The sequence below is a fragment of the Thunnus albacares genome, chromosome 14 (genome assembly GCF_914725855.1).
Source record: "Thunnus albacares chromosome 14, fThuAlb1.1, whole genome shotgun sequence".
Classification (NCBI taxonomy): Eukaryota; Metazoa; Chordata; class Actinopteri; order Scombriformes; family Scombridae; genus Thunnus; species Thunnus albacares.
This window is the reverse complement of record NC_058119.1, coordinates 20,264,094-20,325,041: the sequence shown is the minus strand read 5'-3', so window position 1 is coordinate 20,325,041 and position 60,948 is coordinate 20,264,094. Positions and strand designations below refer to the sequence as shown.

The window sequence follows — 60,948 nt, the reverse complement described above, 5'->3', positions numbered from 1 at the left end:
TGACTGGCCTCAACCGGAGGGTGAGGACTTTGGTGTGGCTTCAAGCGTAGAAATTAAAGTCCTAGTTGGACTCCCCGTGGCCTTACTCACAGCCAAGACATCACTGCAGACTGGAGTGGAGAGACCACACAGACTTCAGTGGCGTCCATCCTTTTGGGCTCAATGGCCTCGGTTTGAGAAAGGGTGTTCCTTATAGATGAGGTTGTTTTCATCTGTGTATTTTCCCACCGCCCACTGCTTCCTTCTCCTCCGCGAGTATTGCCACATAATGTGTCCGATGCTGCTTTAAGGTCTTACTTCCGTTGTATCTCTTAATGAGTTTCATTCAAATCAGTCAACAGTGTGTGTGACATTTTCCTCAAAACAAATACTGTGAATTATTGCTTATAAGTCTACCCTGTACATTCTCTCTGTTTCCTGTGTACAAGGTAGTCCAGTTGCTGAGGACAAAATCCCCTTAATGCCCCTCTTTAATTGCCTTTTGGATAAAGAGGCTTGTGTTACCTTGAGTCTAGCACACCACAGGGTGCCTCGTCCCTCAAGTCCCCCCATCCCCAAACTGAAGCTCCAAGAAGTGCTCCCCTGCATCCAGCCACTACATTTAACCCAAGAGCCATTAAAACAACTATGTGCCCATAATCAATCATCATTGTGTTGAGGCGTTTTATGACACTGATTCATTGCCATGGTCTTTACTGGACTCTTTTACAGCTCACCACAGACATCTTAACCTTAAAAGAGATGTGTTGTTCGCCAGCACGGTCAAACTTGGCCCCTTAATGTTAGAAATGTAGGTAATCTCAGCAAATAATCAGTTTTTAAGATTATTTCACAGCAGTTCTTAAGAAAATGAGTTTCTGTTTGACTGATTTGCAGTTATATTTGTGAAGTCATTATTTAGTTATCTGAATATTCCCATTAGATGCTGTTTTTTTACCCTTGTTTTTTTTAACCAATGGAAGCGGGATAAGATCATTATAAATGGATGGATGATGTTCTTGTGCAATTTTCCAATTAGAGCAAATTTAGCTGTTTTATAAAAGGCGACGAGAAAACGCTACATTAACATCCAGAAATCCCATAATCCACCCAACATTTTTTCCACCACTAATTACCCACATAAAGCGTGTGTTGATACCAGGAGTAATTCATAAAGGGAGTAGTAAAAAAAAACACGCAGGAAATAGGCCTGCAGGATGTGTGCAGCATATAAAACATCTGGGCTGCATGGCTCCCTCTGTCATTGTTTTTCTATTTTATTTGTTTGTAAATATTTACAGCAGGGTAATATATGAGCAAACATGGAACAACTTAAATGTCCTTGAGTCTTCATTTTATATGTGAGGAGCAGTTAGATGATCTTGACCTCCCTGACCTCCTCAACCCCCCCTGGATGGAAGCAACAGAAAGGAGGATTTCCAAGCAGAGATCAATAAAAGATCCCATTATTAGTTAACGCAACTTTTTCTGGAATACTGTTACTTAAAAAAAACAAACGATGAAAGCATTATGGGACTGCTCTTCAAAAAAAAAAAAAAAATTCTGAATCCCTTCCCGTTTACGCTGATTTTCTTCTCTTTCTTATTGTTTCTATTTCACGCTTCTGGAAACACATGAATAACTCAGCTCTTCCGTTCAATACGTCATGTAAACGCACCAATCACCAGGCTTGTTGTGATTATCTAGAAAGTGAGTTGCCTTTAGGATGTGGTGCCAGCCAAGGACGTAAAGTCGCGTAATTGGTTGTGCAGTTGAGTTTCAGTTAAATGCCTCTCCAGCTGAAGTGACTCCTCTCCTCAGCACAGCAGCACTACTGAGCTCTCTCATCCCATATCACTGCAAGCGTACAGCGAACTTTTTGAACTCTGAACTGAACTTTCTATTTAACGTTTTTAATACTTATTTTTTTACTTTAAATCATGTTTTGGTCACCGTTGCTGTGCGTAATCGTCGCTTTTGCGTCTGTGCCGGCTGATGCGCAAATCTCCAGCCGGTATGTTATCGGATGCCCCGCTCGGTGTGACAAGTCGATGTGTCCTCGGCTACCAGCGGATTGCCCGGCGGGACAGGCTCTCGACGCCTGCCACTGCTGCCCGGTGTGCGGTTCCGGCGAGGGCGAAGCCTGCGGCGGCAGCGGGAAGCTCGGGGACCCGTTGTGCGGAGAGGGGTTGGAGTGCTCGGTGTCCGGCGGGGTGGGATACAGCGTCACGGTCAGGAGGAGAAGCAAGACTGGGATTTGCGTGTGCAAAGCCACCGAGCCGGTTTGTGGAAGCGATGGGGTGTCCTACCGGAATATCTGCGAGCTGAAGAGGGTCAGCCGCCGGGCGCAAAAGCTGCAGCAGCCACCTGTTCTTTTCATTCAGCGGGGAGCCTGCGGGAAAGGTAACGCTCACATAGGTCGGGTTGTGTGTTAGAAGTTGGATGATTATTGTTGATGTAGCAGCAATTATTGCTCATGACAGTGGGTTGAACAATTTATATTTAGAAAGGTTTCTGCTGAATTAAACTCATGTGAAATCAACATTCAACACCCCAAATCAAGTTTATCAAAGACCCGCACTGTAAGATCCTCTTGGCTGGAAGAAAAAAATCTGTAGGCCAGTCAGAGCATGTCCAGATTGGCAACCTTAGGTATCTAAATTGTCTTTTTTTCGTGAGTGTGTGTGTCATTCCACCTTGATTCTTCACCACTTGCTCTTGATCTTAAACCCCTTCAATTCTAACTGGACGTTTATTGTGGTCTTGACACAGATGTATCACAGCTGCATTCTGTGGCACACAATCCCTGTGTGTCTAGGATAACAAGAGCCACTATTCAAGTGTTTTTCCCCTCTTCTTCCTGCATTACAATTAGACCCGATCAGAGAAACGTTTTCACTTTCGCTGGCTTGATGAAGTCATGAGCTCTCTGCAGATGCAAAGCTTGATGTGGGCCTTTGGATTATCTCTGGCATGCATAACCAACACTCACATGGTCATAATCTGCTCGATTGTTTATAAAATACAAGCCATGCCAGAGCGTTACCAGAACAGAAAGGAATTTAAGTATGATATAGGCTGCTATTAACAATACTTAAGTGATACATCTGTAATAATTGGTATATGTGAGTGTTTCAGCGTAGACCTGCACTTTATCAGGGTGTCATGTGAAAAGTATTTCACCCTAATCAGTGGAACATAATAATAAATAGACATCATTCTTCACTTCTGCCGCTCTATGAAACAGAACAGCCCAACTGAGACTGAGCACTCTGTACAATATAAACAGTAAGGCATTCATCATCATTAATGCTTTGTGTGTGTGTTTGATATGTCTCAGAACGTCACATGAGAGGGTCGAGGATGAAAAACGGTCTGATTCAAACAGGTGGTAAAGGCATTGTATCTTTTTTAGGTTTTGTGTGTGCATGTGTTTCGCATATGTGCATCTGAAGTGGGCACCATGTGTGCAGTTTGAAAACTTCTGGATGGAGAACTTCAACACCTGTTGCCTCAAAGACCTATAACTTACCTCAAAGCTTGGAAACTTACTGCACCCACCTAACCTTCTACTCCTTCATCCCTTTTCTTTCTCTCTGTGTGTGTCTCTCTTCCTCTCTGTGTGTCTGTTGTCACCCATAAATCACACTTAACAGTCACATGAAAAAATGCCTGGCTCTGATTCAAAGCCACGATTCTTCCTCTTTTGAAGACAGTTTAGAACAAGCAGGAGACACGGAGGAAAACACAAAATTAGCAACCGGTATTTTTGGGAAAGGTTTACATGCACATCTGAAAGCATGTGGGCGCAGTGGTGGGGCAGACTGTATCACCACATTTGTTTGTCAGTCATGTAAGCAACTTGAAATGGTTAAGACGCTCCCAGGCAGCTAACCATGTCTGAAAGTGACACAAAAAGAGCAAGACTGCGGTGAGTGCTACCAATTTTTTTCCAAAGCTCACAGTGAAAATTTCCATAGCTGCAATAAAAATGAGTCTCATTTAATTTCAGATGTGTCTCCGTCCGAGCTGTCGGTGAATAATGCTGTCTGTCGTAGCATATCTCCTTTTTTAAAGTTACTTTAGAATAGAAGGCAGGACTTTACTGTAAAGAGAAATTCAACCCCCTCAAAATGTCTTTCATTAAGTACCCTGCAACCTGGCCTCACGTTAAGAAAACACATGCGTGCACACTTTGCATGATGTCATTTCGTGTCTGGACTGTAAAGATGTTGATTATGCAAGTTGTTCGTTTTGGCTAGGAGAATTAGGCCAAATGTTGCTGCGTCTTGGGGGTCATATTTGCTTAAAATGACCTAATTTCTAAAAAAAACATGAGGTTTTTGGCATTTTTAAACCTTCATTGATAGTGATAGTGGAGAAACAGACCATTTAGGGGCTGCCTGAAAAAGCTGACGTGAGGACGTTTGTTTAGAGTTAGATTTGGATGAATTTGAGCATGCAGATGATGCTTGCAATACTTTCCTAATAATATGTTTATACTTTATTCCAGTTACAGTTAGTAGCTGCTGAGCGATCGCACTGCTCGTATTTCTCCACTGTTGCAGAATGCACTCTGTGACTCCAGCCAGTGACATGCGCTGAATATGCACATTCTTCCCCGACTTGTCTCAGCCACTCATAATATTAAACGATTATCTTTGTGCATGTGTCTTTTCCTTTTTTTTTCCCCCCCATGTTATTCTATCAATCAGTCTCTGCTCCTGTTTGTGCATGTCTGTCTTTTTTTTCCTTCCCGCTTATCCTCTTTGTCTTGGATTAATGATGCCTTTAATTCTCTTGATCATTAGTGGCTTGTTTCTCTATCTACATGATCATCCTTCCAGAGACACACCCTGACTCTTAGGCTTTTTTCTGTATTTCATCTCATCCTTACTACAACAAGGGAGTATTATGTTTTCATGCCCCCCTTTTCCCAGATCACACTGACAAGGCAAACAAACTTAATGTCACTTCCTAAGCCTATGATACCCCTGTTTCTTTTGGATCACAATAAATCTTACTTAACTTTGGTTCGACTGTTTCTTTGGCACTAAAATCTTTCAGCTGAAGAATCATATAAACAAATGAAGTTATTATTTTAACAATTTCCTCAAAACTGCACAAAGTAATTTGACAGTAAATTTATATATCTCTTTCATTTTCATACTACTCCTCAACCAGCCATATAATAAGAGAAGAATGACTGTCTTCAGTCTAAATAAGGTATCTAACTGTCTTGAGTGATGACGTGTATTTTGAGGTATAATGGACATTATTGTCTTAGCAGTGGAGGATTTGTAGGTGTGTGTGTGTGTGTGTGTGTGTGTTTCTGGTTGAAATCCCTAATGGAAAAAATAAAGTTCTTTTACTTGAATCGTATTAAAATGAAACAAAATTAAATATGGACAAATGATAGGGTTACTTACAAAGTTGCACTGCAGGGTCACCCTCACATTGTTGCCAACTTGTCATTGTAATATTATAAACTGCAGCAGCGCTCAACTATATCTTCTGAACTGTAGAAAAGCAGAACCTCATCAAAACTAAATGACTCATGATCCTACACTCTAGTGCCCTGACATTCACATCTGGTGAGTCATTGTAGGATTTGTATTGAGCCAAAATCAATGACTTACTGGAAATGATTTTATAATAGCATACACATAAGTAAAGTTACTGTGCTTGCCATGGCTCTCTGCCTCAGAGGCGCAACAAGACCAAAGAGCAGACACAACTTGCATATTATTCGCCTTTTTCAAAATCTAATATCACACTTCTTTGACAATAAGTCCTACCACTATAGAAATGTCTTGAGTTATTTTCTTCTATTTTAAATGTTTTGCATGGCCCCGGCTCTGACGGGCCTCATTTTGCCCAACAGTAGCAAATCTGTTAGTGTCAGAGTGTGAAGAAGAGGAGTTGACCTTACTGTATTCACATCTAGTTTCTCTAGAGAGTAAGAAAAGGCTGCTTCCGCCTGCAGGCGCCAATAAAACAGCGGGTACTATGTATGGGAAAATTGAAACAGAATAGAAGCTGAGATCTTGAGCGGGAACCCTTGTGGTGAAGGTGTGTGTGTGTGTGTGTGTATGTGTGAGTGTGTGTGAGAGAGAGAGAGAGAGAGAGGGAGAGAGAATGAGTGCCTTTATATGAATTTTCTCTTTTAAAATGTTGTGTTTGAATGGTTTCCCCTCATTGAATACTTGATTTGATCCAGAAATAATCTTTTTGACATCTGTGTTTTGTTAACCAATGTGTTACTTTATTAGGGTATTTTATTGGGAGTTATTTTCCCATGATTTTCTTTTTCTCTCAACGTTTCTTCCATTTGGGTGAAATCTTAACTTCATCAGGTCACAGCAGCCTAAAGCTAATTCATCTCAATATGTCAGAATGCCAGTCAAACTCTGTGTATAGGCATGTTTTGTGTAACCTGATGCACCAGATGGTTTGTTACACAAAACAATCTGAGAAGTCGTCAATAGAAACTGTTTGGAAAAGGGCAGACACCTTCAAAAAATACTTGGCAGGTGATTGGATGAACCATCTGTCTATCACCGTCTGTCGCCGTCTCACCTTGCGAGGCAGCTGGTGATCTCGTGAATCCAGCTGCCTCGCAAGGTAATGTTTTGTGAGCATGACTCTGCCAAAGACCTCTGCAGACACTTTTTATTTGACTCACTTAAGTCAGAGCCTTTAAGTTACTGCAGAGTTTTTGATCATCTCCCACATGAGACTAAAGTCTTGAATCATTTTTCACCTTTCACCTTTAGAACATCTGCACCACATTTCTCCTTTTAAATTCTCTTTGCCATTTCCCGTATCTGCTCCATATTATAAGTGCCCCCCTTGTCTCTGGAACCATATTTCAAACCAGAAATAGTTCACCCATTTCTTAAAAATGCTAGTTTTGACCCATACCTCATATACAACAACCTTTAAACACTTGTTAAATGTTTACAGGAGCACTGTTTATCACAATATTGTCAGTGATAAACTGAAGTGCTGGACAGTGGTTCACATCCTATCTGTCGGGCAGATGTTGTTTGAGTCTCTGTAGGGGATTAATCTGTCCTCAGTCGAGCCTTTGAGGCGTTCCTTGGGGCTCAACACTTGGTCTTCTCTTGTTCACCATTTACATGCTCCCACTTGAACAGATTATTAACATTTTTGGTTGCATTTCCTAGCATTGTAACATTTGTACCTTTTAAACTGACACGTTAGCAGACTTTAAGGCTGCTTATCTGCAATTAAGAATTTGATGGCCAATAACATTCCTCGGTTAAAAAAAGAAGCCTTCATTATGGGCACTAACATTATTGTGTCACAGTTTTAGCTGAGTTTTGGTTCACTTTTAGCCTATAATCATCAAGAACCTAGAAGTTACTTTTGACCAGTCAGACAGTGAAGTTGCTATCATGTTCTCATTTTTTCCCAACAATTTCTAGATTAGTGTCCTCACTTTTTTAGTTGTTGTTAGCTGTTTAGAGTTCATCATTCGTGCCTTTATAACTTGTTTGTATGCTTTAGCAACGTGAATGCGTCTGGCTTCCTGGCTGTCCTTTCGTCAAAACTCAAGGGTGACCGAGATTTTTCCACCAGACTCAGGGACGCTTTATTGATCAGCAATGTTTTATAACCATCTTGTACAGACGGGACTTTTGTGGATGTTTTGTGTTGTGTCTTATTTGTTCTGTTTTTTCCTGTTTTTTATGGATTTGTGCAGCACTTACTGACTTTTGCTCTTGAAACATAGCTTTTTTTTTTAACTTACTTTAGGTTTCAAGATGTCAGCTTGTTGTCTACCTACAGTAATTCATTCATTGACCACAGGATAATTTCCACATTACTTAACAAATGTAGTACACGCAAGCACATTTGTAGTGGCTAATTATAGATAAAGGTTTGTAATTTAATGCCTGCTATCTAGTCAGCTAGCTAAAATGTCTAATGAGCTGTTAAAGTTGAGCTGCTCAACAGTTCAGTTACAGTACCCTGTAACAGGGACTGGCAGCAGTTTCCAGTCTCATAGTGACCTACAACCGTAAGCAACTCTACTGTTCACTTTTACTTACATTTCTTAACTAATCACCACCTACAAGTAACTCCCTCTATTGAGATGCAATTTGCACATACAGAAGGTGCCAATTCTCTTTTTATCTGATGGTGCCTGATGGTTGATTCAACCACAGACCTTTAGAGTCAGCCTCCGGCAAACAATTTAGTAGACTGAGATTACAAAAGCAATATGTCAATTAGATAATAATCAGAAAGCTTTATGGCTCCACTTTCTCTCCACACATCAGTGACAATGAGGACTTCAAAGTAAAAGATGACTTAGTCATTTTTTGGCATTTAAGGAAGAAGCCGCTTTTAATTTTGGCTCGTAAATCAACCTAACTCTACCATAGAAAAGCCTTTCTAAGCTCACTTCAACTGTGAGATAATCTGTCACAGTATATGAATCAGACAACAATAGTCTGTCTGGGCTCTCTGAGCTGAGCTATGCACAACATTTGATTTACGATCACCACTGAGCCTTTAAGTTTTCTAACAACATATTTGCAGTTTTGCAGTGGTCACAGTGTGTCTCTGGAAGTCAATTTCTGCATGTGTGAATGGCGGCAGGAGTCATGATAACATGGTGAAGTGGAAGAGTCTGAGAGCCTGTTTGGAGGCTCCAGAGCAAACAATAGTTCTGGACACTGGTCCTGCTCTCTCTAACCATAATCCCATCAGAGCTGACCACCAACACCCCAAACTCCCCCCGAGTGTGAAGCTAGCACGGGGAAAATTACTCCAACCTTTCCATTACCTCTCTGTCCTACTGTGTTGAAAAGTGTGGCATTTATCAGATTAAATATATTAAATTCAACAAGGAAAAAACATGTGGAGGTTTGGAAAAAAGTGGTTCCATTTCTAGAGTCATGACTTTCTAGTGGCATGACTCAAGGGATGGGTAGTGTCGATTGGTTGGTTGGATTGCTATGAAATTTTTTACAGACATTCTTGATCCCAAGAGGATGAATCCTGCCAATTCTGGTGATCCACTGTCTTTTCCTTGAGCGCCACCATGAGGCTCACGTTTTGTTTTTGAGTGAAATGTCTCCGCAACTCTTGGATGGATTGCCATAACAATAGAGACGTTTGTGTTCCCAACAGGATGAACTTTGGTAATCCTTTAACTTTTCCAGAGCGATGATGAATCCTGCTGACGTTGGTTATCCCCTGACTTTTCCTCTGGCCTCACCACAAAGCTCACATTCATGATTTTAAATGAAATGTCTCGGCTCGGCGTGACATTTGGTACAGATATTCATGTTCCCCACAGGATGAATTATAATAATATTGGTAATCCACTAACTTTTCCTCTAGCACCATTATCAGGTCAAAATTTCAATTTATCCAATTCTTTGGTTTATGACCAAATAATTGCAGTAATGTAATGACATTCCCTTCAGCCTCAGTTATACTTTGTATTTAGTGTTAACTAGCAAATGTTAGCATAGTGCCACGCCAAACTAATTGGTGAACATGGTAAGCATTATCCACATTGTCATCATGAGCATGTTAACATGCTGACGTTAGCATTTAGCTCAAAGCATCACTGTGCCAAAGTACAGCCATACAGTGCTGCTAGCATTGCTCTGGATGGATGGATGGATGGATAGATATACATAAAATACATACAGTACACTGAATGTATCTGACAGATGAGTGATTCTGTGATTATATAACCCAAGAATTTTCCCCCTGTGGGTTGAGAAATCATTTCATACTGTATAATTAGTGACCTTCATTGCAGCAAGGTGGTGCTGGTTGTGTTAGCTTAACTGCACCTCAAATGGAAAAGTCTCTTTTTCTCCCTTAACCCTTCACTGCAATCAATAATACCCCAGGGCTTTTGGGCGCCTTTGACGTTGGCAAATTTTGTACTGTAAGAGAATGTAATGACTGAAAATTGTCCTTTTGAGACACAGTAGTTCAAGGTACGTGGCAAAATAAGCGTTTACAAATGGAAAGATGAAAAGCACAGAGGGAAAGGTCTGCGGAGTCTTGATTCAGAGCTTCAGTTAAAGTGTCTTATGGGTAGGACTTAATTACCAGGTAAATCAGTCAACATTTCCTGACTTGCCCAACACTGAATAGACGGTGGGATGGGTGAATCAGTGAATTTGGCAGCTCTTATGCATACAATGCGAGACAGTGTGTGAGAGTGGTGTCATATTTATGAGGACCGATTGGTTGGATTGGAAATGTCGATAGTTTAAGAATTTCAAGTCTGTGCTTAAAATCAACCATGACGTAAAATAAGGGTGAAGGTCAAGGTCAAGTATTTATTTATAAGGTTTATGGCCATGGTTATGTGTTTGGAAATGACTATGTGTGCGTGTATGTGTGTCAGACCTGACCTAGACAGTCTCAACCACAGATGAACTGTCATCATTTCATTTCCCCACTGTGTTAGGATAAAGGGCAATTTTATTTGGTGGTTTTCTATTCTGACACAGTTTCTTACATCATTGCAGTATTTCAGTGTGTTTTCTGTTTCTTTTTACTCGTCTCACATCCTCTGTGTGCATTTGTGTGCGTCTGTGTTGTATTTCCAGCTCAGGACAACCCAGACAGCCCGAGACACAAATACAACTTCATTGCCGACGTGGTGGAGAGAATTGCCCCGTCTGTGGTTCACATTGAACTTTACCGCAAGTAAGAACCATTTGAATGCTTTGAATATTTACCTGTTTTTACCTTCTGTTCACAAAATCTGTGCAGACACTCATGGGCTTTAAATGTTATTTGCTTTCCACGTTTGAGTCTTACACTGCTGTTACATCATGGATCCGTTCTGATGTCTTTGGGTTTATTTTTCTAGAAGAGGAGACATGGTGAAAAAGTGAGGTGAAAAACAGTACGCTAATCTCCTCTCACTCCCGTTCCCCCGCAGGATGACTTATTCTAAGCGAGAGGTGGCGGTGGCCAGTGGTTCTGGCTTCGTTGTGTCAGAAGATGGCCAGATTGTGACCAACGCCCACGTAGTGGCCAATAAACACCGTGTGAAAGTGGAGCTAAAGAGCGGAGCTTCCTACGATGCCAAAATCAAAGATGTGGACGAGAAATCTGACATCGCCCTCATCAAGATTGATACCCCGGTCAGTAGAACCACCAATGCAAGTCAATACAAAACTGTGCTTTTGATCCTAGTTAGTTTCCTTTTTTCATTAAAAAACAGCAATCATTTCTGATATATGTGTCAAAGAAATATGACATTTTGAATTGCCCAGTTTCCTGCATAAGAACAACAGCTTTGGACAAAGTTAGAGCTGCAGCAATTAGTCAATTAGTCAATCAACAGAAAATTAATCACCAACTATTTTGGTAATCAATTAATCATTTTTAAAGAAAAAATACTGAAATTCTCTGGTTCCAGCTGCTCAAATGTGAAAATTTTCTGGTTTCTTTAGTCCTTTATGATAGTAAACTGAATAACTTTGGGTTGTGGACTATAGGTCAGGAAAAAATATCTTGGGCTTAAGGAAACAGTGATTGACATTTTTCAGCATTTTCTGACATTTTAAAGACCAAATGACTAATCTATTAATTGAGAAAAGAGCAGAGGTGCTCTTTGACACCTCCAGTTTTCTGCTTTCTCTCAGACAATGCAACAAAATAAAAAAGTTAACTTTATGTTGTGTAGCTTTCCAATTAAAGTGTTGAGGAAATTTGAAGACTGGAGTATTGAAGTCTGGCATTAAAGCGTTCTAAATCTAGGAGATTATTCAGAGTGCAAGAGAAGTAAAGTGAGAATGCAGGTGCAGCCAAATGGGCCTGTAAAAGACAGCTGGCTGGCAGTCAGTTCAGATCCCTTTGGTTCTTAGACACAACGCGCATCAGAAACTGTCATATTACACAACTTCTTTCAAGAGCAGCTTGCAGCTGTGGCATTGCTCAGTTTAAAATCCAGATACCTGTGTTGATCTTTTATGGAAAAGAGATTAAATTCTTCTCATCTTTTTTACATTTTGTTTCACTGGACATATGTTTGCTACATTTCTCTGCTTTTTCCCCACATCCCTTTCCGTCTGTGTTTATTTCTCTGTCTGCTGGACTAGAGGGATCCACGTTACACGTTAATCGCAGCCAACAGTCATGTGAAGGAATGTGTGGCAGAAAGCCAGTGTCAATTGACTGGGAGTTATCGCAGAGCAGAGTGCATTATGGGGCTCACTCTCATGGCTGGGTGGCGCAGCTGAATAGATGTTCATGACAGCAACACAAGGTGCATTACAAAGACCTCCAATTCTGAAAAGAGGATGAAACATTCATGTTTTGTTCGGCCTACAATGTGAGCGAAGAGTGTGGAAAAGAGCAGTGACAGACGCTTTGTTTTTGTTCATCCTATAATAGAAGCTGTTCCGTCTGTTGATGACAGGCTGGTCTTCGTTTTAGGGGCTTTCTTGTGTTTGTTGCATCACATGCTCAATGTTTTCAGTTACTTCATATTCAGGAATGAGTGATATGTTGTAAAAGCATATAAAATATATGTATGTATGTGTCATCACTGCAGAAGTCCTTGTCTATGCATACAGAGATATTTCCCAGTCATATCCAACAGGTGATTGTAATGAAACAGGTTAATAGTAATCAATTGACAGCTAGATATAGTTTCAGAGTGTCACACTGATACAAAACACATTCAGCATCATAAGTATACTTGTTTTGATAAAGAGTGTAACTCATGGTGTGAAGATGGAGCAGATCATCCAGGCAATGAGTCGGTGATGCAGCCCATTAAGACCAGTCGTTACTTTGGAAAAGGCCACAATTTGGATGGAACTGGCACTTGTGCTAATTAGGGGAAGCTGGCATATGTGTGTGTGTGTTTGAGGGAGATATTTGGAACTAATTAGAGTTAATACAGTGGGAAATTAAAGGATGAGTGGGTTATAATGAGAGGGCAGAAGGGTGAGCAAAGTTGTCAACTTGGATTACATATAAACGGGAAAATGTAGTCATCCAAACCTATAGCTACAGCGTATTTAATTTGGGCACCTAAAGAGGAAAAACTATGAGTGTCAGCTTTGAAATACTCTTCCCATATTGAAGGCCAGCTCACTGAATTTAGAGGTACCACAACCTTTTTGTTCAAAGTCCAAGTAACATCGCAAGTGATTGCAAATACAAGTTAAGTTTAAAGTCTTCATGAGCAAATTATAAGTTAATAATTAAGTTAAGTTAAGTTAAGTTAATAATGACCATTAAAATGAGAACATTTTCCTCTTAAAGCTGCGTTAATAGTTGAGCTTGACAGTTCACTCTTGACTTTGAAAACAGTAGTTGACAGGACTGGACTAGGACTACAATTATAAGAAGTCAATATGGGTTCAAAGGTGTAAAGAAAGGAGCCCTCGATTTTCTCTTTTTGTCTTTAGTTTAAAATGTTTTTCAGATTAGAGTTTTAGTTTTTAGAGAAACCTCTGTGTCCACACATGGGACACAGTTGGGCTATTTCATAGCAAAATTACCATTTGTGGGTTCATAAATTAATATACTGCATAAATCTTTTTTACAGCAGACATTTTGACTTGTCTTAGCAGGAAAAGCATGGGTGTAACTAAAAACATGAACAATGGCTCTGTTCCATTTAGACGTCCCAGTAAGCAGTGACAGTGAGCCAGCATGTATAATACAAGGGACCCATGGGCATCTCCTTGTCTGGGCATTCAGGTCATTGGCTCCGAAGATTTTTTTCTTTAGCCCCGAATAATTCTCCACTCTTGAGAAAAAGTGGATATACGAAGTTTTTTTTACTGCTAAAGGGATTGAAGCTGAAGCAGTGGCACAAACATCCTCACATGCTGAGCCAGGAAAACAGGTTGTGTAAATATCTGTATGAGTTCCAAGTTACGTGAACATGATATGAGCAGAGCATAAGTTATATAACATATACATATACATATATACAGCTAACATACTTTGCATTGCAATGTAGCCAGCTATTAGCAATGATAGCTTAGTTGTGCCTCCCCTAGCGACACCAAACTAGCCTAGTCTAGTGTTAGATAGCCAAAAAGTTGTATATTTTATTAGTCTGGTAGTCCTACAAACAGTGATAACACCTGAGGCAAGTTTTTGTCTGATCATGTCATACATTGACAGCTAAGTTACCACAGCCTCCATAAAACAAACCTTTAGCCTACTAGCTGAGCTGATGACATTAGTTTTAAAAGTTAGCTCACTCACGAGAGATGTCAGATTAAACTAGGAAATAAACTGAATCTAAATGATTTAGATGTATCACACACACACGTCACTGTAGGTCAGTGTCAGCAGTAATTTACAGTATATTTGTGGTTCATATCAAGTAGCTCCATCAGCAATGATTATGCAACCAAATTATGAAAGTTTACTCAGTCACTTTGAGTAGTGAGCTGTTTTCAACTCTCATTCATGAAATTACTGTTTTATTATGGGTTTTGAGGATTTTCCATCATGCAGGCCCAGTAATAATGGTAGTTGGTATCTGATAAGACGCTCAATTTGGTTTGAGACATTCAAGTGGCTGCAATATTCATGTGCAGATTATATGACAAATCAAATACAAACTCTTCCTTCCTTCTCCAATTTTCACATTTTTTAAGCAATGTGTAGCCCTCACATGCAAGAAAAATCAAATGCATAGAAACAGTCTATTTAGAAGTATGTTTTTAAAAGTTTTCTTGGCTCAGCCCCCGATGGTTAAGAGTGCCAACAACACCCCCTGGAGAGCTTTGACATGTCAAAATATCTGCCATAAAAAAGTTTTGTAGTTCCTCATCTTCTGATCTCCCTTTCCTCATTTCTATCTGCCATCATTGTTCCTCACTTTATTCCTCACAGTTTTCTCTGTTCACGCAAACAAAAAGTCAGCACTCCAGAGGCATCCACAGAATTTCAATAAACAATTGCACCAGTTTATGAGTGAGAAACTTGAAAGTTAACTTTTCCCTGAGTGTAACGACTCTTTTCTTTCTTATTTCTCTTTTCTTTTCTATGTGAAATCGGAGTTTATTGGTAGCAGGGCCGTCCCCGGGGCTGGGGCTGTGGTCTACCCCTCCGCTCTGGGGAATACATTAGTCTGTCTACAGCAGCTGGAACTTCAGAAGGGACGGAAAAGGGGAAAAAGTGCTGTACTCACTTGTTCCTGTAGAGAGTACGGGGTGAAAAGAGAAAGACAGAGGGACAGAGAAACAGGGAGCAATGTGGTCAAGGCCTGGAAAATGGATCCATATGTCTGGAGGACTATGTGAGCTAATAGGCTAATGAGTGCACTGTGTGATGTGGCAACGGCACGATAAAGATAGAACTCATCGTGCTCAGGTTTTAAAAGGCCTCTCATTAACCTCACTCTGTTACTCAGAACTTGGCCACGGTCTCATTCACTTGGAAGTGCTCACACTGAATTGGACGCGGTCACTTTTACCTGGAAGGACTCACTTTGATTTGAAAGCTCGCTGACTTGGAAAACATTGATTTAATCATATTGACGTATATTGACCCCCGCGACTTGAAGGTAACCATAATGTCTTGGAATGACTTCAAGACACTTAGATGTACTGTGCAGGGAATTTTCCATATCATTCAAGATTTTACATTTTATTGCATGGCCTGTGCAGTCAGTAACCTTGGGTTTGGATACATTATACTGCAAATACAGCTGAATGCATTGATCCTTAGCTTTGTTCACACTGCAGATGAAAGCTTATTTCACTGGTGGAATTGACAGTTTGCTAAACCCTTTCCCCAAACAGCAATTATCCAATCATAGCCTAGCAACCATAAGGCTCAGCAGTCCTATCAAGCTTTGGATTTCTCCACATGCTGTGGAGTGCATAGGAATCTCGTAAAAGTGATTCTCCGCATAGAAAGAGTTTGGAAAGTGGTGTCATTTTTTAAAGCCTTTCCAGCACCAAAAACACAAGAGCAGAAGTATAAGGAATTGATTAAACTCTGTTTGTCAGCTGTAACATAAGTTGCAACTTGCGGTAATGCAGCAAAAATCCTCTGTGACCCAAAAAGCCCCGTAGACCACCATTATAAAAGAGACGTCTATAAAACTGTTGACAGGACACCTCCATCTGCGAATAAGGTCAATTATGACTCTTTCTATTATTATTTTTTGTTCCATGAAGGTTTTATATTTGTAAAACTTTCCTAGAGCCTAGAAAAGCTATTTTAAAATCTGCAGGCCGGGCCACCGGGAGAAACACTACTGCGAATATTCAGTGGGCCGCACCACCCGGAAGCTAGAGACTTTTTTGGCTCATGCACCAGGCGAGCAATCCTCATTTGATTGAGTCTGGTATCCAGTTCTTATAATACATCCATGGTCGCTAGCTTATGTTAGCCAAAGACATCGGTTAGCCTTTATTCCTCAAAGCCTTTTCTCTCTCAAAAGTGAAAAACAGTGAAAGTATCAACAATATCTAACATTAGACCGTTGCTTGTCTAGTATACTTTTCTTTAGGCTAGACAACCACAATATAGAACCACAATAAAAGAACAACGCTGCGCCTTCATTTCTATGTCTTCTAAATGGATCATCATCTGGTGAAGATGCTGAATATTTGCTGACAGACATGGAGTTTTAGCCTTTTAGCATGATATAGCATCAATTTGTATATTTAAGAGCTTTTCACAGGGTTCTCATTTTAAAACAAGTCAGCTGGAAACAGTTTCAACCAACTCATGGAACTGGACTAGCTAGTAATTTAGCTTGCTAGCCACAGCTGATAAAATCAGCCAGTGGCAGTTGGCAAAATTGACAGACGCCAACTAAAAATGAAAAGCAGGTTTTGTGTACTGCTGTCTGAAATAAAGGACCCATTGTCTCAAAATATTACAACACATTCTGAGTGGTAAATCTGCCACTGTTATCATTGTAAACTGCACATGTGCAGTGCTAAAATTGAATGGTTGACATGGTTGGCTTAGCAAAGGGTAAATTGATATTTTTATCCTATTTTCAAATTCAGAGGCAGCATAAAGATAAGTTGCTTTAAAAAGACTTAAATCCCACTGAAACTGTTGGATGAAATTCCAGTAAATGAGCCCTCATGCTAAAATCAGCTTTACTAGTGTTACAGTGTGGCAGCAAATCTGGTCTCATGTTTCCCATATGGTCATCCTGTAACAATGGCACTGTTTGTCTCTGTATTACCCATCACCTAGTATTAAATCTCAAACCATTCTCTCTGGGAAATTTGCCTGGTGCTTCTTTGGACTAGACTATTATTGGAATATGTGTGTGTGTGTGTGTGTGTGTGTGTGTGTGTGTGTGTGTGTCTATGTTTATGTGCAGAGGGGAAAGAGAGTAAATGTGCCTTCAATGTAGCAATGCACTCCTGCATTTATCTATTTGTTTATCAGCAACATTGGGTAAATGTTTCCCCAGGAAGTATAACATTTCTACATGTAATCAGTGGTCCCTAGATGAACAGCACTTACAGACAAATGCAAACTGGCAATCAGTCATTCAAATCAGTGTGTAGTATATATGTGTGTGTGTGTGTGTGTGTGTCTATGTGCATGTGTGTGTGCATGGGTTTAAGATGACTCTCTGTCTTCGACTGGGGGACGTGGAGGACATGCTCCACTGCCAGTGGAAAGACACCGCATGTTGTCCTTCAGAGACAGACGGAAGGGAAATGAATCACATCCTCCTCTCCTCCTCACCCATCCTTTCTCCTTCATCCCTAGTCCATGTAACCAAAATGGTTCCCATGCTTGAGGGTGCAGTTTGGTTGGACATGAGCCAAGGAAAATACACACACACACGTTTGCCCTGCTGGGTCTTGATGCATTTTGTCTTGGCCTAGTTTTTGGCTGCGTAGTTGTTTCCCAGTCCAGCTCGAAAGGCAGCAGCCATGCCCAAAACTGTGGCAGCTTACCAGCCAATGACGTCACTTAGATGCATACCAGAGTTATAACCAGATGGTTGATGAAGTGTATGTAAGACATTCGCTGTTTGTCTGAGGATTTTTATTTTTGCATTAAATGGAGACAAGGCTGTGTTGCATCTTTGCAGCTTTGCAATTCTAGCTGTTTTCAAGGGAGTTGGGGTCCTGAAGGACCATGCATTAAAGGTTAAAGGTTCATCCAAATGATACAAATTCCCACACATTTTCAAACCTACTTCTAGTTATACATAGCATTAAATTTTATGATCCTCAGTGGAGTTGAATGGGGTTTTTCACAGCATTGACATTAAAAGGTCAGCAGCAACATTTCTTTCCAGACACTAGTATACTCTGCATAATCCACAGATATCACTGTGGACAGTTTTCAGTGGAACCACTTTCTAGAGAAGATATTGTCCTCATGAAAACTGTTCTCAGTAAAATTTGCATTGTTTCTAGACAGAGACGTTGCTGTTTAAATCTTTAAATCTATTTTTTCTATGTAGTAAGCACCATGAATGAAATCGGAGGCAGATATCTTAAAACCTACTCAACCTATTGATTATGAACAAATTAATGTAAAAGATCAACACATGAGGTGATTCCTTTTGCTTTATGGAGTCCTGTCCTTCTTCCTGACTTTGTTCTGGAGAATTACAGATGCAAATTAAGCCAAACTACTTTTCTGCAAGGAAAGATCAGAAGTAAGTGAAATAATATGTTTTTGGAGTTTTTTTTAGTAATTTCGGTGAATGGGCAGCTTTTTATCTACAAACTCATTTATTGCAAATGACTCCTCAACTTTGGTGTAGCCTTTAGTAAAGTGCAAATACAGCCAGAGTCTATAGCCTCTGGTTCTTAAACTGGGACAAAGGGACCCTTAAGGAGTACTCCTCCAGCCAAATAAAGAATAGTCTAGACTACAATACAATTGCTCTAGACATATAAAATCTATAGGCATTACGATTACTGTCATAGGTTTCACGTTTTCCACTGTCATCTGTGCATGAACAGTGCAGACAGTTAAACATCTATCCATTTTCTGAACTTCTCGTCCTGTTCAGGATCACAGAGAGCTGGAACGTTTCCCAGCACACACTGGGCAAGAGATGGGGTGAATGCTGAAAAGGTCACCAGTCCTCACAGAGCAGTTAAACAGTTCGGTAAAAGTATGACCTAATACTTAAAGGTAAAAGAGAAATGAAGTTCATATAGTGTATGCAGTCTCCCTGTAGCAAATGAGAACATAAGACCTCATCCCCTCTCATCATTGTTATTTGTGCAGTTTAAAGTTTTGTGGTGTCTCACCAGAGCTAAGACGCCCTCGAGTCCTCCGAGCTCTCATGCAAAACTACACTGAGTGGAACATACACACGAAACTCACAGACATATGTTTGCTCTTATACAGACTAAAAACCTTCCCAACAACATATGGAAACTATATTGGTTTCCGTACTGGTGTCAGTAAGGATATGGTTTACCCAGCATGATTTGGCCATGTTGATGTTACCTACAGCGTGAGGAATTGCTCAGCCAAGCAAAGACCTACTTCGTGCTCTGATTAACACCTACCTCTGTGATATTTACAGTACATGCTGCATTTAGACACTCAGCTGCTGTACAGTTACAACGTTCACCCAGGTATCTTTTTTTCAGTCTACCAAACATGCACAAACAGGAATGCATACACACATAAATGAGCCACTTACATACCAAACAAGCATCCAGACTTCCCAGACAAACACACAGTTACTGTCCCCTTTTTCCCACCCCTCAGCCCGATCTTCTGAACCTCTGTCTTGATGTTATGTATGAGCATGCTGAATCCTGCCCTAGTTTTATCTGCATTAGCGAAAGCTCAAGGGCACAAGTTCAGACGTCAGCAGTAAAACCCTATACCTTAGTGTACCTATGAATTTTGCAAGGTAGACTTTATAAAAGTGTGTTTCCTGCTTTGAAGTTAGCTGTATGAAAGGAACAGCAGAGATTAAGTGACTGCAGTTGAGCTCATATACAGTTCAGGTTACAGACTAACCCAACCAAAGCAGCTTCTGTGTCTGTATTTGTATATTTTGAAGTGGTCGGGCTGTATATCTAACCAGTGCCAGGTGTGGGGGTTTAAATTTATAGACTTGAGTTTGTGAGGGTTCATGCCCAGGCAACCTTCTCCCTCTCTCTATGTGTTTATATGTGTGTCTATAAGAACTATTAAGCCACAGTCCATCCCAGCTTGACTAGAGTTAAGTTTGCACCTGGCCTTCTAGTCATAAAACGGCAGTTAGCTTAATGGCTTTTAAATGAGCCTCCAAACAACCAAGGCTGTAACATTAAACAATGACAGATCTCTATAGCAGCTCTGCGGCTATTTCCAAGGCGATCCGTCTGCTTGTCTGCCTGCTTATCTGTCCATCTGTCTCATTGTCCCTTCTCCATGGTGTCCCCGATGAACTAACTGTGACAAAATATGTCTGCTTGCAGGAAACAAAACTCAGCTCAGCGACAAAAAATGGAAAAAAGACTGAAATGTCTCTCAGCTTGTGCCCCTTGCAAACTGTTTATTCAGTCACAGCAACCAAAGCTGTTTAGTCCTCCCACATTTAATTTGATGCCCCACTTTTTCCTCTCATCTAAACACTAGAGAACTTGGAAAACATAATTTCCTTTGTGACATGGGAGAGAGAAACCATGGTATCATACAGAAGTTCGGCGACAAAGATGTGAGGCAATAAAGTGGTCTCCTGCCTAACAAAACAAGATGCTTTCATTTTCAGAACCACATCAGAGTAGAGATTTTCAATAACTGCAGCGGGTATGGTTTATTTTTCCGAGATATTCTCAAATTGGTGCTCTTTTGGGGCTCAAACCAAAAATATTTGTTGGTCATTAGCTCGTTTTCTGCCAAGATGGGCTGCATGCATCGACGTAATATCAAACAAAACTCATTCAACTCGTTCGTCTCATATTCTCAAACTCTCTTCCTGTGGTTTTTGGTGTTTGTTGCTTCCTTCTTTTCACCTTGCCTCATTCCTTTAAGTGTGGCTATAGTGTCTTTGGATGAAGCCCCAGTGCATCATAACCTTCATCTGAAATAGTAGTGTGAGTCACTTGGGTGGTCAGGAGAGGCGGACTCACATGGCGAGATGATTTTCCAGAAGTCATTCCAGGTTGCTGACTAGTCATGATTAGTAAGTGATATGTAAGCCGAGGGTCTTTCAAAAAGTTTAGCAGTCTGCATCTTCAGTGTTTGTTCTGCCTTTGCATTGAGGTGCTGTTTGATTGCCAGCGAACTGATGCATTTTGCACTCTTTGTTCATGATTTTTCTGTATGCACTGAGATTTTGTGTGGGTGTGTGAGAGCATGGGATTGGTAGCTGTAAGTTGCAAAAAACGGAGTTGCTGGCATTAGTTAAACCCAGAGGTCAAGCTAAAAACAAAGCTGTTCCTAAAAGTTGATATTGTGGCGATAAAAGGTTTTCACCTGATAGCAACAGTCACCGTGAACACCACCAGTATCACTAACTGTTATTATAATAATCATGAGTGGCTGTGGCTTAGTCCTGAATGTCTTGGCAGTGACTCACATCCACCTGACGTCCTCTCTCTCTCTCAGCTGTGTGCGGTTCTCTTGCTTCCTCTCTCCATCTGGTTATACTCTTATCTCATGTTGAGTGTGAAGGGAGAAGGGGAGCAGGGGTGATTATACAGACTTCTACTCCTGTGTCAGGCGTCTGTGTGTGTGTGTGTGTGTTTGCACATGCAAATATGTGATTTCTGGTTTGTGTGCACACCGTGCGGCCTGTTTGTGTGTACCATATTTGCTTGTAACACCCCGACAACATCTAAATAAGACCGCAGTAATCAGTAACACGGCCTCGAACATTTGCGTGTGTGTGTGTGTGCATATTTGTGTATGTGTGTGTGTGTGTGTGCGCACGCATGAGAGGTAAGGTGGAAAGTAGAGTTGAAAGGTTCCCGTCCTCAGTTACTGGCTATCACTATCTTTGTCATCTTCTAATAATAACTTCACCTCGAGGGTCGAGATTGTTTACAGCAAAGTCCAACGCACATGTGACTGACTCAAAGGTGTGCCTCAAAAGTATTCCAATCCATTTTTCTAATTTTGTTTAATCAGGTTAATGGAACACATGACTGCTATCAGTTTGTCTGCAGACATCCATGAACACAGGGCAACATGGTGCGTGTGTGCATGCATGGGCAGTGAGGTGTCATGTGTTTTGATTGAGAATAATAACTCATTTGCATGAGTGTTTGCATAGCTCACATAGATGCTTTTGTCTGCGTGTGCCAACTTGTGTTGCTGTCTCAGTTACCTTGAAGCTTCCTCTGGCTCCTATTTATATCCCTGAGTAAACAAAATGGATACACAGGAGGAGCTCTCGGGACAGGTCTTTTTTTTTTTCTTAGATAGTGCTTGCCTGCTGTCAGGGCATTGGGTACAGTCTGTGCACAGAGTCAACGTGATGTGGCGACGTGTGGGCTTTGACTGCGGGCTGCCCAGTAAGAGATGATTTCACTCAGAATAGGAAACTGTCACTGCGGATGGATAAATATATCCTTTCTGTGTGTGTCTGCAGAAGCTTGGTTTCCACTGCCTAGTGTAACAGAGCTAGCCAGAGCTTAAGGTAGTCATTATTTACCTCTATCAGTCAATTTTCCAGCATTTGTGGTCTGTTGGCACATACATCCCATTAGGCTTGATTTGTCTGCAAGGCTACACTTTCAGTCCAACAAATAAGCTTTTGATCTATATTATTAGCATTTTGAGTTTGAGTTGTTTGGCTTAAATATCACTTATCCTTGCTGTGGAAAAGGAGTAATTGTTTTTGTGTGGGAGCATTGCCATGCATTGAGTGGGTTGTGTTTAGGAGACTTGTGGTTTTATGGTAATTTTTTTCCCACTGTCCACTCATAAAACACATGATAATGACAAGTCCTTAAGGCTGAGTAGAATAATTGAATTCAAGCGACACTTGGCTTTGTGATTTTCTTTCAGAACTCTGCTTGTTAGAAAAGTTTGAAATGCATTCCCCTTTGTCATGACATCAAACACTAAAAAAATAAATACAATATTAATTTATTGTAAAAGACATTGATGTAATTTTGATTTATAAATGGTTCATTTTCACTCTACTTTTATTCTGCAAAACATCTTGACGCATGCTTTGCAGTATTGGGTTGTCATAAAAGTTAACCAGTGTCAAACAATCAAACACATTCTCACACATATAAAGTGTAATAATGATTTGTAGTCATGTGTTTTCTGAACTCAGTCTAAAGGGGAACTCTAATTTTACACATCAAAGTTATATAAAGCCTTTTGTGGCTCCAGAGAGAGCTGCACAAAGTCTAATAAATTGCCTCAGTATCCATCGTGAGTCCAACAATGTTATAGGAGTGCACTTTCAAATCTGTGCAATACTATTTTAAAGAGGTTTTTTCCATAAAACACTGAGTGTCACATTCCAAAAATGGCGGCAAAGAAAATACATTTGTGCATTTGACATTTTTCTCATAAACTTTGGATCGCAGTAACATGAGCATATTCTCCCTCCTGTGTTTCTCACTTGCAGACCAAGCTTCCTGTGCTGTTGCTTGGCCGTTCATCAGACCTGAGACCAGGGGAGTTTGTGGTCGCTATTGGCAGCCCCTTTTCCCTGCAGAACACAGTTACCACAGGAATCGTCAGCACCACTCAGCGAGGGGGCAGGGAGCTGGGCCTTCGCAATTCTGACATGGACTACATTCAGACTGATGCTATCATCAATGTGAGTGGAGTGAATACAAATGCATTATCATTACACACACTGACAGATGTTATACTGTAAGTGCATGCATACAAAATAGTGATGTATCTTTTCTTGGTTCACAGTACGGCAACTCTGGAGGTCCTTTGTTAAATCTGGTGAGGCATTTTTCATTTCAGTGGCAGATGCAAAGCTTTTTTTACATCCATGACAAGTTAAAATCCCTATATTTAGTTACATCTGACACTAAATTCAGGTTTGCTGTTTTAGGATGGCGAGGTAATTGGAATCAACACGCTGAAAGTGACGGCTGGCATTTCCTTTGCCATACCCTCAGACAAGATTCGACAATTCCTGGCAGAGTCCTACGACAGGCAGTCCAGAGGTATGAGCTCACACTGACACCGCTGATTATTTCTTCGTTTTATTGCTTTTATTCAATCACCAAGGCAAAGTGGTGGAGGCAAATTTTGAAAATTGGCTGCAAGAATTGGTCAAGAGCCCTTGTGCTCATACAGTTAAGTGGCATATAATTCAGCACACCATCTCTGTGGTTGTTATTTTTCATCTCCGTGCACTCTCTTGAGATTTATTTACTACATTTGTAGCCCTACAAGTCTGTGCCCAGCATTACCTAACAGGATTATGACATTGCAAATAAACTACAGAGAAGAAAATACCGGTATATGTCAGGATTCTTTATTTATTTATTTATTTTTACTGCTTTTCACCCTTCCCCTGGTGTAGTCCTTTGGAACGGCACACTCATGAATTTTATCTGCGGCTGCCAACCTGGCTTCTTTAATATGATATGTCCGTATGATGAAATAACTTGAAAACAAGACTCAAAATTTACGATGAAACCCACGGAAGATGGAGTGTGTAGACGTGCACGCTCTCCTGTACGAGGCATGCAAGATTAGTGAGACAATCTGTGATCCACTGTTTGATCTGAAGCAATTATTCTTTCTATTTTTTTGAGGTCAACAAACAGCCTCATAAAAAAACTAAGAGACTGTTGCAGGCGAAAGGATGATTGATTGTATTTATATTCTGTTGTTTTCCGTCTCTAGGGAGAGCAGCTGCTAAAAAGAAGTACATTGGTGTTAGGATGATGACTCTCACTCCATCGTAAGTTGCCAGTGAAATAGCAGCATTACATCTCCAGAAATGTGTTCAATGATTTAATTTATTATGCTTTAGACAACAGGTTTTTACATTTCTTGTTTTGTACTGTATAAAAAAATGATGACTGATTATATCCTCCTTTTCTCCCCCTAGATTGGCTAAAGAGCTGAAGACTCGACACCGTGACTTCCCTGACATCACCTCCGGAGCTTACGTTATGGAAGTCATTGCGAAGACACCAGCTGCAATGTAAGTAAAAGATATTTTTTCCATATGGCTCCAAAAGTACAAACTAACTTGGTTATAATATGATGGTTTTCAGTTAAGACTCTTTCTCAGCAACGGGATATTGTCTTTGGCACTTAATGCTACACACGTGCACCGAAGTCACACGAGACTCTCATCACTCTCCATGCAGCTCCTGCTCCCTTCATGCAAATAGACATTATATTTCATTTCCTTCCTTCATTTTATTTCTCTCCTCTAACTGTCATGTGCTCGCGTGCGCTCACACACTCACTCACACACACACCCACACCCTGGCCTCTGCTGTACAACTGTCTCTGTAGAACGTAAATTCATGGCTCACTCCAGCGTGCCTGGAGTGCCTGGCGCTATAAAATATCCCCCTCCTCCCACAATGGCAGCCCACTCCAATCAGCCACCACCACAACTCCAACAGAGTGGAGCTTGGGAGACGCTGAGGTCAGCTATTTCCTTCAAACCTCATGCAGGGAGGTTACTAGCTGCGCTGTGGTTTTCCTGTGCCTGCTCACCCAGCCCACTCCAGAGTGGTCTCTGCAACAGGGCCATGTCAGAGTTTACTCATTGCTTAAATCACCCTACTTTCTGCATAATAACATTTCTGTGGTTCCCTTTATATTTGGTGTGCACTTTTCTAGGCTGCGCTTTCATGCTTTTGATCTCGCTCTTTTTCGTGTTGGTTTACGGCCTTTGGGAAGCTTGACCTGGGCTATAGAAAACCTGCCATTTGCTTTATTGGAGGTGTCAGAGCAGCTGAGCGTAATGAAGGCAATACTGAGCTTCAGTTGCGTAAATGGATGCTGTCACAAGTGACGGCGTGTTGGTCTGTGTGTACATATGGCTGTGATTAAACAGTTGTACTGAGAGTCAGCTTTTGATATCACTGCTGGTTACCGCCTTGGTCTGTGTGTGATTTCAAGTTTACTAGTTTGTTTGTTTTCATCATGGGTGTGTTTGCCTGACATGTTTTTATTCGCTTCGCACTCTGACCTTGACGTGCTGTCATTCCATCATGATCGATCCATCATTAACATTCTTACAACAGATGTTACGTCGATCCATGTTGCCCTCACAGACCTGTTAACAAACCTGACCAACACAGAGGCAGGATATGTTTATATAAAACACTTGAAACACATGAGATAACTGGATTTCCTTTCATTTTATTGTGTGAGTGATGTGTAGTTTATTAGACATTACAGCTGTTGGGCAAGACTCAAACCATTAAATGAACCTGCTGTTTTTAGTCTCTATATAAAGAGGAATTCCTAGTAGCACTTTAATCGTTTTATCATTAAAGGATATGACTGGTGATATTTTTGTTAGTGTTAACTAGTCCCATAAAAAGTAGTTGAATTTGTTTGATTGGTCGTTATGTACGCACATTCACAGCTCACTCACATCTGTCTGGCTGATGATTGGTTGAGTTAAGGTCAATTTCAGCCTGCAACATGAAAAAAAACATATTTTTTTGCTGCTGCTCATACAGCAAGTACTTGCCATTTATGAAGACCTTGTTCCGTCATCTCCTCTGCTTCTTCTCTCTTCCAGTGCTGGACTCAAAGAGCATGACGTCATCATCTCCATCAACGGCCAAAGGATTTCATCTGCGACCGATGTCAGCACTGTCATCAAAAGGGACGACACCTTGAGAGTAGTCGTGCGTCGCGGAAACGAGGACGCTATCCTCACTGTTGTCCCCATGGAGATCGACCCTTGACCTTTCCAGATTCACAACACAGCTGGAGCTAGGTTTTACTTATCACCAGTGGACCTAATATCGGAGGAGGGCTTTTACTGACATGCCCTCCTCCTGTGGCTAAAGGCCAGTGTCACCACACATCCAGGAAAAAATCTGGCTCTGCCTTGAAAGGAACGACTGTACAGATGCTCTAAAAGCAGCGCTGTACTTTGTTTTCCATGTGTGTTTTCACTTTAAGTCTTTAATGCTTTTAATCAATGCTACTACTGTTTGGTCACAAACGTTGGCATATTGTTTTTATCTGCTTTCTCTTGTTTTGTGTCTTTTTTAATATGGACTTTTTCTCAGTCAGGCCTTCAACTAGACTCTCGCTGGGCAAATCTGATTTGTACAATTGTCGTTTTTTAAAACTCCTTTTTAAAAGTACTGTAGAATGTTTTTGTTGATTATGTGATGTATACTGAGAATAAAATAAAAGATTTAACTTCTTTTTGTTTTGACATTCGCTGTTCTAGCATTCTCATTTCCTTTCCATCTTTCTTTCACTCAGTTTCACACACACAAATACAACACGCACACACACATTTTGAGATGGATTGCACCCAGGCTGACATTACAGTATTTTCTTTGTGTGTGTGCAGTGTTTGTTCAACCATTGCTCACACACACACACACACACACATACACACAGGGGACATAAAACCAATCGGGATCTGGTTTAAATTTGATTTTATTGCCTTCATATGGGCTTGATAGCGGTCGGGTGTGATTGTTGGGCCAGGGGCTCTGCAGGCTGACCTCAGAGACGGGACAGTGAGCCAAGGAGAGATCCGACCCTCGATGCAGTGGCCGCAGATGTTGGGCTTGCACGAAAACACTAAATAATTTGGTGCAGATTTTTGTTTACCACACACATTTTGGATGAAGATGATGAAGTTGACCTCATGAGAACTAGAAAAACTACCACACACTACAAACAAGATATACAAGAAGCTCTCTTACCAAACACTCAGTTGCTAAATGTAAATTCTGCAATGGAAAATCTGTGCTTTTCTTCACTGTAATCCACCATAACTCAAATGAAAGGTCTGTTATGTTCTACTGTCAACAGCGAGATCAAATCAGACTTCAGAAGCATGTGGAAGGACAGAAGACATATTTTGTCATTCAGTAGTATGGCGACTCTGGTTTTACATTTGAATTGCAGACCATCCCTATAAAAACCAGTAAATGTTTATCCTTCACCCCCTTTTTCCATCCTGAGACACCACATGGAAGCTGCATTACAGCAAACAGCTTTCCCATGATGCAAAGTAGCCCGCAGGCATTTATTATAATCACACGATATTTTAAAGATCGACTGGATATTTAAAAATATTTTGACTTGTTCTGGTAAAATATTATCATGTACTAGGCACCCTGCTGATAGATATATACATCTGTGGTCAAAGGCCAGAAGTGCAATTTTGGGGGGAAAAAAACAACAAAACAAAACGGAGGCGTGACAGCAAGTGTTGCTGCCATCTCATGGTTCAGTATTAGTGTTGCAACCAATCTCACATCTTAATTTACCCATTAGTAAAACATCTGTGTATCATTTTACCTTGACCACTTCTTTATTTTGACTATGTTGCAAATGTCTTAGGCAGATGTTACACACAAAGCTGATTTTTTTAATGTTTTTATTTCGCTCTGCGATTGCAGCAAATCCTGACTAATTTATTCCCAAGCTGCAAAACATGCAGAGATATTGCATCTTAGACTCAGCTGTAAAGTTTGCTTGTTAATGAAGAGATGAATGCCAGACTGCCAAGACTTGAGCTGAAAACCATCAGTCATCCAGGGCATGGCTGTATTACCTCACCACCTCTGAGTCTTGATGTGGAGTGACAGTGTCTCTCCCGGCTCAAACGATGCCAGAAATCTGTATGTTCAGTCTGTATTTTTCATACTCTTTTCTTTGTCCAAATGTTGTATAATGATGGGCTTTGGTTGTCTGATTCATTATGATCTAAGACAGGACTACTCCTAAGTGAAAAACTGAGACATATGTTCATGGATTTAACACTTTATTCTTGGTATAATGGTATTAAAGAAATAAAGACAGCAGCTGTGAGACATAATTGAAAATATAAGGCTATACGGTAGCTTATTTGGGTGAAATAAAGAAAAAGCCTAACACATACAGCAGATACTTAACAAAAACATTTCAAATGCCACCCACGAGATATTAGCAGCCCTCTGTTTCTGACTGGACACCAGCCATTACCACAAAGGTGTCCCATGTTTATGAGGACTTCTGTGCTTTGAAGGAGATGTTGTGGTGTCTGTCTACACTGTGTAATGGCCATTTCAGTGTTGATACAGTTGGGACCACTTTACCCTGCAGACTCGGGCTCTTCATAACACACTTTTCATTCATTTGACACCATCTGCGCCCCAGACCGAGCGCCAGTGTTGGTGATCTATATGCTATCTGTTTTCAACATGCTGCAGGTGTTTGAACATTCAATCTAGTGAGCACACAATGATCAAACATAGCAGTATAAAATTCCATTTTCATTGATTTTATACTTTATTATACTTTATTGAGGCCACGGGTTGTACTTATATCAAAATAATGCATTTTAAATGTAGATTTTTAAAAAATGTTCTCTTATGTTTTGATGGGGCAATCAATATACTAATACTGTGGGGAACAGAATCTCTTATTGATGATTAAAGTGACTTGAGCATGAACCAGCCAGTTCTGGGAAGCTGTACTTTAAGTTCTGAGGTGCTATGAGCTAAATGCTTATGTCAGCATGCATCTTAGTTATGTGTGTTAGCACACTTTGCTAATTAGGATAAAACACAAAGTGCAGTTGAAGCTGATGGGAATGTCATCACTTTTGCAGGTGTTTGGTCATTAACAATTCAGTGCAGACACAAATGTTTGTACCAAACTTCATGGCAATCGATCCAATGTTTGTCAATCTGGTGGTGACACTAAAGGAAAAGTCAGCGGATCACCAATATTTCACTTGATAAGTGAAAAATTTGACTTGCAGATGGCGGCACAGGGAGAACCAGGGGATCACAAATGAAAAACCAACCAAAAAATGTTTGTGTTTTCTGTGAACAGTTTTCATTGGAACAACTTTTTGGTGAATAAATAGTCAGTATGCCAGCATGTTTTGTAATTTGAGTGAACTGACCCCTTAAATCTGATTCTGTTATTCAGTTTTGGCCAATTCTAAGATTGCTGTGTAGATATTAAGAAATATTATGAATCCATCTGTCTAGGTCAACTATTTAAAGCCATGTTTAAAGAATAATGAAAGCACTTAAAGTTTCTCTCCACTCAAAATGTGTTTTATCTTCTCATTCCTACAGTTGGATGTTTGAGGTTCACTGTGCAGAATGATGTATTGCAGAGTTTGACACTAGAAGCTGTTTTCACATTTATCTGACATCAGTGGAAAGTTTCTCTGTGCTCATTGAAAATCTGATTTTAAGGGATGGGCCTACGAGCAGGATTTGTGACATTACAAATAGTTTGGAGCCAATCATGGTCCAATATTCAACTTACACAAGTGTTATGTGGAAACTTGAAGCCTCCAGTGCACAAATACTGAGAATGGACTTTACTGTGAAGTAGGAGACATCTTGTGTCCAGCAGGAAAACTTGTGAAATGAACAATATTTGCATATTCATAGATTCTACATTTTTAATGAGGGAGAAAGAGTTGATGTAATTTTAAGGATTTTATCATGATAATTGAACTTTTTGGGGAAAAACCATATCCGACACAAATTATTATTCAAAGTATTTTGTATACATCTTAAAATATGCCTGGAGGGGATCTTTAAGGTAATTACAGATCATCAGATTTGCATGAAAATCAATCTTGACTTTGTGAGATATCAATATCTGCTTCTTGTAAAACTCATTTTGTTGTCATTAAAGTGAAATCTACATACAAGAGTGTGAGAGAATAATAATAAGACTACTAATAACAAGGCTGTAAAACCTGTTAATGAGTGTATTTATTTGTCTTTATTTAACTATTCAGTTGTTTTGTTTATTTATTGTATTCATTATTTTCATTCTTTACAATTGTTTTGAAATTGTATTTGATTTTCTATTTCTTATGTGATGTTTGAGCAGGTTGCTCGTTTGATATGTCTCCCTTAAATAGGCTATTACATTTATCCTCTAATAACAGTTTATTCTCATGAAATTAGGACATTTTTCTGTCGTAAAATTACCACTTTATTGTCGTAATATTACGACTTTTCTCTCAAAATATTATGACTTTATTTTCGAAATCTCAGATTATTTCCTCTCAGTGTGGCCCTAATACTCCGTCGTGTCAAAGTACCTCTTCAGCTCATTTTAAAAACAAACAGGAGGGGCCTAGACGTATTGAATTTTACATTTATGTATGTAAAATTTAGCAAAAATAGATATATATTTAAAAATATATCTTCATTTTCCTTTTGATAATCAAAAACAGCACCGTTTCTATTTAGCACGTCTTCAACAGTTTAAATCATATGGTCCTCCACTGCCCCCTGTCGTTTATTATGGTTTCAGTTTTAAACCAATCAGAGTCACGTTTACTGACTCAGCCTCAGAGCTCGGGGGTGCTGATTGGTTGTTTCCCTTCGTGCAGCGCACTATATGGGGCTCTTTGCCAGGGAACGAGGAGGGAGGGGATATTTTAATGGCCGTCAGTCGTACTACAACATGCAAAAAGTCCGGATTATCCACTATATTTAGACTATATTAGCTACGTGTGCTTTTAGGCTGGTTTTCTTTGGTAACGAGCATTACCTTTGAGACATATTCCGACCAGAGACGTGTTCCTAGTGTTGTTTCTGCTGCGATTTACAGACTTTACCCGCTTGATTTGTGCGCGAGTGGGAGATCAGGCCTAGCCGGCTGGCTAAGAAACAAGTTGAAAGGTAACAGTGAGTACTGCGGTTCTCCTGCATTCACGACGATTTTCATACTTAAATCTCTGCGTCCTAATGCATATGTTTGATTGCTTGATCATATTTTTAAAAAAGCAAGATTCCCGACGTTTGATGAGGTCAAATATGAAATGTAAACAGGGGACTAACCTAACGTTAGCGTAGTTTAGCAGTGTCGAAGCTAACGGCTAACTTTACAGTAACTTTACAAGTAGGAGCAGGCCTAGCGACACTTAACAGACGGTAAGTTAACTGTGCTGACAGAGTATTACGTTAGGTAAACCCCAGTTTCATTAAAGTTAATCTACATCGCTTCAGCTACCTTTCGTATCGCGCATAGATGACCGATCATGTTGTGTGAAGCTGCTCTGTTTCAGCTAGCGAGCGAGCTAGCTATGCTAACTTTGTGTGCTATCAGTCAGTAGTTGACACTTAACTTATGAACTAGCGCCAAGTTAATTTACCTAACATTCAGTGTGATTGATGAAGAACATATTTTATCTCTTTTGTGTGTTAGAAAACGTGGTAGAATAATTTGTGAGTATTGTCATATTTAACGTGTTTTGCGCAGACTAACATTTGCACAGTAAACGCTTGTGTGGTACGACTGTGTTCAATCTTCTCTGCCTCTTTTCACAGGGAATATGTAACAAAAGCAACCGACATGACATCCAGATTCGGGAAAACATACAACCGTAAGGGAGGGGAGGCTAATTCGAAATTTGAAGAGGTCTTCTCCAATAAAAAGCCCACACTGACCACCAAATGGGGAGAGACCACCTACAAGGCTCAGTTGGGGGCCAAAAGGCCTCTATTAAAACAAGAAGTTACAGAGCTTCCCAAGAGGCCCAGGCTTGAGGACAGCGACAGTGAAGAAGACCCATTTGGGTTTGACAGTGATGACGAATCCAAGACTGTAACCTCTCACAGCGTGTCCCAGTTAAAAGTCAGTGAAGGGGATGTAACGAAGACGGCCGCAGTGCAGGGCAGTGGGATAACCGCTGTTAAGGCTTCTGCACAGGCTACTGCAAGCTCAACAGCCACAATCCCAAGTAAGTAATCAATACGTAAATCAGAATAATGTGTCTGTGCCTTGAAGTGCCCTGCCGTTTCATTATACCTCTCTATTTTGTTGCCAGTCTCTGGATAGCTTTTATGTAACCATGTGTAATTTTTTTCTCCATTCACAGGCAGGCAAATATCTCAACAGAATGATGTTAAAAATAGCAAGCCCTGGTTCAAAAGTACATCAGATAGCAACCAGAAACCCACGTGTGTGGCCTCTTTGTCAAATACAGCCCCCTCTGGTGATCACAATTCCTCAGGGACCCAGAGGTCCATCTTCTCCTCTACTAATATAGAGACCTCCCTTAAACAGTCCACTGATGCACCAGGTGGTAGCAGAGACTTCCAAACCTCTTCCTCTTATGATGGGCTGCCATCAGAAGAGATGAAAAGCACTGAGCTGGAGCCTCCCACAGAGCCTCCACCAGAACCAGTGGACAACATTCCCCCTTCCCCTTTTACCCTGAGGACCTCAAACACCAAGAAATACCAGCGGCCCAACCGGCTTAACAAAACATCCTCTGAACCTCATGAAAACGACAGCAACAAGCCCCCTGTAACAACGAGTGCCCAAGATAAACCCAACAGTGTCCTTTCTGCTAGTGCAAGTAATACTGCTGCCAATACTAAAACAGCAGCCAAGCCCGCAGGCAGGGGCGGTGGGAGAGTACGGGACTACACAGTTCTGCACCCTTCCTGTCTGTCGGTGTGCAACGTCACCATCCAGGACTCTATGGAGCGGAGTATGGATGAACTGGTCACCCCGGCTGCACCTCCTGACCTCGGAGAAGCAGGCCAGATGAAGAAGAAGTCAGACGCTCCTCCACCTAAACCTACCAGGTAAATTCTTTTTTTTTTATTCCTATGTCGTAATAGCATTTCTTGTAGAGAAGATTACTAAAAAGTTGTCTCCAAAATTCTTTTCAAAAATTGCAGTCATTCTGGTTTTCATAATTGTTTGGATAGGTAATATGGAGGTATGTATTGTACCTCATTGTGCGCTTATCCTTGCACAGTGTGACACTGAACAAAGCATCTTCAACTTCACTTGATCCACAATAAGGCATGAATTGTATGAAATATAGTTTACTCAGATGCTGAGGAGTAAAATGCACACTCTTTTATAGGTATAGGTTTTAATGTAGATGTCTAAATGGGGAACAATATGTCACTAAGCTTATGGTATCAGGTATGGTGTTGCTGCAGTTACATAACAGAGTCAAACTGGAAGTGCAACTGTATAAATCCTTCAAGGCTTTTATTCTAAATGCATGTGATGAAAGTCAGGGTGTTAGGTTGAAGTCTAAGTTGTTGCTTGATAGTAGTTAGAAATCAAATAAAAGCTAGTGATCTGTACACTTTTTGCTCCTTTTTTCTCAGGGATTTGTTGTAAAGAGGAAAAGGATTTGACTTGACCGAGGCTTTAATTTGACAGATGAATGTTAAGTCCTATAAAGGAGACCGCTTACCTAAACAAATCTTAGAATGGTACATCTAGATGGGTATGTTAATATCAATGTCATTGCATATAATGTCATGTCACCCACTCTGACTGAAGTGACTTGAATGACAGAAAGTAGAAAGGAATAATTTTAGATTTCAGACACTGTCTAGGTCTTCTGTATGGAGACACTGCTTTCAGTATATCTAATACATGAAATGTGCCTTCTCGGTGGGTCCATAATGGTGAAAGCAGTTACTGAAACAGCAACATTGTGTTGTTGTGTCTCTTAACTGCTGTTGGCTTTTTTTTTAATTTAGTGAGTTGTGCATAAGTTTGGATGCCTACTTAAGAATCTGCTCCGGTTTCTGCATCTTTCCCACAATCTTGGCAATGTTGATTTAAAAAAACAAAAAACAACAATGTCAACAAACATTTAAAAAAAAAATGAATCCTCTCACTGTATCTTCTTAGATTCAGACCCACCCAGACCAAGACCAAGAAGACAAAAACAGAGACAAAGCTGGAGTTCTTTGGCTTTGAGGATAAAGAGGACCAGGAAGGTGAGGAGGGTTCAGAAGTCGGCATGGCGGGCAAGAGTAACTATAAGATCAAGTACTTCGGCTTTGACGACCTGAGTGAGAGTGACAGCGACGAGGAGAGCTCTCAGGCCAAAGACAAGAAGGCCAAGAAGGCAGCCGCGGCCTTAGCTGCTCTGAGCTCCAGTGTGGACAGCCCCCATACCAGTGACTCTCAGGACAGCCAGGCCAGCAGCAACACAGGTGAGCTGGCCCTGAAGTTACTGAGATGGAAACAGATTTGATGATTGAGATTCCTGATCATATAGTTTACCGCAGAAGCTTCTAAAATGTTTTAACTTCGTAGAGGTTGGATGACCCACTGTGGCTATTGTCCAGTCACATTGACATTTTGAAGCTTGTTTCTTGCCATCAACAATCTGGTTTCTCCAACAGATGCTTTTGACTTCTCTGATGACTCCAGTCCTGGGGGCACTGAGGGGCAGAGAGGACGCTCAGGGAAGCCAAGTGATAAATCCACTGGCACTGGACTCAAAAAGATCTTCAGTGGACCCAAAAAGGTGTTTACACTATGCTAGAAATTCACTGTGTGTTCGTCTGCCTGTTTTCACTTCATTTTGTCTTGTTTCTTTCGTGTAACTGCCTGTTAAACTGCTTGTTTTGCAACTCCACAAACTGTAAAACAGCATAGACGGGAATCTCTTGACCTATTCAGATTGATGTAGGTTAAACAGAATTCTGCGATCAATGTGAATGGATCAAGGTTCATTATGTAACCCGCCTCCATGATCTTCCTCCCCGACCAGGGTTAAACTCAGGTCTGACACTACTTGGCCTTGAACTCGCATCTCTTTTTAATGTTATAGATGTTTAAATGACACTTGCGTAACAGAATACTTAGCTTGTCTAAAAATAGATAATAGGAGAGAAGAGCAATGGAAGAAAAAGGCAGCAAGTGGTCTATAAGGAAGTTAAAGTTTGGTTTTCATTTTGTGCTGTTGTAATTCTGTGATGTATGTTGGAATTACAGTTGCAGTCTCTGAATGGTGATGCCTTGGCATTAACTTGTGACAGCAGTATCACATGAGTACGTTAAATGTGTGTTGACTAGCATATGCCTTAAGCACTCTTCCAGTATGAAAGAGGTTTGAACGTTACCTGACCCCCCTGGTCAGGTTCATATTGTCAGAATTGCTCAGCTTCAATTTGTTGTGTTTCGTGTAATGTTCACTGTTTATCTGCGTTATGTTTTGCAGTGGCTTTGGGTTATTTGTGGCCCGTCTTCCTAATTCTGTGTGTTTACCGTTTCTACATCATCAACACAGCCCCGTACATTGTCTTCATATTATATAATTGAGTCGGAACAATGTGTCATTTTCAGGAAATGTTTTGCACTGCTTGCGGACTGTTGTGCTCCACAGCGAGGCTGCTGTTGTCTCAGTCTATCATCATGATAGCATTATACAATATTTATGTGTTCAGTCTCGCTAATAGACAACAATAGTTTAAGCTCTGTGCTTGAAACGTTTATTGAGATCAACATGGACGTCCAGTTTTTCTATATAGTCTTTTCACCTGTGGGATTGTTTTTGCTGCTTTGAGTTAATCAATATTTCACAGTTGCACGTCATTAAATGAATATATGTGAAACACTGAAGTTTGATCTGGTTTTAGGATCCATCTCTGTTTTGCTAACTTTCTAATTCTTAATTTTTTTGCTTTGTTCTAGTCTCCCGCTAAAGCTGTGTACAACGCTCGCCACTGGAACCAACCTGAGCCTGAAGAGATGCCTGTGCCTCCCCTTTCTCAATCCCAAACTGCTCCGGTAAGATATCACCCTCCTGATGGTTCGCGGTGTTATGTGTGTGTGTGTGTGGCTTTGTTTTGTTATTTAGAACACTAATCATGGGGCAGCTTGTCAGGAACGGGGACTAAAATGGCCGACTATGAATTTGTGATGTTTTAAAGTTTTTCATTTGAAATGTATGCATTTATTTTGCACACAAAGCAGGGCCACCATATTACAGAGTATATTATGGGAAGTGAATGCTAATTACCAGTACTATTTGTTACACCATTCCCCATTCACTACTGTCCACAATCCAGGATATTGTTTATTGGTCTCTTAGTAGTCAACAGGTCTGTTTTTAATTGCTCTAATTAGTCTCTTTCTATTCACATGGAGATGTTTTCCCTGACAAGTGGACCTGCGTTTACTAAATTCTGTGCGTAATTTCCCCAGTCTAGCAACTGGGATTTAAAAGTTGTTGTTAACTTTGCACTACCTCATCTGACATCTGTTAACAACACTTATTAAAGACTTGTGTGCTTAACAGACTATTCAGCCGTGGTAAATCTTGCGGACATGTCATTAAACAGATTTTGTTGCTTTGGTATGAGCCCCGTTTCTCTGCCTTTTTTTTCCTCAGGCCATTTTATCGAGCAGCAGCAGCAAGGACAGCAACTCCCATAAAGATGATGGCCTGTTCAAAGCCCCTCCACCGCCGCCCAAAGTCATTAAGTCAGAGACCATCCCCACGCGACCCAACCAAGATATTGTCACGGCTCTCAAATGCAGGAAGGAGCACAAGGAGGTGAGTTCGGAGCACACTGAGATGTTGTATTTTCAGACATGCATTAATATCCCTACTGCTGGGCAACAGGAAAAGAGGAGGCACTCCGTCTTTTGCAGCTAAAAGCTTATTTATGTTCAGTTCTCTCTACATTTGTTTGCATGCTGTTTTTAATAAATCTATCTTTTTTATACTCAGCCAAGCTGCTTTTACCCATTTAATCTAAGTTATACAATAAAGGGATAGCATCCATTTGAATCATGTTGTCAAGCTTACCACTGTTTATTTGAACCCCAGTACGGGTTGGAGGTAGCAGTGCGGACCGTTGCTGTTAATTTAAACTCCCCTACAGCTGGTGTCATTTACAGATGGGCCCCCTGGCCTCAGATCAGGCTTTCAGCTACAGATCCCCTGAGGTAAATTGGCTTCAGCTAAGCTTACACTACACAAACTCAGGTCCTCCTTCCTGGTGCACGCTGAATGCACACACAGCATGGCTGTTGATACCAGTAAACATACCAGTCAACCGCTGATCAGGCCCCACCTCCACATGCTGAGCTATTATTGATGAGAGGTATTAGCACAGTCAGCTATTGCTGCTAATGGAACCAATGTAGGGGATTTAACAATGAGAGCATTTCTCTCGCTGTGTTTGTGTGTATATATATGTATATGTGTGTGTGTGTGTGTGTGTTTGAGTTGATTGTGTCTCTGGACAGATGCAGTGCTTCCCAATTAGCTGTAATTAACCCCATTCCCCCTTCCACCAGCTGTACACGGTGGTGCAGCATGTGAAGCACTTCAATGACGTGGTGGAGTTCGGAGAGAATCAAGAGTTCACAGATGACTTTGAGTACCTAGAGACAGGGTTGAAGAGCAGCCAGCCACTCAACACAAGATGCCTTAGGTAAGTGGAATAAAACACTTAGCGCTGCCTTCTTAGCGATGTTCTACAGAGGAGCACTAAAATGCTTTAAGCCTGCTCTGACATAGATTTTTTTTTTTTCTCCTGATGGCAGGTTGATGGTACTGATTTGTGTGAGTGCCAAGTACCTGACTAAATTGATTTGAATGGTACAAGCACCTGTCACTTAACATTTGTTCATGTCACCTAGTATTAGCCTATTAATAAAGCAATTAGAGGAACAGCTGCTTTGGTTGATCAAACCTTTTAAAAAAATGTGCATCAATCCTGAATTATATAACAAAACAATAATAATTATGCTATCAGAAAGCAGCACAAGGTAGTTATACAAAATTAATGTATTTAAAGAGACCACAATGAATTTCTTTTTTGTTGTATTGTTAATTCAAAGTTCACTTGTTTTGACTACAACAAAACTGATAAGCCCTATACAGGCGCTGTGTACCCATATTTTTTCCTTCCTTTCTGCTCTCTGTTTATCCGTATCACTTTTCTTTCTATCATCTTTGGTGGTAATGTGCCGAGATAAAGTGTGTTTTTCTGTAGTCTGATAATGCATGCAGCCATTCTGCTGTGAAAATGGAATCCACTCAGGGAAGGCAATGTTGGCTTCAGTGTTTGATCAGAAAAAAACTGTAGGGAATCCAGCCTCCTTTAGGATGTTTTTTCTTCAGACAAAACAGAGAGGGGAAAAAGAGCGTGAAAAGAACATGTTACTGATGGGAATCACAAATGGTGATGCAGATTTGGAAGTAGTCTGTGCTACATTTATCATAGTTTTTTTTTTTTTTAGCAGAAGACTGATTGCTATTGGATCCGACGTTTGTGTAATCCTTCATTTTTCTGCTTCCCTGCTACAGTATAATCAGCCTGGCCACGCGGTGTGCCATGCCCAGTTTCAGGATGCACCTGCGAGCCAGAGGGAAAGTGGCGCAGGTCTTCAAAATGCTCAGTGATGCTCCGCAACACCCGGTCAGTAGATCTCTTTCCTGTCATCTGCTTCTCCAATCTCCACTTGACTAAAACACCAATGCCGTTATTTTACAAACTAATCCCTGATATGTTAAAATATATCAATACGTTTTTGTTTTCTATTATCTTTACAACTTTACAAAGACATAAGTCATCTGTTCAAATACACAGAGCAGCTTTATAGGCACTCAAACACTACATATAATCAGGAGAGTGATGTTCGTTTGAATGTCTTGATCAAAGACACCTCTGCAATATTTGCTGAGGAAGATGTTTAATTTCTAACCGCCTGCAGTTATTTAAAAATTATAATTTATTTTAATTTCTTATATTCCAGTCAAAGCCTTGAGGTTTTAAGTACAGTTTTAGTCATCATTTAAGTTAACTGTTCTTGGTGTGTAGTATTTCAAGTGAAAACTTTCTTTGGTTGTGCATTCAGATACTGTTCCCGATACATATCTTCCTAATAAGTGTCAAACTTGGGAAAAAGTGTTTAGTAACCACGGACACATTTCTGTCGTTCTGTCAGAACCTTGCTCTGTGCACGGCCGCCCTGATGTACATCCTGAGCCGGGATCGTCTTAACATGGATCTGGACAGGGCCTGTCTGGAGCTCATGATCAAGCTGCTGGAGCTGGACCAGGACTACTCGGGTCACCAGGATCAGCTCACCGCTAAGGAAGTGGCAAAGGTCAAGGAGAAGATCAGGAAGCTGTGTGAGACTGTGCACAACAAGCACCTTGACTTGGAAAACATCACGGTGGGTTGTCCTTAAATAATAAAATACAAAAACCTAAAAACCTCTGGATATATTTTACTGCAAATAAGGAACCACATTCTCTGAGTCAGACCTTGGTATTTATTTTTGGTCAAATATTTTTAGTAAAATATCAATCTAATCTGGCTTTACTGCACCACACTCCTTTTTAACTCACATTTGTGGAAAACCTATTGTGTTATCTTAAAAACTGGTTGCATGTAGATACACTTCTTGGGATTTAGGAAAATCCCAGTTGTGGGTGTAGAGGTTACTGTGAAGTTGACGTTGAGAACTGTTCACATGAAGATTATTCTGTTGAACTGTACTCATCTTTTTAGAGAGAGAGACTCATATTATCGATCCAAGAAAGGCATTAACTTCTTTGTATGCCCTTGTTATGTCGAAGTGATGTTTCTATCCATATTTGGTGCTTTATAATCTGTATCAGCCATCTGAGATAGATAGGAGAGGTCAATTATACTTTGGGAGTAGATAATATGCAGATTGTATGATAAATGCAGGGATTGAGGGCAGTATTATGAAATAATTATCAAAAATGTGCTCATGTCCTCATTACGCTGTCAGATTTCCCAAAGGGGGAAAACAGAATTTGACAGATCCTGTTAGGATATTGCAGATTTTTTTTTTATGTTTGTTTATGTTTTGTAGACGGGCCACCTCGCTATGGAGACATTGCTCTCTCTAACCTCCAAAAGAGCCGGGGATTGGTTCAAAGAAGAACTTCGGCTCCTGGGAGGTTTGGACCATATTGTAGACAAAGGTAGGTGTATGGGAGGGTGTTGTGCTCATGTTTAAGTACAAAGGTGGGTGGTTTGTTTTCTGTAGTTGTGTTTATGCGCAAAAATGTTCTTTTCCAAGGTCAGGTTTTCACAGCTGTTGACTTTCATGTAGCTGTCAGGATGTGTAACAGTTGTGCACTTTATGTCTTGTGTTGCCAAAGTTAAAGAGTGTGTGCAGAACCTGAGCCAAGAGGATGACAAGGAGAACCTTGTAGCGTCTTTATGGGGCGCCGAGAGATGTCTAAGAGTGCTTGAAAGTGTAAGTACTTCTCTTGTCAAGTTGCTTTTTCCTCTCTTACCAAATTCATGCATGAGTGACCCTCAAAGGCGAGAGTAATTGAGTACAGAGAACTGTTGGATGCTTACTTTTATTGTTATCTTATGAAAGGCGCTTCTTCTTTTTTTCTTCAAAATTGGATGTCACTGATCGACGATCCCTCTTAAAATGTCATTGATCAAAAGTCTGAAGCAAACATAAATGTCTCCCTCACTTTCTGTTTCTTGACTCCTTTTGGAGCCTTTTCGCTGTACTTTACCCTTTTTATTGATTTTATTTCTCTTTCATCTTCTGCCAACAGGTGACAGTGCAGAACCCAGAAAACCAGGGTTACTTGATTGCCTACAAAGACTCACAACTCATCGTCTCCTCTGCCAGGTGAGCACCAGATACAGCTCGGAGCTATTATTGACCAGACATGGACACACACTGAGGCACTGACTGTTATAACTAGGGATGCAGCGATTAACCGATTTCACTATTAACTACTCTTTAAAATGTAACGTTTTTTTAACTGTAAAGGCTCAGCTATACAGAGTGTTTCTGTTCTCACTCTCAAAAAAAGGGATATTGGTACGTTATTTTTCCAGAACAACGGTTGTACTGTAAGGAAAATTAAACAAAACTAGACAGTTATGTTAAAAAAAATGGCGTGTACTTTGACGTGCAAGCCAAAAACTGCAGACTGGCTGTTCTCATGTTTATTTCTGCTCTGTTTGATCTATCTATATTGAGTAAGAAATGTCCAAAGTTTATCGTTGTTATCAACATACATTTTATTGCAATCCCGTATCGAGATCGTTTTATGAGCAGCCCTACGCTCAAGTGAAGGTAATAAACTAAGTAATAACTAACTAAGTAAAAAAAAAAAAATTACTTTAGTGGGCAGTTACTTAATGAAACATTGAGCTGGTAGGCAATTAAATATAAACGTGTCACTTACAATCAACAAAGTAGTGGTGAGTTAAGAGGTGCAACAAAGCAGGAAAAAGGAGCCTCGCACCATTTATAAATTAACGCTCACCAAACGGCATGTAGTCCCCTCAAGGGCTTCAGTGAGACCATTTACATCCTGTTGCTTCCTCCCAACTTAACACTAGGATCTTCTAGCACTACACCATGAGATCTAATTAATTGCATTTCAGTGATTAATAGCACCTGCATAAGAGATGTTCTCAATTTTTTTTTCTTTCATTTTTCCTAAAACAGCAAAACAAAACAAAAATAGAAGGAAGAAATTTACTCAGATGTAAAATTAGATTAATTTCTAAAATAAAATGAATAAAAAATGGGGGCATGGATCAGAATTGATAATAATAAAACAGTTTATTACCTACATGAGTAATATTTTCCCTTAGGGGATCAATAAAATTCATCTCAATCTATAATGAGCAACTGTTAAAACAAAAGCCAACAAAGAAATGCTTTGGGGAAAAAATACAATAAAACCTCTAATTAAAAATGCTCATGTGATTTTAGCCATCTGCAGTGTTGAGAACTGGTATTGAATTGCTACCAATTCCTCACTGGTCAGTACCAAAATATTCATAAGCCCCTGGACAAACAGTGCTGCTATCACTATTTATAACATTAATTCATTCTAACCTAGCTGGTGTTTTCAGATTCCTAGCTGCCGGCTAAGTGTCTTTAACCTCTGATAATACTTGGATTAATATCACATGTATTTATGGACATACAGTAGCAGTGAGAGCCGTGTCATAAAGTCAATCTTTTTCATTTCTCTTTCACTTCGCTCTTTGCTTCCTCTCATCAATGTTTTTCTGACTTTTCCCCCAGAGCTTTGCGGTACTGTGAAGATATGATCCAGAGGTACAGCAGGGCCCTGAACAACAGCTCCCTGTCATCGTCAGGTGCAGCGCTGCCTCACTGTAGCTTCAGTAACGTGGGAAAGGCAGTGGAGGACTGCATGAGGGCTGTCATAGGAGTGCTGCTCAACCTTACTCATGACAACGGTATTATCATGTGCAATTTCTGACATCCAGCCAAACCTAAGAGTTTTTTTTTCAAGTTTTCCTGACAGTATAAATGAAATAAGGGCACGGCTCACATTTGGGGCATAGTGATAATAATACTGCCCATATATACTTACAGATTACATGGTGAAATGTATTATTAAGGAGCTTAGCAGGGAGTTATGAGCAAAGTTTAATAATGGTGTAACTTTTGTCTGCAGAGTGGGGAAGCACAAAGACAGGTGAGCAGGAACAGCTAATAGTAACAGCTCTGAATTGCGTCCTTCGGGTCCCACGCTACATCCCCCAAGAGCAGCGCTTTGACGTGCGAGTACTGGTGAGGCGATCTTAAACAAAACAACACCAAAAAACTGTCAAAGACCAACCGGTGTCCTTCCCTGTGTGTCTTATTTGTGTATTCTGTTCTGTCTACCAGGGCTTGGGTCTACTAATTAACCTTGTGGAGTACAGCTCCAGAAATCGCCACTGTCTGGTGGACATGGAGTACTATGTCGACAACACCTGTCTGGAAGACAGCCTGATGCAGCCTGCTGACCCAACACAATCGGACACAGCAACACAGTCAGCATCGCCAAGCACAGCTGAGACTCAGGGAGATGGGGCGGATAAACCCAAGACCTTCGGTGCTTTGGCTGCCCTGGTGAAGGTAGGAGTTGTGCCAAGACTCATTAATAAACATTTTAGCAGTCATTGTATTTTTTTTTTTTTTTTTTTTTTTCTCTTGGCTGGAGTTTTTTCGTGATTTCTTTTTAAGTAGGAATGTGAGCAGAAACTGTTATGAGGAGAAATCAGTGTGTTGCATGAACAGATGAACCAATGTGTGACATGTTTTTTGTCACACAGTTTAGACATCCCTCCAAATGATGAATATAAATGACACTATAATACTGTCATCATTTCAGATTTCCCTGTAAGCCGTGTAGGAATAGCACGATACTTTGAAATTAATATTATGTACTCATAAATTATAGGGGCACCACCTCCTTTGATTAATTAATTCCATAATTATTAACTAATAAGTAAGGAATTAATTAGGAGGAAACATAATTAAATTAATCAGTCTTGTATCTAAAAGTCATGAAGTCTGAAAATATTAAGGAACAGACAGATAACTTGGCAACAAATCAAGATATTTGTTGCTGAGGGATATTGATGAATGGGGGAAGACTAAGCTCATGTACAACTAAAATGGATGCATGAATGAATGGATAAATTAAATTAACAAGTTATTGTCGACAGAATGAATGAATTAATCAATGAATGTTATCAAAAACATTGAGGGGCCAAGACTCTAACTACAGCCAGCGAAATTGAATTTTTTTTGAATAGCTTTTGCATCAACTCTGAGACAGAAGCATTGTAGATGGTTTTTACTACGGTTTCTGTGAGGATGAAGGCTCGATGATGGCCAAACTCCCAGAAAGCACCAAGCAAAGAGAAGCAGACTTGGTGATCCTCGGGTTGGCAGAGTGACAGCCAGATGAGATCCGCTGCAGCAGGTTCAGTGAAGCACTTTGGTTCCCCGGAGGATGAATCCAGTCTCAGACTAGCTGAGGCCGTGTGGTGGACACACACACCAGAGAGGTGTCTCAGTCTGCAGAGTTGGAACCATGGAGCTCTAAACTAATCAGAAGAGTCGTTGGAAAAGATGTTTAACTACACGATAAAAATAATAGATTCAGATGGCAACTGGCAAGCGATGTTTAATGGTACAACCAGGCTTTGGCTTGTGGTTTAGGCATTTTTACAGTCTTTTTTTCTTAACTGAGTCTCTTTCTGGGGCTTTCAGCTCTCAGCCATAGAAAAAAAGGACAACGCCCAAATTGCATGGACGGCTATCATGGCTGATAAGGCCAAAGAGAAAACGGAAGAAGCAGCAACAGTCTGCAAGCCAAAAGGGCAGAAGAAGAGCAACTGCTGCCTGATAAAGAGTTGTAAAAGTTTTTTATTGTGTAGGAGGCGTGTTTTTGATAGAAAGAGGATGCTTGGCACTCTTTTGAGGGACTGCATTGATTACTAATTCATTTCTTTGTGTGGAGAGAAAATTCTATCCCTGTAGAATATTTGAAGACGATAACGCGCTTGCAAATTGAATACTCACTCATTCTGTCGTCGGTGTCGACACATCATGAGAAACACTTTGAAAATGTAATATTGATTAACCAAATACAATACAGGATAAAATCAATAAACTTTAATTTCCTAATCAATAATTAAACCTATTAAGAAAGCATTATCCCAGCAAGCGAACCGTAGCTAAATGATACTTTTCCTCCTGTGGCTGGTGGAGGAAGGCGAAGATTTTAGTTGTGTGTGTGTGTTTTTGCTCCTGCATCTACACAGACTGTTTAGCCAAAAGGAATCATGTTCTCTTATATTCCTGGGTTTGTCCCCCTACAGATGTACCTTTCAGTCTTTTTTTAAGTAAATGCACAAATGTGAAGATCCATACTTTTGACTGTGCGTGCACATTTGAACACCAAGTAAGCAAGTGTAAATCAATGCACACTCATTTGTAGATTTAAATAGATTTAAATTTCAAATTGAAAATGCCATCTTGTTAATGTTTTGCTTAATTATTGATATTACTTAAACAAACTCCTCGCCCAACTGACTCATTAGCACAAAGTTTCCAGAAAGCCTGAAATGAACCTTTGAGAATAAATTGGTAATTAACTCTAAAAATTATTTTGCACTGTCAAGACTTAAAGGCTTGTTTCAGAGTATTTTGCATCACCCAGTTGGTCTCTGACTCCGCTATGAAGAAGTACCTTGGCTCTCGAGCTCAACAGCTATTACTTTTATTGCAATTGAAATATTAAAAATCTTCTGTGCTACTTGGCTCCAGTTAAGTTTGTGTTTTTTGGAGTTCAAATCTGTTTCTCTCTACATCCTAGCTCTTCCTGGAGAGAGAGCGTGCCGCCATCCTGGCCGAGGCTAAGACAGACGACCTCATCAGCGAGGCGCCCAAGCCGGCACTGGACCAAAGCGGAGAGTGGCAGGAGACGTCAGGAGAGATCCAGTGGGTGGCAGCCGAACCCAACGACAGCCAAACTGAGAAGAACGAGAGCGAGAAGAAAGAGGAGGAGGATGAAGAATTGGACCTAAATAAAGGTAGGCATTTGTGTGTTTTGATGTTGTGTTTGTGTGCATTTTTTTAGTCTTAACTTACAAGGATTGGAGCGAGAACAACTTGAGGCAGCAGGATGAGGTTTCTTGTGTCCCTTCATGTTTTGGTTCCACAAAACTGTAGCACAGCACTGATTACAAATCCTTTAAACAGAGTATAAACTCACTAGAGCTGAAACAATTAGTCGTTTAACAGAAAGTTAATCTGTAACTATTTTGATTATTAGTTAATTGTCATTTTTCAAGCAAAATTGACCTGATGTTACCTAGTTCCTGCTTCTCAACTCGACATTTTTCACCATTTTCTGACCTTCATCCAAATAATTACTGTACTTTAAGGTCATGTGGTCATAATCACAATTCAGAAGTGTTTACTTTTTTTGCTATTTTTGCTCTAATGTGGCCACCAGTTAGCACAGTAACACAATCAAGAGTGTTTAGACCTGTTTAGGTAGCTGAGCAGTGAATTACAGCTACACACAAAGCTACTCTCATAAGGGTTTTTTTTCCAGGCAAAATTTCCTACCATGAAACGTCTCTTCTAAAAGAAGCAGTGTATGTATCTGTAACTGTCAATCTTTTTTTCTTTCTCCCTTATGTTCGCTGTAGCTCTGCAGCATGCAGGCAAGCATATGGAGGACAGCATTGTTGCCTCCTACACCGCTCTGCTGCTGGGCTGCCTCTGCCAGGGCAGCCAGGTGAGAATATAAGACACCCACATTCAGACATATACTGCACATAATATGAGTGGTGATTTTTTATTTCTTTCTCCTACTCAAAAGACATTTATGTCATGGTTCGCTCACTTCTCTGCCTGTTTCAGATAAATGTGACTACTGTGAGGGAACACCTACCTAAAGGGGATTTCTCCATCATGACAGAAATGCTGAAGAAGTTCTTGAGTTTCATGAACCTCACCGTGAGTATGACTGGAAAGACGCACCTTCTGTCAGCCATGTTGCATAAAAACCCACAGACATACAGAAACAAGCTGTATAACTTTCTTGTGATAAAATACTAAGAATACTGACACCAGAGGTATTTTTAAACCCCCTTAAAATGTTGATACTATCCGAGTTTAGGACAAATTTGTATTAAAGTTACACAAAAGGCATCTGATCTGAATCCATTTAACAAAAGCACATTTTTGTGTTGTGTTATGGCCTTAATCAAATAATCATTTTTAAGGACTAGTGATTCTGTACAACACATTTCCTGCATTAGTTTCAAATGCAATTGCAGTTTTTACAGTCTAAAACAACCCTGCACCTCCATTCAGCTCTTTTCTGATGAAATACTAGAATTCGGATGAAAAGGGAAGATTTATTTCATTAACAAAAAGATCAATAATGTCTGAAATTGCTGTAAAGACCAATATATAAAAAGGCTCTCTTGATTGTCGCTCATCTGAATAGCTTCTGAGCAGCTCTGAAATCAATTGCACCGCCTCAAGGGGCACTTAGCTTCCATATAATACTGTGGCAGTAATGTGCCATTATACATACAAAATGTGATCAATAAATTGTTATCAATTAACCATGATTCTTGTGTATCTCAGCAGCATAATTCCAGTAGCGATATGAATTTAAAAATGATTCACGCATGAATATTAAACCCGAACAGTCAGTCATGCAACAGATGTGCTTTTTGCAGCAGCTTTGAATGTGACTCATCCCGTCTCAACTGAAGACTGTAACCATCTGTCTCCTAAATCGCCTTTTCAAGTGAGCCTCAAGACCTCACAAGTACAGTAGTACACGTACGCACTCTCACACTTTTTTGTTTTTCTGTCTCTTTACACAGTGTGCAATGGGCACCACAGGACAGAAGTCCATCTCGCGGGTCATCGACTACCTGGAGCACTGTTAACAGTCAGCTAGACCCCAAACTCTCACTCTGACTGCACATTAAAGGGATCCCAGGCTAATCTGGTGACCCCCCCACCCAACAGGAGCCACAAGGGGTCATTGGAGCCTCAGCAGCATTCCCTTGACTTCACCTGATGATCACCATGTGCTGTGATCGCTCTGGATTTTCACAGATAAAGGCGCACACACACACACACACACGCACACACATACACACACACAAATATAAAAGTTTCTCTCCCTCTATGGAGCACAGCCTGAACCAAAGCCCTGCTAGCTGACAGACACACAGATTCCTTCAGTTCCACTCGACTAGCGACATATTCAGAGTCAGATAAACTCTGGAGGTTCAAGTTTCATCCTCAGGTAACTGGGAATCAGGCAGAGGGCAAGGCTAAATCCTCAAGTTTCCAAATACTCTGTGGAATGTCAAATGTGAAGATGGACTCAACCGCGGACCTCTTCTTGAAACGTGAAAAGGTTTAACAGCAGCAGGCCACTGAAGGCGGGAGTCTCGTGTCCACTGTCGGGTCTCGATTCCTGGTCGCTTAGCTGGAGTGTGAACCTCTGAGTCAAATTTCATGGATCTTTACATTTTAATCTCTTGCTCGTCCACGTCAAAAGCCAAGGGTGAAAAAAATCATCAATTAGCATGAAAAAACAATCACTTTCATGGATGTCAGAATGATGTCTCTATATGTAAACTTGTGTGGAATGATTTTGAATGCATACATCCATTTACCTACGTGTTTGCAGTTGGCTTGAATGTTAAGGGAAAGAGTATTTTTAAGGTTTGATTTTTATGTTCTCATTGTGCCCATTAATTTTTGTAAACTGTGCGAGTTAGCAAGTCACGTAGGCGTTCTCTCTGATATGTTTTTAGATTTTTCTTCTTTTCCCTTTTTTGAGGGCATTTTTTTTTTGTCCTCCAAATTATAAATTACTTTTAAAGAAACCAGGACTAAGCGACATGCCAACTTTAATAGAATGTCCTTCATTTGACTGATAATGGCACTTGGAAATGATATGCTGTTATGAAATTTGGATTTCCTCCCTCCTCCTCTCCCCCTCCCCGCCATTATCAATTTGGACACATTTTAGTATGTAAGGCTTATTTAAATTTTAATCAATTCAACAATATGTAATTACATTATGCATCAAACTCACAGGTATAACAGATGTGATGAATTACTCTAAAAAAAATTGATTGCTGTGCTTCCTTTTTTTGAATTTTTAATCAAATTAATTTTTTAACATATTTAATTTAATGCTTCCTCCTACTTTGTAAATGCAAAGTCTTTTACCTAGTGAGATGATCATGTTTCGTTAAAGTATACCCCATGTGACACAGCTCAGTGGCTGGACATAGTACATGTATGTGACAGATTTTGCTGAATTATGGTTTCGGCTTAAACCCGCGCAAAATGTCATTAAAAAATGTTTGCATTTATTAAAATAGGAAATGTTAAGTTTTATGCTCCATGTTAATCGACGTGGGTGTTTTCCTGATGGTTTCATGTTTCTGTATGTCCAGCCACCTGTAGCGTCATATTTTTACTCATTGTATCATGATGTGTCTGCGTCGGACAACATGCATTAAGCTCCCATTTTATTTATTCTTTTGTGGTGTCATTTTACCCGTAAACGATACACCTGAACCTTCTAAACCTTTGAAGTCTTGTACTGCTCACATGTACGATCACTGATTGAATGACAGCCATACCTGTATAAGCAGATTAGTTTTATCTGGTTTGTAGGGCTGCGGTGAACATAACTGCAACTGTGTTTACTGTTAATTACTTTGCAAAATTCTGGTCTGAATGAAATTTTAGATTGTAAATACTCCTGTACATACTGGTTAATGGACATTTAAAAAAATGCTTAGACTACTTTTTTCCCTGAAGCTGATATTTTTATTTTATACAATATTTCTGAGTTGTCATTTGGAAAAACAAAAATCGCAGGAAGAGAAAAAATAATTGTTTGTACCCGTTTCAATGACATTATCTTTGGTTACATGTAAATAGTTGTATCTCAAAAAGAAAAAAAAAAAGTTGCTACTTTCAGTACATGCCCTATGTGTTTTCTTCCTTGAATTGTTTGAACAACAGGAATGCAGCCTTTCGTTTCCAGGCTTTTAAATTGAACATTTTTATGCATTTGGAGCCATGGGAGGTGAACACTTTACTAAACAGAGGTGATGTTTAGTTTCCTTTTGGTATTCATGCGTAAAGCAGCCGCTGAATGCATAACTTTGTATTCTAGGTTGTCTCGCTGCCTGTAACCCTACAAGGCTATAAGTGAAAGTGTATGTGAGATATCTGTCCGTGTGTGTGTGTGTGTGTGTGTGTGTGTGTGTGTGTAGGCCAGCAGTTCTCAAACTTTTTCACATCAAGTACCTGACAAAAATTAGACCACAGATCCCAATATGATAAGATGTTTGATTACAGAAAGTGTATGAAACCCATGATCAAAATAGTCACACATTCTGTCACTGTGTTACTTATGGATGGAATTATAGTGAAAATAAACTATTCCCCTTTTTACTGGGGCTCCCTGGACCCCACTTTGAAAACCACTGGTGTAGTCTATACACCCTGGTTTCTTTTTCATCCCTGACAAACTGGCTTGGATGGAGTGAGAGTCCAAAGCATGGTCGGTATACTTAACAGCACTCAGCAGTGACAGTCTGTGGACACGGCCCCTCAGCTTGACTGACTGCTGCATAATGGAAACAAAAGATTCTTGTTGCAGTTGCTAGCCGAGAGTCAAACTTACAAATAGCTGTGGGAGCCTGGGGAACGCAGAGAAATGCCATCTGACAAGTCTGATTCCATGCAGGCGACAGCTGTGTCAACCGTGATACAACAAGCTGGGCGACAAATGCAAGCTTCAAATCTGAAACGTCGGGGATTGATAAGGCGGCGTAGGTTTGGTAAACAGTGCACAAATAGCATGTAATTATGTCTTTATGTCTTTCACCCAACATGCAAATATATGATTAAACTCGAGGTGGTAGTGCAGATTTAAATTCCAAAGAGTAGGAACCTTGCATGTAGATGACAGGCACCTCCACCTTTCATCTGCCTCCATACATTATACATGACAGGTCTTCAGTTGTAGGATGTCAAAGGCAGAGAGAGCATTTGCCCTGTGATGATCAGTGGTGAGGGAGTGGATGAGAGTAAAGACGAGCAGGGAAGAAACGTTAACGCTATTGATAGGATGTCCTCCACTGAGTGGGAACACGAGGGAGGGCAGAGGAAAGAATGAAGGAGAAAGAATGCAGCGCACAGGGGATTAATGTTTCCCCTCCTGTCAGTCAAAAGCCTCTCATTGAAGCTGCGCAGCTGAAGGGGGAGAACTAACTACAACTGGATTTTGCAGCTTCCCAGCATTCATCCTTTCATCTCCTCATGTCTCCGGACACATTTTACCTTTACCTCAACTCATTTGCCTCCTCAGCCTTTGCCTCTCTCCACTGTTTGCGTGCTGTGGTGTTCATTGTCTTGTAGTGTCAGTGGTGTTAATTGCGAGCTTAACTCCGGCTAAAATCATCATTTAAACCCCACGCGACTCCATTTAATGTTTTATCACATGCTTGCTTTGTTGTGAATGGGAAAGATTGAATGGGTGTGAAAGATGTTTTGTTTCTTTTCATCCTGCTGTTTTACACTGTAGACAGAAGAATACAATGTCTTACCCTCTATGGCATGCTTTTTAATTTTTTGGGGTAAAATATTTAATCCCACTTTTTTGGAGCTTGGGGATACCTGATAATGTATCAATCATAAAAATCCCCCGCACCACCCCACCTCCCCACCCCCCCACACACCCACACCCACACACACCCTCCCCCTTCAGATGTTGGTTTGTTGCCTCAGGGCAACAACAGTATGCTATGAGGGTAAACATCAACCAGAAATGGTTTCAGTCAATCACAATATGAAGCTTTAATGTCAAAACATCAAACAAACATATGTGTGTTTGTAGGGGTTGGCCTGTATGTAGGTATATGTGTGATTGTGTGTGTTGGCATTGTGGGCTGTTCTCCACTGGGATAAGTGTGGAACGTTATCCTGTCATCATCAATATCTTCATCCATAGACTCAGTGTCAGTATCAACAAAAACACATGTTACTCAAGTGACTGACCCCTGACATCCTAACTGTGGCTCAAATCTGTTTCTGGGATCCACTTAGTGGACAGTAAAGTAATTGATTATGGTCATAACTATGCATCACAGCACATCTTCATGCATATTGCCCTAACAAGAGTGGTCTAAATGGACAATGTTGCCCTGAGGCAACAAATGAAAAAACACTGTTTTAGTATATAAATAAAAACAAAATATGTCTCAAATATACTTCTTTATAAAGTAGTATAAAGGTATTTCAATTTAAATGTTATTTATCATACCAATTGCTGGCACTATGTCACATGAGGCTTTCCTTACTGAAAAGACTGCTCCCCCTAAGGAAAAAGATGAACCCACCTCAGCCCCTCATTTCACTGGACACAGACATGTCTTGTGATATTTTTCTAATCAAAAAAATGTTAAAGGTATGAGGTCCAAAAAGGTGGTTTGTTGCCTAAGGGCAACACAATGCCATAGAGTGTTAAAGCCACTAGGTGGTGTGAGTACTCAGCCTCTGACCGCAGTGCCTGAACCATGCTTAAAAGTGTGTGTGTGCAGACACCCACACGTTTTTGTGCACTAGTACACATACATGTACACACACACACACAAGTATCTTCTCATCAGTGGTGTTGCCTACTGATTTCCCCTCAAGATAGACGCCCTCGCCTCACTGATGCAGTCCCACACAAGCACACACACTTGCGCACTCCCTGCACAAAGAGAACATTTTACAGCCTGTGTACCAACATATGAGAAACAGACAGGAATGTGCAGAACCATACATCTCTTAAATATGTGCAGCTCTGAGTGCTTTTGATGACAGTTATGTGGGTGAAGATGGAAAAAAAAGGCTTTTGCAATCTGGCTTTTTGCTTTCAGAGAAGTTTTATTCACATTGCAAAATTTCTGATGTGTGTTCATGTAACCGGGGTCAATCTTCTCTTGACTATCTATACATCATTTATAACTGCCCCCATTGAATCTCTTTATATCGCAGACAGTGGTGACAGCCAACAGTCTCTGCGTTGTGTTTTGATGATGGTGGTGGACTAATGGCTGACAGTTAGCTGACTCCAACGAAGAGACACAGACAGCTCAGATGTTGGCTGATGATTCAATGATGATTTGCTTACAAATGAAATATAAAATAACAGCATTAAAACATGAAAATAATATAAATATGTACAACTATCAGATAAAGGTAAAATTACTGACAAAATTAAATTCTGTATTACAAGATTTTGCTATTAGACATAGTAACCATTTAAAGCTCAAATTATGTAATGTAACATGCAAGAGGCATATGTTACATCTCACCCCCACTAAATTCAAGCATCACATAAAATAATATTTTTTTAAATTCTTGCATTGCATAAAAATCTTATTAAACAAATGCATAAAACTAAATTTGTTTTGTACATGAGACCTCAAGGAGACTCAGAATGAATAAAAATGTGTAACTCACTCATACAGATGTATAACTTGTCAAGACACTCTTAAACAAATAGAGGTGTAAGAGCAACTTTTCGGCATTGATATAATGTGCCCATATACACATTTCTACCTCCGCATCTTTGATAATATCAAAAAACACATCACACATAGCGTAACATATGTTCAAACACTCAAAATATGATTCAAAACCTTTTTTTAAAAGATTTTTTAGAGATTACCCATTTAGTAAGTAGGGTTCATATTTGTACGGAAAGGACTCAATGCTCATGTTGAGGCCCAACATAAATCTATCAACTGCCTTTACCATGCGACCAGCTCTGGTGTGTAAACCACTCGGTCCTCAGAACCTACAGGGTTTGGGTATGTTTGAGGGTCAACAGGTTCTGGTACTATGGCTCTTAAGAGTGGGAGAATTGTTTTCTCTATCGGCTTGGCTGGGACATAATGGCTGATTTATGGTAGGTTGTTCGACACTTTAGATAAGTGTCGCTCAACATAAATGAAAGAGTTGCGTGTCATTTTCAATTTATGCTTTGGCGAAAGGTTTGGTTTTGAAAGGTTTTTTTAATTAAAAAATATCACAAGACATGTCTGTGTCCAGTGAAATGAGGGGCTGAGATGGGTTCATCTTTTGTCTTAGGGGGAGCAGTCTTTTCAGTAAGGAAAGTCTCATGTGACATAGTGCCTGCAATTTGTATAATAAATAACATTTACCAGCTGCTATCCTCCAGCCTGATTATTGATGATTATATCATCCCGACTGAGACTAATTAAACAAGCATGTTACAAGTTATCTAAGGTTACAGACCAAAATATCAATAAAGCAATAATTGCGGTCACCATGGTGACATTAGTAACACTAGCCAATCACATTGCATGACAAAATATAATGGTGTCCTTGACATTACAAAATTCTCCAGGTGTGCAACATGAAAGTATTGAGCGACACTTTTTTCACGAGTTCTGTGAGTCTCTGCTATCTCTCTTCCTTCTGAATATTGTCATCCTCTCACTCCACTTAAACGCCCCCATCTGGGTTTGGAACTGCTTCCGGTGCATCTGTAGATGCCACATCACCATTTTGCATGATCCATTCCCTTCTGCAAGATTTCACATTTGATTGCCGAATATTACTTGTAGGTGCTTGGTCATCAGATGATCCACCAGAGGACACAACATCTCCCACATCGTCTTGTTCCACATCCAGAGGCAGAAAGTTGGCAGACATAATGAGGTTTCAGTGAACCATTTTTTCCTCATCACCGTTGACCCTCTTTATGTGGTACACAGGGAGCTTGGGATCCTTCTAAGTGACCTCATAGGGGTCAGATTCCTATTGGTGAGCCAGTTTCCTTTTTCTCTTGTTTTCGTCTTATTTGCCAGGAGTAGGTAGTTACCCACAGACACAAGAGAACCCTTTGATCTTTTTGTCAAACTGCTGTTTTTGACGTGATTGCTGTCTGGTTGTGTGTTGTTGGGCAACTTCCATTGACTCCCTCAGGTCATGTTTTAGCTTAGTGACATAGGCATCATAGTTGACCGCTCTCTCATCTCTCAGAGCAGACTCAAACATGACATCCACTGACAAACAGGGAATCCTTCTGAACATGAGATAGAAGGGGGTATAACTGTTGTCTCATTGCTGGTACAATTGTATAATTGTATGAGAATGTCAGGTTGTTGATCATCTGAGGCTACTTGTTCTTCTCATGAGGAGGCAAAGCTCATAGCATAATGCCAAGGTTGCGGTTGAAGCGCTCCACACTTAAGTTTCTAGCAGGATGATATGCTGTGGTGTGGGATATGTGAATTTTGACTATGTCAAGGATGTCACCAATGAGCTGAGGCTCAAAGTTGGAGCCACGGTCTGAATGGATCCTCACTCGGAAGCCATACACACACAAAAAAAATCATCCCACAACCGCTTAGCCACCTGTTTTGCTGTTTGGTTCACAGAGGAGAATGCATGAACAAGGTGTGTGAAATGATATGTAACCACAAGGATATCCACAGAGCTGTTGTTTGAGTTCTCAGTACTCCAAAACTCTATGCACTCCACTCAAGTGGAGCATGAGTTTGGATGGACTCAAGAGGGGCTCTGGCTTCAGGTTCTGGGAATTTGGCCAATCCAGTAAAACTACTGGCGTTCCAACTGAAGGGTGCAAAAGTCTCAAGACCTGAGCATTCTCTTGGCTTCTCTCACACATGGATGGGCATCGCTTTTGCTGAACATAGTACATGACTCTGGGTATGGTGGTGTCTTCTTCCTGCTTCCGTTGGAGTTCTACATGCAAGAGAGCTGGGAATGTTCTCTGAGAATGCAGGGAGTAGATATTGCCAACTAGGGGACTGGAATTGGGGGTTAAAGGAGGGACTGGGTCTGTTGCTCTGGGCCTGCTGATCATGGAGCAGCTTGGAGAGCATGACTATCAAGTAAGACAGCGATGTGGCATCGGGGTTTCTTCTACTTGCAATTTTGAGCTCTCACTGGCGGCTCTCAAGCATATCCTGCACCTCCATCACCATTTTTCCAAAGGCTTGCTTCTGAAGAATGCAGCTAGGTGCTCATCAAGACAATGATGGATGAACTGCATTGATAGTTCAAGTCCAGGTTCATCATCTGAACAACCCCTCTGTTGGTGACAGTCAACAACATGCTATATAGTTTCATTAAGCCGGTGCCAATAATCAAACACACTCTCACCAGTGCTTGGCAAAGTGGCGTAGAAGTTGAATAGGGGAGTTAATGAGGAGATGGCTTCACCAAAGTGCTGTTTGAAAACACACACACTGACTCTGGGTTATACTCAAGGTTGAAGGGGCTGTTTCTCACTGACACTTTGATTATTTAGCCTTGCCTGCACGTCTTTCCATTATTTCCCCAAAACAATCTGTTTTGACGTGTCTCTTGCATAGATAAGCCGTCATCACCTCTATCCACTCATATGCTTTGCATTTGTCAGTGTGATCTCCTCCAAATGTGGGGGGCTCTTTGATGTGTGGTTTCACTACCAGATTCACTTTGGACAGATCAAGTGCACTGGAACTAATTGTGCCATTACTGAACCCAAGGGAGGGAGTTTGGGGGGCTTTATTATGAGTGGAGTTATTCACTTGCTGAATGGAGCCATTAGCAATCAACTGAGAAGAAATAGATGCCCCAATTTGCCGCCCTAATTGCAGAATTATCTGAGACAGTTGTTCCCTATGTGCAGTACTCTTACTCACATTATAAGTGTTCTGCCCTATTCTATCATTCTTATTACCAGGGTTTACATTGTAACCACTCTGAGAATATACATTATCATATGCATAACTTTCTCTGTGCCCATTATTTACATTCTTGTCATTTGCCGCTGCAAGCCCTGTTGGCACAAGCCCCTCTCTCTCAAGTGTGACGTCACTGCTTGTGGGAAACACAGCAACACTGACAGAGTGCTCCAAGCACAGCGGGCTCATTTCTCTCCCCTCCTGTTTTGGAATTACATCTTTAGAAGACATGGCTCACAAAGACACACTACCCAAGAATCATGAGAAGTACAAACAATTAGCACAGTTACTCTCGTGTTATTTACAGTGATAGTACAAAAACATAATAAACATAAATAAATGTATCCCCTTTGGCTTAATCAACCAAAATAAAGCTAGTTAAAAACTTTAGCGCGCTATGTAGCTTGCGCTAGCTTACACTTGTTGCATAGCAACCAAAATAACTCAGTTGGGCAGTCAGAGTTCAGTCTTCATTAGAGTAGTAGCTCTCTTGGTGAACAGCTTTGCTAAAAGTGTCCCAGGTTTAAGGCACCAAATGTAATGGGGGTCAATCTTCTCTTTTCTATCTATACACAGTTTATAACACCCCCCTTGAATCTCTTTATATCACTGATAATGGTGACAGTCTACAGTCTCTGTGTTGTGTTTTGATGATGGTAGTGGACTAATGGCTGACAGTTAGCTAGTTGACTCCAAAAAAGAGACACAGACAGCTCCGATGTCGACCATAATCAAAGGAAACTTACAATACTAATGAATTATTTCTGTAGTCAAGCTCAATACCCATTAACTGACAAGTTATAGAGCCAACGGTCTAACCTTGACCAGGATCAAAGAATTTTATCACAAATTACACGCAGACACTACTGATACAGATGGATCAGTACACATAGATAATCACTCTGTCTCTGAATATAGTTACTGTCTCTCTCAGGTTTTCATTTATCAGTCACACATTCACCTGGGGGATACAAGTCCAGTCTGACTTGTTCCCCCGGTGATGGGCTTTATAGCTGCATCGTTACCTGGGATACTGTGTAGCTTAGTATTCAATATGAATAATTTACAGCATAAAATTACAGTATAAAAATTTGAAAACAACACAAATATGTACACCTTACCACTATCAAATAAAGGTAAAATTACTGACAAAATTAAATTCTGTATTACAAGATTTTGCTATAAGACATAGTCACCATTTAAAGCTCAAATTATGTAATGTAACATGCAAGAGGCATATGTTACATTTAATGATTAAGGATACACACCCACACTTCCTACCTCTATTAGAGGATGATTATCTGGAGCCTTTAGACATAGAGAAAAAGTGTTTAGATTACTTGCTAAAGTTAAAGTTACATTACAAATACTCATTAACAAGTAAAAATCCTGCATTAAAAATTTTTACTTAAGTACAGAATCATTGTCAGCAAAATATACTTAAAGGATAAGGCTGACTATATTTTTCATATTGTCATCAAATCCCATGAAAAGACTAAAACCAAGACTATGTTAGTCTGTCTCAATACTTTACGACTTATCTGCCTGTTGCTCACAGCCTGTAGCTCATTGTTTCCTGCAGACATGACATGTACTTTAAATACAGCACACATATATATGTTGCATTTTTTTAAAAAAGACTCAGTAGTGTCCTAAAACAGCTGGGCACTGTAGTTTTTAGTGAATGTTACTCAAACAGGAGTAAATTGTGCAGTTGTTGGGGACTGCTTTCAGCTGCAGATTGTGTGTAATTACTGCAGCAGAACAGTGTGTTAGGAATTGATTCAAAATAAATGACAGTGCACATATTCATTGAAATGACGGAGCAGGTCACCCAGTGCAGCAGTGCTGCTCATTGATGCATTTTTAATAGTTTAATAGTGGACGATAATGAACATGTGCAGCACAGAGGAAGAAGCTATATCATGCTTTGGCTACTTGTTAGTTGGATCAGTTCATTTTTGGTTTTAGTCTTTTACATGGGATTTGTTGACAAAAAGAAAAAACTGAAATATCACCAAATTTATTCTTTAAGTATCTAAAGTACCAGCATTCACACAGACTTCTTACAGAGTGTTATGTCTTATTGGATTATTATAATTTATGCATTAACATGTAAGCAGTATTTTCATATTGTAGGTGGTCAGGGTCGAGCTAATTAAGCAAATAGTTTTCCGTTGTTAATAATCACATATAAATGTTTTTATGAGCTGATCATATGTCTTAATTTGCAAAGAAACTAGTTGTCAAATACATGTAATGAAGTAAAAAGTGCAATATTTACCTAAGTAGAAGTATAAAGTAGTGAGATTTGTACTTAAGAACAATGCATGGGGAATTGTATGTAGTTACTTTCTGCCGCTGCTGTTAAAACTACCAAGACCAACTTTATTCTCTCTACATCATGCTCCTCAATTTGTACGTCAAGACAGATTAAGTCAGAGGGTAAACACTCAAGCTGAACTGAGCATATTATCTTGAAACTGCAGAACCTAGAACCAACCCTGAGCACCACACTGTCAACTGAATAAAGACCTTTGCACTTGACCACACTGCTGGGCAGTGATACAGCCGGCACTCACTGACTTGTGTACAAGCCTCGGATTACTTTGCTTTTACTAAAGGATTTATTCAAACAGTTTGTCCGCCAGTGCTGCCCTATTCTGCTGCCACAGCACACTTTGCTCTGCAGCCTAAATGGATGCTTTCATTGTTGTCTTGTTTACTCTCACACACACACACACACACACACACACACACACACACACACACACACATACACATTTGCAGATATACACACAGGCAGCCAGGTGTAGGAAAAAATACACAGAGGCCTGCAAACACCTTGCAATAAAAGCAGTCAACAAAGGCACAACAGTAGGTACACGTGAACCGCGTCAAATATGTTACAACAAAACAAAGCAACAAAGCCAGTACACACATCCCTCTCTGCTCATACACATGTAGGTAGCTCCTCTTGTTTAATCTCCCCCCTTAAATCATTGAGTGGCAGGGCAGAAAGACTCACCAGCCCATCTGTATTCCTGGGTGTACGTGACCTGCACTCTAACAGATGGGCTTTGTCCACAGGCGAGCCAGATGCGGAGCAGAGCAGAGTGGTAGTATTACTACCCCACACTGCATCTGCCTTTTGCTATTCTCCACCTCCAGGCACCAGCCAACCTTCTCTCTGTCTGTGGCAGCGGGGTGGATGCTGAAGAGTGTAGTGTAGGGTTGGCAGGGTAGCTGTTTGTGTGTACGTGCGTGTGTGTGTGTGAAGGGGACAGGAGGTTGTTCATTAGAAACGGACATTATTGCAAGCTTCCTCAGCTGATCTCTAGTGGAGGGTCTTGGATCAGCGGCAAGGAGATTGTCTCATTTAATGCATTGCACAAATCACTTTCTGCATAAAAACATATACTGCGTGCATACACAAGAAAATTCCCACAGGACACAGAAACACCCTCAGAATACACATTCATAAATCAGCAGCCAGACAATAATTTATCACTGATTTTTCTGAGGCTGGTTTCTGTGAAAGGAGACTAAGAGTGTGGGTTGGGTTGTAAGAATGTTACGTGGAGCTCAGGGACACTTGCTCATTCACAGCATTGCATCCTGAGATCATAAGATCAAGAGAGAGATAGAGAGAATTTTGTCCAACAGAGAGAATGTATTAATAGCAATTAATGAGACATATAAAGATTTATCCTGCTGTGTACACCATAACTGTGCCATACCACTAATTTGGAGCCAAAATGTTTCCACACAATCCTTTTACCCTTATTTTACCTTCATTTGAAGGATTTATGGAGATTTAGGAGAAACATAGAGAAACAGCAGGGAATGAAATGGAACAAAGGCTACTGGCTGCTCAGATTTGAATCAGGGATATTGCAGTTTCAGGGTATTTTATCTCTGATATCATTATCTTGGAAGTATCTTAGATCCCTAGTCCTCCAAGGTGACCACCTGTGCTTATAATTTATCTTGCCATGTT

General features: G+C 40.4%; 2 protein-coding genes across 4 annotated transcripts; both read left to right on the top strand.

Moving 5' to 3' along the window:
• The first annotated feature begins 1,664 nt into the window (after positions 1 to 1,664).
• LOC122997338 (serine protease HTRA1A-like) lies at positions 1,665 to 27,280 on the top strand. 2 transcript variants are annotated; one of them, XM_044373420.1, is made up of 10 exons: positions 1,665 to 2,382; positions 3,320 to 3,367; positions 10,593 to 10,692; positions 10,931 to 11,135; positions 23,513 to 23,707; positions 23,812 to 23,844; positions 23,957 to 24,071; positions 24,760 to 24,817; positions 24,968 to 25,063; positions 26,630 to 27,280. In XM_044373420.1, exons 1-10 carry the CDS (start codon positions 1,920 to 1,922, stop codon positions 26,796 to 26,798), a joined length of 1,482 nt encoding a protein of 493 aa, XP_044229355.1. In that variant the 5' UTR covers positions 1,665 to 1,919; the 3' UTR covers positions 26,799 to 27,280. The 2 variants fall into 2 exon arrangements, with proteins under 2 accessions (XP_044229355.1, XP_044229356.1); XM_044373421.1 differs by lacking the exon at positions 3,320 to 3,367 and having other exon boundaries at positions 1,670 to 2,382.
• Positions 27,281 to 31,438: 4,158 nt separating this feature from the next.
• wapla (WAPL cohesin release factor a) lies at positions 31,439 to 50,148 on the top strand. 2 transcript variants are annotated; one of them, XM_044372722.1, is made up of 20 exons: positions 31,439 to 31,730; positions 32,379 to 32,791; positions 32,930 to 33,644; positions 34,720 to 35,027; positions 35,220 to 35,344; positions 36,514 to 36,609; positions 37,214 to 37,378; positions 38,128 to 38,264; positions 39,143 to 39,254; positions 39,784 to 40,014; positions 40,684 to 40,795; positions 40,976 to 41,073; positions 41,393 to 41,469; positions 42,889 to 43,064; positions 43,286 to 43,401; positions 43,501 to 43,731; positions 45,983 to 46,199; positions 46,824 to 46,912; positions 47,038 to 47,133; positions 48,018 to 50,148. In XM_044372722.1, the coding sequence occupies exons 2-20, from the start codon at positions 32,404 to 32,406 to the stop codon at positions 48,081 to 48,083; spliced, it is 3,555 nt and encodes a 1,184-aa protein (XP_044228657.1). In that variant the 5' UTR covers positions 31,439 to 31,730; positions 32,379 to 32,403; the 3' UTR covers positions 48,084 to 50,148. The 2 variants fall into 2 exon arrangements, with proteins under 2 accessions (XP_044228657.1, XP_044228656.1); XM_044372721.1 differs by lacking the exon at positions 31,439 to 31,730 and adding an exon at positions 31,748 to 31,982.
• Positions 50,149 to 60,948: the final 10,800 nt, after the last annotated feature.

Bases quoted from the DNA above. Each gene is read 5' to 3' on its own strand.
- LOC122997338 (XM_044373420.1), top strand. From the start codon at position 1,920: ATGTTTTGGTCACCGTTGCTGTGCGTAATCGTCGCTTTTGCGTCTGTG. The intron at 23,708-23,811 runs GTGAGTGGAGTG...CTTGGTTCACAG, and splicing joins AGACTGATGCTATCATCAAT to TACGGCAACTCTGGAGGTCC. The intron at 24,818-24,967 runs GTAAGTTGCCAG...TTCTCCCCCTAG, and splicing joins ATGATGACTCTCACTCCATC to ATTGGCTAAAGAGCTGAAGA.
- wapla (XM_044372722.1), top strand. From the start codon at position 32,404: ATGACATCCAGATTCGGGAAAACATACAACCGTAAGGGAGGGGAGGCT. The intron at 41,470-42,888 runs GTGAGCACCAGA...CTTTTCCCCCAG, and splicing joins CTCATCGTCTCCTCTGCCAG to AGCTTTGCGGTACTGTGAAG. The intron at 47,134-48,017 runs GTGAGTATGACT...CTCTTTACACAG, and splicing joins TGAGTTTCATGAACCTCACC to TGTGCAATGGGCACCACAGG.